This window comes from Leucopleurus acutus (assembly GCF_964270905.1).
Source record: "Leucopleurus acutus genome assembly, chromosome: 12".
In the NCBI taxonomy this organism is placed as follows: domain Eukaryota; kingdom Metazoa; phylum Chordata; class Mammalia; order Artiodactyla; family Delphinidae; genus Leucopleurus; species Leucopleurus acutus.
This window is the reverse complement of record NC_139154.1, coordinates 14,639,281-14,700,371: the sequence shown is the minus strand read 5'-3', so window position 1 is coordinate 14,700,371 and position 61,091 is coordinate 14,639,281. Positions and strand designations below refer to the sequence as shown.

General features: G+C 42.9%; 3 protein-coding genes across 4 annotated transcripts in view; 1 reads left to right on the top strand and 2 right to left on the bottom strand.

Annotated features, from left to right (window-relative positions):
* Positions 1-533: 533 nt before the first annotated feature.
* On the bottom strand, positions 534-12,232 carry IL1A (interleukin 1 alpha). Of its 2 annotated transcripts, none has more exons than XM_082851366.1 (7): positions 12,191-12,232; positions 11,494-11,548; positions 10,096-10,144; positions 8,540-8,762; positions 6,006-6,179; positions 3,841-3,962; positions 534-1,554 (listed from the first exon to the last, which is right to left on the bottom strand). In XM_082851366.1, exons 2-7 carry the CDS (start codon positions 11,538-11,540, stop codon positions 1,372-1,374), a joined length of 798 nt encoding a protein of 265 aa, XP_082707492.1. In that variant the 5' UTR covers positions 11,541-11,548; positions 12,191-12,232; the 3' UTR covers positions 534-1,371. The 2 variants fall into 2 exon arrangements, with proteins under 2 accessions (XP_082707492.1, XP_082707493.1); XM_082851367.1 differs by lacking the exon at positions 534-1,554 and adding an exon at positions 1,606-1,882.
* A 4,977-nt stretch (positions 12,233-17,209) lies between these two features.
* Positions 17,210-17,812, top strand: LOC309970172 (5'-deoxynucleotidase HDDC2-like; the record flags this gene model as incomplete). Its single annotated transcript, XM_082852433.1, has 1 exon — positions 17,210-17,812. The coding sequence occupies one exon, from the start codon at positions 17,210-17,212 to the stop codon at positions 17,810-17,812; it is 603 nt and encodes a 200-aa protein (XP_082708559.1).
* A 39,371-nt stretch (positions 17,813-57,183) lies between these two features.
* Positions 57,184-61,091, bottom strand: part of IL1B (interleukin 1 beta) — a 7,527-nt gene continuing 3,619 nt past the window's right edge. Inside the window, exons 5-7 of the mRNA XM_082851301.1 lie at positions 60,286-60,447; positions 58,696-58,826; positions 57,184-57,973 (exon numbers count right to left, since the gene is read on the bottom strand). Of these exons, the coding sequence (XP_082707427.1) occupies positions 57,761-57,973; positions 58,696-58,826; positions 60,286-60,447 (506 nt within the window). The 3' untranslated portion in view covers positions 57,184-57,760. The remainder of the gene's footprint in view (positions 57,974-58,695; positions 58,827-60,285; positions 60,448-61,091) is intronic.

Here is a 61,091-nt window from a genome sequence, read left to right as displayed (position 1 = left end):
GTGTTGTGTGTAATATGAGCTTTAAATGAACCTGGGAATATTATCATTCTTATGCCTTTTATGCATACTGGCAAGCTAACAAAGGGGAGAGAAAACCCATAAAATCTTGGTATGGTTTTGTAACACTACTTATAGTTATTTACTTTTATTATCTGTTCCTAATTACCATGCTGTAAAATAATGATTAAGACAATATGTAATTATGGGCCAGATTTACTTTTTTCTAAATTATATTCAATTATGATTGATAATAATGTATCAGTTCACATTGTTGATGGTAATGTAACACTACGATTGGATCACAACTTCTAGAACCTAGAAGAAACGTTGCTCATGTTCTAGAAAAGAAAGTTGAGATAACAGTTGTCCTGTGGTTGCCAAAGTTAGGTTCATCCCATTTTAGCTAGTAGGACTTGAGAGCAGGTGAAATTGAATGACACAAGAATGACACAGGCGGAGGAGTGAAAGAGTTTGGCCAGTTATCAGTTCAAACGAACAAGGTAATTAATACAAATTTATTATCGTAATTACAGAACTCCCAGGTACTAGAATACAGAGCTTCACAGCAATGGAAAAAGCACAACTTGGATCAAAGTGCCTTAGTGCCTGAAACTCATTCAGCCTGGAAAACACTGTCTACTATTGTTGAAGATACATGGGCATACTCAGAGACTGCAAAGAATTGCTATAAATATAATAATGTTACAATTATCTTAGAAATAATATTTATAAATATATAAGTGTAATAAATAATAATTTTAAATAATATTGCATCCTTTGCCTTCTTCTTGAGGCTCAGCTTCAAGAAGTATTTTACTAAAACGAGCTCACGGATTGGCATAAAATACTGTTGAGGCAGGAAGGATATAGCCATCATTCCCTCCATTTTGAAGATGATCAAACTGAGGTCCCAGAAACTTACAGTGTTTGATAAAGGGTCCATCAGCAACTTAAAAGCAGAAGCTAAGCAGTTGGAATGAAATCCTGGGTCCATGGCTTCTCATTCCAAATACTATGGTGGGTATTTCTTAGTATTCTTATGCCTTAGTTAACCCATCTGTAATATGGGTAGAGCCTTTTTGGTAGCCACGGTCAGTAGCCCTGGCCCTCCCAAGATTGTATGCATAATAATAATTAAAATGATTGGTAGTTTGCAAAGCATGGGGTGTTCTTTAAATAACAAGCAACATTATATGTTAGTGTTGGTTCTACTAGACTTTGTGCCCTCTCTTAGAAAGAGAGTAAATATTCATTTAGAGTTACAAAGGCTCAGCACATGCTCAGAGAGTGACTAAGAGTGCAGGATTTGACTCCTTCATGTACATGGTACATACAGATTGTCAACACTTCACAAGTAAGTAGACTCCACAGTCAAAGCTGAAAGTCAATGATAGAGGGCGGGCCCCTTGCCAGGTGCACCAGTTTTTCTCCCTTTGTGGCAAAATACAGCTTGGGATGGGCAACTGATTTGAAGTGTTGCATACTGCCATGGTTGCTCCAGAGGAAGAGGAGATCGGTCTCATCTTTGATGGTTTGGGGTGTCTCAGGCATCTCCTAGGATAAGGAAAACAAAGATCTATTAAAAGAGAAGAGGAAGATGGTAAAAAAAGAACTGATGCTCAATTCCTTGGCGTTTGGTCTTCATGAGATACACAGTACTTTAGGACTATGAGTAGGTAACATGATGATATAGGTTCTTCATTCATTTTTTCATTCAGAAAGCATTTATTACATGCCTGTTAGATGTATGGCCCCATCTATTCATAATAATTGGTTTCCTCAGTTAACTGGAGAGAAATCCAATGTCATCATGAAGATCGCCAAAGACACTAGTGTCTCACTGTATCCTGACAGGTAGGGCGGAACATTCTTCTTGTCCTGCCTGAACATGGGAATAGAACATTTTGCATCAGATATGAGCACTAAGGACGCTAAGACCTGGAAACTTTTTGACCTCTAAATGTACAAAACATACTTTGGGAAAATAACTTAGAATTTAGACATGTTTATCTCTGTATTTAAGTCAACAACTGAAGACTAAAGAAACCCAAATCTCACACACACACACATACACAAAACTTTCCAGACATATTAGAAGCTGAATCCTTTCAATACAATTTTTTGAAAATTGTGATCCCTTTAGACGCCACTCCTCTTGTTCCTCTTGCGAGTATGAAAAAAACTTAAGATGCTTCTTCTCTATTCTTTTAATAGAAAAGAACTAAATATCCTTTTGAGGTTTCCTTGGGTTTTTCAATGTCAACAAGGATTTTATTTCTCAAACCTATTTCTCTCCCAGTTTCCCCCTCTTCCTCTTGTTGGTTCTATCTCCAAAATATAACCAGATTCTGTCTCCTTCTTTCCACCTGTCTCACAACTCCCGCCCCCACCCACCCCGACTGTTACTACCACATCTTAATCAGATTTTCTCTATTGCCTCCTTTCTGATCTATTCTCTGAGTTAGAAAATATAAGTAAAGTCAGGATACTTCCCTGTTTGAAGTCCTTTCCTCTATTTCTCTTTCCTTTTTTTCAGGGTGTCCCAGCTCCTTGGGTGTCCCTTCTGATCTTTGAAGCTGGCCTTGTAAAGCTCTAGGGCTGGGTGCACTCAGATCCCTCTGTTTGGAATGCCCCCCACCCCCCATGGCATGCTCCCTCCTGGCAGCAGCTCTCATCTCTAGGGAGCTCTGTGTAAAAAGCATGCTCTCATTTTCTCTATCTCAGCGCCCTGTTCATTGGCTTTACAGCATCTTGCACTTTTTGCTGGTTGTTTGGCTCGTCTATTGTCTGTGCCCTTCAGAAGAGTGAGTTCTATAAGGCTTTGGCTCACCACTGTCTACTGAGCTGTTGACACTGCTTGAAAAATAGAAGGCTCTCAATAAACAACGTTTGTTGAATGAATTCACAAATGAAGCTACTGCCCTACTCTATAGACATCACTTTCATCTGACTTGATCCAGGAAGAGAGACACATGCATCCACGTAAATCCTAGTTAGGGTGGGAGCAGGGGTTGGACTTTACACATTTACTGAATAAGAGTCACCCACTAATCAGTGGAGAAAACATTTGGCTCTAGTGGGCATGTGTGTGTGTCTGTATGTTTGGAGGGGAATGTGGTAGTAGAGATGAGGCTGGGCTGAGAGAGAAAACTGGCACCAATGAAGAGAGAGAGGCACTGCAGTCAGAAGGCCAGGGTTTGAGCCTTGGCCCCCAGGTTTTGCTTTGTACCCACTGGCAGGTGATTAATCCCCTGTGATCTCAGTGGCTTATTTGACACTCTTGGAGGCAGGCCCCCTGGTACTAAAGCCTACTGTCATGTAGGTCAGATAGTAGATGTCAGTAGAGCTCAAAGAGGGATGGAATAAACAGATGCCCAGGGATGGGAGGTGAATAGGACCAGGCAGGGAAAAGAGAAAGAAGAAGAAGGCAGTTTGCCTTTTATGTAGTTTTGTCACCTCCACCTCCACAGATCCTGCCTAGAACTGCCTCTGAATATAGTGGGTAAGAAGTAGGATGGGGGCTTCGCTGGTGGCGCAGTGGTTGAGAGTCCGCCTGCCGATGCAGGGGACACGGGTTCGTGCCCCGGTCCGGGAAGATCCCACATGCCGCGGAGCGACTGGACCCGTGAGCCCTGGCCACTGAGCCTGCGCGTCCGGAGCCTGTGCTCCGCAACGGGAGGGGCCACAACAGTGAGAAGCCCGCGTACCGCAAAAAAAAAAAAAAAAAAAAGAAGAAGAAAAGAGGACTGTGCCATCCTGCTAGGGGTGTCTGCCTCTTGGGATCATCTACAAATGCATGGGTTGTAAATGAAGGTAAATTGGAGACTGAGAACAACTGACCTTTAGCAATATGGGTTCGCCTTCGTTTTGAGCACAAACAAACAGTTGAGTTTTTGAGATTCTTAGAGTCACAGGAAGTTGAGTATCATCTCCTGATGTATAAGCAGCTATGTCAAATTCCACTGGCAAAGAGAAAAGCCAAAAAAAAAAAAAAGTAAATCCATTGTATTTGTGTAAAATCAAGTGTTTATGAAGATGCTGTGTGTGGGCTTCCCTGGTGGCACAGTGGTTGGGAATCCGTCTACCAATGCAGGGGACACGGGTTCGAGCCCTGGTCCAGGAGGATCCCACATGCCACAGAGCAATTCAGTCTGTGCGTCACAACTACTGAGCCTGTGCTCTAGAGCCCACGAGCCACAACTACTGAGCTCACGTGCTGCAACTACTGAAGCCCACAAGCCTAGAGCCCGTGCTCTGCAGCAAGAGAAGCCACCGCAATGAGAAGTCCGTGCACTGCAACGAAGAGTAGCCCCCGTTCACCGCAAATAGAGAAAGCCCGCACATAGCAACAAAGACCCAATGCAGCCAAAAATAAATAAATAAGAAATAAATATAAATATATATATATATAAAAGATGCTCTGTGTGTGTGTGCAGTTATGTCCCCAACTATGGTGTAAGTACCCGAAGGTCAAGAATGGAATTTATACATCTTCGTATCCTTCACAATGTCTGCCTTATTCACTAGGCAGGTAAATACTTGGTTAATGGCTTTAGAATTTTCTATGTTGAATGAATGCTTGGGGGCTGCATATTTATTGAATCTCTTATAATTATATTAGTGGGATAAGACCCTGGAATTTGTGAAGTCATGAATAAAATGGAGGGGTTTAGAAGCTGATACACTCATATGCTGCTAAGGATAGTGAAAAGTAGTTCAGTTTTCCTTAGAGAACAATGCTTAATAAGAGCTGTAAAATTATTTATGCCTAGAAATCCAGCATCTGGGATACGTTCCAAGAAATAAGCTCATAGAGAAAGAAATAATTTAAACAAAGACATTTGCAACTGAATTATTTAGAGCAAACCCAAGGCACCAGCATAGCAACATGATTGAATATTCTAGTGCCATTAAAAATGGCAAATACATATACTCTGTCAATATGTGGGAAAATTGTGTGAAATAATATTAAGTAGGAAAGTAGAACACAAAATAATTTGTAAATGTCTTAGAGTGGAAAGCATGTTAGCTGAAATATATCCAATCAGAAAGAGCCCTGCTTGTTTATCACAAAGTAGCCTCTTTGGACCTCTGAAGATAATTTTGTTTACTGATGACATGTCCTTAAGCTAAAATATGTACACCATGGAAATTGGATCGTTGTGACAAAATTTCTTGCATCCTAAATTTCATTCTTCAGAACATATTTGCAGCTTATTGGCTACTTTGCCTCACAATTATGTTATCAGAGATAATGATTCTTGGGCTTCCCTGGTAGCGCAGTGGTTAAGAATCCGCCTGCCAGTGCAGGGGACACGGGTTCGAGCCCTGGTCCAGGAAGATCCCACATGCCACGAAACAACTAAGCCTGTGCACCACAACTACTGAGCTCACGTGCTGCAACTACTGAAGCCCTCACGCCTAGAGCCCGTGCTCCACAACAAGAGAAGCCGCAACAATGAGAAGCCCGAGCACCACAAGGAAAAGAAGCCCCCTGCTCGTCGCAGCTAGAGAAAGCCCGTGTGCAGCAATGAAGTCCCAACACAGCGAAAAAATAAACAAATAAATAAATTTATATATATATATATAAAAAGATAATGATTCTTCCTAGTTTGGTGTTATTTGGAAGTTTGATCAGCAGGCTCCTCATTGGCTTCTGAGTAAATTTGCATAAGTCACTGAATATTTCTGAGGCTCCGTTTACTTACCTTTAAAATCAAGGATAAGACTATCTCAGAGAACCAAAGGAGACAGTATCTCAGAAAGCTTTAAACTGCACTTAGAGCTTTCATAGCTAAGACACTTCTCTCTTGTTAAAGCTTCCAGATTTGGCTGAAGTTCCTGTCCTTGCCCAGAATTTTTACGAGGGGTGATGTGCTTCATCCTATTCTAGATAAATCGTGCAAAGCCAGGAATCTAGAGAGGTTTATTCTTTAAAAGCAGAAAGCTTAAAAGAAACACAGAAATAAAAAGGGTGGGGGAAGATGACAGAGTTGTCCATTTACCTGCCTCATCCAGATTATTTAATGCAGCAGCCATGAGGTATTGACCTGACGGATGTAGAACTATACTTTGATGGAGGGCGTCATTCAGGATGTATTGCTGTTGGATGAGCTTGATAAAGTTGTATTTCATGTTGCTCTGGAAGCTGTAATGTGCTGATCTGGGCTTGATGATTTCTAAAACCGTTATCACGAGCTCAGATTAATGTCCAAGTACAAACATAGATGATATACATGCTCTAATACAAGCTATTGAAGGGACATGAAGAATATCCCAGTCTAGGTGAGGAAACTGAGAGAGAGGTGAAATCACCCTGTCAGCAGAATTGGTTCTAGGATTATCCCTGTGGTTACTTATTTGTTTCTTTTTAAACTTAGATTCTTCAGGCAATAGTTTTTTTTTTTTTAAAAGATTACCTGTACAACTTTTTTGGTTGTTTGGAGGTTTGTAAGTAACCAGGAAGACTCCTTGTATATTCTCCACCTATATTTTCAAATGAATGCACTCTGAGAAAAAAATGAATCCACTAGGGATTTTATATGTCACTGAAGTGCAGGTCTAAATGTCTGCCACCTTTTTTTTTTTTTAAATCTTTATTGGAGTATAATTGCTGTACAATGGTGTGTCAGTTTCTGCTTTATAACAAAGTAAATCAGCTATACATATACATATATCCCCATATCTCCTCCTTCTTGCATCTCTCTCCCACCCTCCCTATCCCACCCCTCTAGGTGGTCACAAGGCACCGAGCTGATCTCCCTGTGCTATGCGGCTGCTTCCCACTAGCTATCTATTTCACATTTGGTAGTGTGTATATGTCCATGCCTCTCTCTCACTTCGTCCCATCTTAACTTTCCCCCTCCCTGTGTCCTCAAGTCCATTCTCTACGTCTGCATCTTTATTCCTGTCTTGCCCCAGGTTCTTCAGAACCATTTTTTTTTTTTTAGATTCCACATATATGTGTTAGCATACGGTATTTGTTTTTCTCTTTCTGACTTCACTCTGTATGACAGACTCTAGGTCCATCCACCTCACTACAAATAACTCAATTTCGTTTCTTTTTATGGCTGCGTAATATTCCATTGTATATATGTGCCACATCTTCTTTATCCATTCATCCGATGATGGACACTTAGGTTGCTTCCATGTCCTGGCTATTGTAAATAGAGCTGCAATGAACATTGTGGTACATGACTCTTTTTGAATTATGGTTTTCTCAGGGTCTATGCCCAGTAGTGGGATTGCTGGGTCATATGGTAGTTCTATTTTTAGTTTTTTAAGGAACCTCCATACTGTTCTTCATAGTCTGCCACCTTTCTTTTTATTTTTTTAAAAAAATTTTTTTTATTTTGTTTTTTCTATCTACCACCTTTCTGAACAGGGGTATATGTCAATAGCTTCACAAATCCTCATGGCTCTGAATAATTCTACTTCCAGGAATATTTTATTCTAAGTAAATAAATGATAGAAATGAAGATTTATTGATATGGTTCTTCATTGTCACATTACTTATAATGGTAAAAAACTGGAGCTCTAAAATGTCTTTTATTTATTGACAAATGAAAAAAGTTGGATATTAAATTGTATGTAATTGACCTAATAATGTTTAACATGTATATTCCTGTGTGTGCAGGCACATAGAAAAGACTTTAAGGAAGGTAACATAGTGCTGGCAGTGGTAAACTCTGAGGGGTAGTATGCGTATGCGTGGTTTTAATTTTCATTCTTGTATTTTCCAATTTTCTAGGTGAACATGTGTTAATATTTAGCTGTTACTTTAAAAATATTAGGTTTATATCTCATGTGGAGGCTTGTATAGTGAAGGCATGGGAGAAAAATCATGACTTCTATAGTCAGAACAGATTTGGTTTGACACTTTACTACTTACACACTGTGAGATTTTGGGCAGGTCACTATCTCACTGAGCTTACTTTCCTCATATATAAAACAAGAATGTAGGATTGTTGTGAAGGTTAGAGATAATGCAGCCATTAGTAAGTTAGTAGTGTCGGTAGTATTAACAAAATAGTAGTAGTAATAATGCTAATAATAGCTAACATTTCTTAGATATTTTCTACGTGCCAGGCATTATTTTAGTCCAGAAGCTTGCAAGTATCGACTCATTTAATCTTCACAACAGTTAGGGGATTACCTCCATTTTACAGTAGAGGAAACTGAAGTACAGAAAGGTTAAGTAACTTGCCCAAGGAGACATAATTAGTATGTGGAGGAGCATAACTTCCACAGTGGAAGTCACCCACTAACAGTATATAACTGCTTTCTGTCGAAAGGCGCAAAGTCACATGACCTTAAGAATATGGCCACGAAGTGAGCCTGTGAGCAGGTATGCTAAACTCAAGCCACTGCTGACCTCTTCCCACTGGAGAAGGCTAAAAATTAATTTTCCTTTCTTATAGTTACCAGACGAATGGTTGGTTGCCCTCTTGTTACTCAAGGTTTTATTTTTCCCTCTACTCTGCTGTCCCCATTTGCTTAAAAATAGAAAACAAAGATATTATTGCACTTGACCCCTTACCTTCTTCTGTATCATCGGCAATGTCTTCCAGGTCATCGTCGGTGAGGAACTGATTTAAACTCAACCATCTGTTCTTCAGAATCTTCCCGTTGGCTGCCACCATCATCACATTTTCCTTGAAGGTAAGCTTGGATGTCTTAGAGGTTTCAGGGGTATTCAGAGACATATATTTATCTATGCAGTCCTGATGAAGTGGTTCATAGCTTGCATCATAGAAGGACTTCTGTGAGGAACGAAAATGAAAACTGAGAGGCTGCCCATGGCCATAGAATGAGACTCCTTTATAATAGGAGTTTTATTCAACAGACTTAGAGAGAAGGATGTCCATTTTGGTCTCGGGTAACCCATGTTTCATCAGTCTTTCCCTCCTTCCTCCTTTCCTCCTTTCCTTTCTCCTTCCTCCTTTCCTTTTCCTCTGCCTCCTTCCTCTTTACCCACTTCCTCCCATCCCTCCTTTGAGGATTTCCCTGAAAAGATGTGATCTCTGGGAAGGTCTTTGTCATCCAACCACAGACTCAAAAATGAGATCTTGTTATACTTAGTGAAGTAAGTCAGAGAAAGACAAATACTATATGATATCACTTACACGTGGAATCTAAAAAATAATACAAATGAACCTATATACAAAACAGAAATAGACTCACAGACGTAGAAAACAAACTTACGGTTACCAAAGGGGAGATGTAAGGGGGGAGGGGCAAATTAGGGATATGGGATTAAGAGATACACACTACTACACATAAAATAGACAAGCAACAAGGATTTACTGTATAGCACAGGAAATTATATTCAATATCTTGTAATAACCTATATCAGAAAAAAAACTGTATCGCTATGCTCTCCTCCTGAAACTAACACAGTATTGTAAATCAACTATATTTCAGTAAAAAAAATGACATGTTGTAATGAAACAGGTCTACAAGTGATCTTAGTGAGTGGTAGCCTTCTAGTCAGTTCCCCCTCAGGAGGTCAAACACCTACTTGACAATGCTTAAATATTTTAGAAATACTCCTCTAGGTATAGCTTTTAGAACTAGTACCAAAGACACACAAAGCAGTACCTATCTGTGGTCTCCTAACCAAATAACACAGCATGTGAACAGCTGCAGATTTTTTACTTTCAACTGGTCTGCTTCTTCCACCTCAGCTTCATGGGCTATTACACTCAGAGGGCTATCTCTAATCTCTGGAGCTGGTGTTAGAGAAGGTGTCAACAACACGTCACTTAAGGAGACAGAACCCTGGTGAAGTGGCCCAAAGGGGCTGTCCCAGGATGGCAAAACCAACATTCCGATTGAAGGCTGAGCCAGGAGACTCTATTCTTGGAGTTTCAGGTGAATTCTGCTCTGTTCTGGGAAAATCTGGTGACCATGAATGATGCCATCAACTGTTAGTGCAAAGAGGCAGTTGGTCTCACTTATAATGAAAAAATGCATGTCTCTGGACTTCTAGTGAAGGTAAAACAGAAGCATCTAAGATTCAAGCCATTGTTATACTAGTGGAGAAAATACTGCGTAAACACAGCAATCTTATAAGAATTACAGTCATATGCTTACCTGATTCAGAGACAGATGGTCAATTTCGGAACTGTATTCTTCATTTTCACTGTTAAACAAGAGGATGAGAATTTAATTCTGTTTGTTATATCACTACAGTCACTGGGCAACGTATTTTAATAACTATATTAGCTTTGGGTAACACACACACACACACACGGCCATTACTGTCATCTTTGAAAATTAAGGGCCTCTGTGCATACACACCCACACAGTAATTTGTACTTGATAATTTGGAATTAGTAATCATTGGGCCAGGCCTTGAACTCTACCTGTGCTCTATCTATAAAAACGAGGCTTGGCTAACCAATTGAAGAGTTGTAATTGAATTTCGGGGAAAAATTTTAAGCTCCTCAAGAGAGAAGAAACACTTTTGAAGCACCTCATTTAAATTTGAACCAAATGGGTTATACGTTACACTTTGCTTTCATGTATTTACTAAAACAGATTTAATAATTTATACTTTGCCAAATATCCAGGCAACATTTCCATAGTCTAGTTTGTGGTTAGTGTATCTTAATAGGTAATGGGAATACCATGTTGGCTTAAAGTGTTACACAATTTTAACTTTTTATTCATTATCTTTCTCCTGTGTCTGAATGAGATTGACCGTGTATGTTTCACATGCTCAAATTGCTGTGAAGCCATTTCCTATTCCAGATTGAGATCAAGAAGTTTTCCTGAGAAAGGTTTCTCTTTCTGACAATCCATTAAAACTCCTTACTGTATCAGGGCATGGGAACCAGACTGAAGCTGTGTCTAAGTAGATGTTGAAAACCACTAGGACTCAGCAGCCCTTAAAAGTGATCTTTCGGGCTTCCCTGGTGGCGCAGTGGTTGAGAATCTGCCTGCTAATGCAGGTCACACGGGTTCGAGCCCTGGTCTGGGAAGATCCCACATGCCGCGGAGCAACTGGGCCCGTGGGCCACAACTACTGAGCCTGCGCGTCTGGAGCCTGTGCTCCGCAACAAGAAAGGCCGTGATAGTGAGAGGCCCGCGCACGGCAATGAAGAGTGGCCCCCTGCTTGCCACAACTAGAGAAAGCCCTCGCACAGAAACGAAGACCCAACACAGCAAAACTAAATAAATAAATTAATAAACTCCTACCCCCAACATCTAAAAAAAACAAAAACAAAAAACCAACCTGATCAAAAAATGGGCAAAAGACCTGAATAGACATTTAAAAAAAAAAAAAAAGTGATCTTTCTAGAATGGCTGCCTCCCTGTCAATTTCACCTCAGTTTAAATTCTGGGTGCTGTTTCCCTGGGTCTTCACTGAACCTGCCCTGACTTCAGAGGTAGGACACATCTTTACAGCCTCTGCGGGTCTGGCCCAGCTGGATTCTAATGTACCTTGATCCCCTCATTAAATCACAAGAGACAGAAGCTCTTTCCTACCTGTAACAGTTCTTCAGGTCTTCAAAGAGGTCGGGGACTTTGGCCATCTTCACTTCTGCAACAGAGAACACCAGTAGCTGTCAGCCCTGTCAGCCTCTGAACCAGATGCCAGCAACGAGAACCACCTCCCCTTTGTGTTTCTTGAGACATTTAATGAATGACTTAGCTCACACTCAGCACTCTTCTTTTCACTCCCTTGAATTATTTGCATATGTATCTGCCTCCTCTGCTACACAGTAAACTTCTTTTAGAATCTTGGTAACCCTTGTGTGTCCAACCCAACGCACCACACATGGTAGGCATTCAATGAAAGTTTGAATAAGTAAAAAACAAGAAACAGAAAACCCCCAACAAGGATGAGATATTTACCGTACACAGATGCAAGAGAGAGGCAGCGTTAGAAATTCCCAGTTTTCTCCTAACAGTTTTTGGTTGTAGAGATTCCCTTCAAGGAAAGCCGTGGCTACCCCCTCCAGTGCCCTCATATGTAACCAGTTCCTCTGTCCCTCAATTTCCCACCCGTAGAGAGAATCATTTTCTGAAATCTGACTGTGATTCTAACTCACACACCAAACCAGAGAGGGATGGGAAAGGAAGGAAGAGGCTTTAGCTTCAGAGGAGGCAGTTTGAGAGATCACAGCCAAGGAGAAAAACAAAAAAAATGTGTTAATATCCAAAGATGTGATAAGGACTTTACCTTTGCTGACTCGAGCGAGCGACAGTGAAATGACTTGCTCTCTTTCCGTGTGGAGACTGTAGCCCCAGTCAGCTTTCTTCGCCTTTTGTCTGCTCTGGCGTGGGCGTGGCCATGATTGCACCACTGGAAATTCACAGAGAAAAATTCTGCTTTGTATTTTTTTAAGTTCATTCAACCTTATACTGGCCAAAATAATGACAAACCATATACTTGATCATAGCGTTTGCAGAGATTCCAGGAGTATCTGACTTGGTTCATTTATTTATTGCTTTGCTCTAAACAGTGATAAACATGTAGTCTTAGGAAAAGGGAAGAAGAACAGGAAACTTAAGTTTCTAAAAATATTTGGTGCGGGATGGAGGGAGAACTCCTAAAAGCAGAATTGTAGATGGTTAGAGTTGGAGGGGCGCTTAGGAGTTGTAGTTCGTGTTTTGACTTAATTTGTTTATTGCGCCCCAGGGCTGAGTATGAATTGATGGAATACTTGGAAGCCCCCCAGCAGCTAAGGGGTGGCTCTTGAGAGAAGACGATCCATCTTTTCTGAAGAGGGAGGTCTGCTTGAGTAGGCATCCATCACTCTGAGTATGGGGTGACCACTTCTCCGTTAGGGCAGGGTAGAGGAGAGAAAAATCATAGTCAACCACAGAAGTCAATCCTTTTACTCCTCTGAATACTGTCAATCCATTTCAGACAGAAGTGACAGAGCTTTAGGAGAAAACTCTTTTCCCGGCCATGTTTGGCTTCTACCAGAGCCCAGAGAGAAGCATGGTCTTCTCTAGGATAAACCCAAGGTGTGTGAGGATAGCTGCAGACTCAGGGAGGTATGGACAAGGCTGGAAGCCAGTGGCTGGATTCAAGAATGGAGACTGGGGGACTTCCCTGGTGGTCCATTGGTTAAGACTCCACGCTTCCACTGCAGGGGCCTGGATTCCATCCCTGGTCGGGGAGCTAAGATCATGCATGCTGCGTGGCACGGTCAAAAATAAAAGAAGAATGGAGATTGAGAAAGGAAGGGACTCAGGGACTCTTATACATGACCCTGATTCAGTGTTACCTGGCTGTTACCATCAAAGACTTTTTCAGTATACTGAGGCTGGCCCAGTTCAGGTGGCAGAACGCCAGACTCTTAGCAGATAGATGTTTCAGGTTTCCTGGTTGGAGTTTAAGCCATATAATTTAAAATAAAGGAAATGGATGGGAAAAGAGGGTAGAGGAGGAATATAAAAAGTAAAGAGAGGAAGGCAAGACACCACAATGCAACATGATATTAAAAAGCAGAAAAGCTCAGAAGGGCTAGGAGTAAAGTGGTTTGGTGTGAGTTGAGTAAAGTATGCTGTGTGGGCCTTGTTTAACATAAATCATGAGGTTGGTTAGGTGATCATTAAGGTCTGTCCTAGGTGCAAAATCTCTGGTACTGATTCTATTGTCCAGTTCAGTTCCTCCTGCTCACAGACCTGGTGTTATAATAGTTATAAATAAGAACCACAGGAATAACTGGCATCCTGGATGCAGGCAATGTAGATGGAGGACCAGACTGGGACGAGCTTGGGTGTCTCAGGATGGATCCTTTCGTGAAGGGTGTTGGCAGTCTGTGCTTCTCTTTCAGGCGACACAGAAATACTAACACTCGTTACCCCCTCTGCCTCCTACGGATCTCGTGAAGACTATTACTAAGAAACAATTGCAAAGCACATAGTGAACGTGGGCTGCTATGGAGATGCAATTAAACAAAAATAATAACAGCGCTAACGATGGCTTCTGTCACTTGGGACCCTGTAGAGTCATCATTGTAACGCCTTAGTTCACTGAGGATAATATAGTTCTTATGAAAATAATGACTTGAAACTTCAACAGGGAGGACATTTTCAGGTGAAGGCCTCCACTGAAACCTAGGGTGGGTTCAGTTTCTGGGAGGAATACATACCACCTCTTTGGTAATCCAGGAAAATACCCTTGGTTCCACCATCAGTGGCAACACCCATCCTGGCCCATGTCACATCTCTGTCATAGAAAATTGCTCAAATGTGGTTGCTGAATTTCTCAAGGAGGGTCTGAACTGATTTTCTAGCCAATCAACTCAGGTTGTGTCTCACTTAACTTTTTCCTGGACATGACCTTTTTGGAAACTGGTTTTTAAAGGAAGAACAAAAATGTGGGTGAGGTTTAGAGAGTGAGGAGTCCTTGCTTTGTTTTGGGGAACGTGCTTTTCTGTGAGTGTGAACAAAACTTGACTTGCAAGTAATTCTCAGCACCACACCACCTCTTTCTAGGAAACAGAGAGAGGAACATACTGGAGCCCCAAGTGTGTTTGTGGGTTGTCCTGTGACTGGGAATTTGGGTGGTTTCCTGTATCCACTTCTTGACTCCGGGGAAGCCTCAAAAATCCTTCTTTAGTCCTTTTAATCTAAATCATTCAGAAAAAAGCTATTGTGCCCTTATTCTGTGCCAGGGGTTTTGCTGGGCGTCAGTATTTTTCTTTCATGATTCACAAAATTAGACAGGTATTGGGGCTTCCCTGGTGGCACAGGGATTAAGAATCCGCCTGCCAATGCAGGGGACACAGGTTCGAGCCCTGGTCCGGGAAGATCCCACATGCCGCTGGGCGACTAAGCCCGTGCGCCACAACTACTGAGTCTGGGCTCTAGAGCCCGCGAGCCACAACTACTGAGCCTGCGTGCCTAGAGTCCGTGCTCTGCTACAAGAGAAGCCACCACAAATGAGAAGCCCACGCACCGCAACGAAGAGTAGACCCCGCTCGCCACAACTACAGAAAGCCCGCACGCAGCAACAAAGACCCAACGCAGCCAAAAATAAATAAAATTAAATCTTAAAAAAAAATTATAGGGCTTCCCTGGTGGCGCAGTGGTTGAGAGTCCGCCTGCCGATGCAGGGGACGCAGGTTCGTGTCCCGGTCCGGGAAGATCCCACATGCTGCAGAGTGGCTGGGCCCGTGAGTCATGGCCGCTGAGCCTGCACGTCCGGAGCCTGTGCTCCACAACGGGAGAGGCCGCAACCGTGAGAGGCCCGCGTACCGCAAAAAAAAAGATAAGTAAATAAAAAATGCTATAGGTATGCAGGATGAGAGGATGTAGTATTTTGGTAGGTGATTGGATACGCTTTATGAGCTTGGAGGCTGTGGGTCTAACGGTCACGGTGGTGCTTTTCACTCGAAAACTGCTTTACATAGTTCACAGAGAACTCTCACCCGCACTGTCTCACTGGCTCCTCACTTTACCTACGAGAGACAGTGATGACCATGCCCTTTCACAGCTGAGGACCCTTGAAGAGGTTAAGTGACCAACCTATGGTCACCAAACTGGCAGAGCCAGCACTTGAACTCGGGTTTCTGATTCCAAGTCCAAGCTTCTCTTTCCACTGCATATAGATGTGCCAGGTCTCTTATCACCACCAACGCCAAGTGACAGGGCTGAAACTGATCGTCCTTAAAGGTCTTTCCTGCCTCAAACAGCCTATCATTCAGTGATTCTAAGGTTCTTTGTAAAATAAATAAATAAATAAATAAAAGAAATGGTTTGAAATAGCTTTCCTCTCTTCTTCTATGAAATCTCACTTTTTTCTTTGGAAATACAGGAAAGGGGTGAAGGCGATAGCGTCATCGGGTACATGATCGTGGTGGAGTCTGAATGGGGACTTTGGTGATGCTCTTGTCATTGTATCACGAAGACAGGAATCATCTGTAAACCTCTTGGGAACCAACTTTAAAATCATTGCATGTAGTTGGATGTGACAGGGTGACAGAGTGCTTGATTGAAGGGAGATAATCAAAACTGTGAGGTCGGTATTCTTATCACACTTATAGAAGAGGAAACCTAGGTCCAGGGAGATGCAGCAATCTGTCTAAGATCTCAAGGTTACCAAGTTGCCGAAATGGAATTCAGATTCCAGAGTCGAGGCTCAGTCAACCATGAGGGATTCTCTTTTTCTTAGTGGGTGACCTCTTTCTTTCTTTTGCTCTTGTTAATCTCTAATTTCTTCTGCTTTGTCTTGTTAGTCTTTCGAAGGACCTAGAACGATATGTTGGAGAAGGATGCACCTCAGACACTATGTAGATTAAACACTTCCTAAAAGAGGAAGTAGGCTCAGAGAGGGGGAGCGTCAGTGTCCCGAGGTCACATGGAGAGTTCATGATGAGAGTGGGAACGAAAAATGAAAACTCGCTGTTTCTTGATTTCTAGTTCAAAATATCCCACTACCTAGTGACACTGGCTCTGCAGTAAAGAAAGGGAAGGTGAAGATATAATCTCTCCATGGCTCCTCATTAGTAAGTAAAAAAGGAGTTAAAAAAATGAAACCCCATTCAGTGAGCGAAACCAGCTATGGTCTCTGCTCTCCTGGGAGCTGACAGCAAAAGTGCTCATCAATAATCCCCTATATGAGTAGATATGTACAAACTGAGATAAAAGTGTTGTGAGGGCATTGAACAGAGGAGCTAGTCTGAGATCGGGAGTGGGTAGTTCAATGGGAAGGGAAGAGGGAACGTTCCAGGCAGAGAAAAAGTCATGGGGGTCAAGTGATGACATGAAAGCAGGGCATTGAGGCTGGAGCCCAGAGTTGAGGGGAGTTAAGAAGGTGGTGAGATGAGGGTGGGAAGGGAGGCAAGAGCCAGCCGGGCAGCGCCTTGTGTCGACCCCACTAAGGTCTTTACCCATTTAATTTTGGGTAAACTTTGGGCAAGTGCTCTGGGAACTCGGAGAGCATCGAGATGGCTGTGGCTTGGAGCAGATGGAGAAATTCAAGTTGACAGGGTGAGGAAGGGACAGTTTCCTGGTCAGCCAGCAAATCCCCATTTAGCTGTGATCCCCTTTCTTCCCCTAAGCTTGTTTGTTCCCTGATGTATGTGCTTTTATTGTTTCTAAATTCTCTTTCTTTCTTCTCTTGAGATGGTGGTAAATAGAGCTGTGCCCCCTCTTTGCCTTCTCCATTGGCTCTGTGTCCTTTTTTCTCTCTTTCACAGACACACTTTAAAAATCATAGTTCACTGTTGGGTTGGGTAGCCTCATGGCTGCGCCCATCTCGGGCCACGGGGCCCGGAACCTGCTGCAGTTCCTGCGGCTGGTGGGACAGCTCAAGAGAGTCCCATGTACTGGCTGGGCATACAGAAATGTCCAGAAGCCAGAGAGCGTATCAGGTCACATGTACAGGATGGCAATTATGGCTCTGGTGACCAAAGATGAACATCTTAACGAAGACCGATGTGTACGCCTAGCCCTGGTTCATGATTTGACAGAATGCATCGTTGGGGACATAGCACCAGCAGATAACATCCCCAAAGAAGAAAAACATAGGCGAGAAGAGGAAGCTATGAAGCAGCTAACCCAGCTACTCCCAGAGGATCTCAGAAAAGAGCTCTGTGAACTTTGGAAAGAATATAAGACCCAATCTAGTGCAGAGGTTAAATCTGTGAAGCAGCTGGACCAATGTGAAATGATTCTTCAGGCATCTGAATATGAAGACCTTGAGAACAAACCTGGGAGACTGCAGGACTTCCACAATTCCACAGCAGGAAAATTCAGTCACCCTGAGATAGCCCAGATTGTTTCTGAACTCGAGGCAGAAAGAAACGCTCACATAGCTGCCGCCGCCAGTGAGCCACACTCGTGAGAGGCACTCCTGTAACAAACATTTTATTTGTCTGTTTCATGGTATTGCGTTTTGCCGCTGTTGGTCTGTTGATTCCCCAGATGTGAGTCTGTTTATTTTCAATTGCCTGGACTCCAGCAAGAAACGTGATACAATTTGGACAGTAAAAGAAGCTACAGAACAGGGTGTGGTCCTGAAAATGCCATGGATGAAGACTTGGAGGGTGGGGAACTTTTTATGAACTGCATAAATAAATTTTTAAAACCTTAAAAAAAATCATAGTTCATCAGAAAGCTTCCTGTGTGGCACAGTCGTGTCTATGCTTCTCTCTCATTTTCTTCTTGCTGGCTAATTGTGACTGTCTAATTAGAAGTGCATTCTTAAAAGATTTCCTTTTCGTTTCCTTATGGGAATCATAGTTATCTCTGCTCTGAACTTGTTTCTCAATTAAAAAAAAAACACTTGTATTACTCTTTTGGGTTCTAAAACATGTTGATTAGATATTGCTAGGGAAATACAAAAAATACAAAAAAAAAGAGAGAAGAAGAAATTAAAATCCCCAAACAATTGAATAATTATTCAAAAAAAGTATTCCCTATTATTATTTTGGTGTATTTCCTTTTAGTCTTTTTTTCTCAAGGCATGTATACATTTGTTTCGATACAGATGAGTTGCTCCAGCATTTCAATATTTGCTTTCCTGAAATCTAAGGAACATGTATTTGGTAGACCATGCTCATCGAACATCCATCTACTCATTTGTGGGATTACTTGGTAAATGTCTATTGTCATGCCCTGATCTCCCTTGCAGTTAGATCAGGGACACATGGTTTGTCTGGCCAATGCACTGTGAGCAGGAAGTCAGACATGACATGTTACACCTCTAGGCTGATGCAATCGAGGGTCAGTGTGTGCCTCTGTCGTTGCCAACTTCCCCTGACGCGGCAACTTCAGAGGTGGTGTGTTCCCGAGGGTGTGGTTACAAATGCGTGGGGTGTGGCTGTAAACGTATGAGACTAGAACAACCTGCATTCGTGTTTAAGTTACTGAGATTTCAGGGTTATTTGTTACTCCGGTACAGCCTAACCTATTCTGACTACTACTGGGGATGACTGTCCTTCCTTTATCACAAACTCCAAAGTGACACGCATTTTTTTTCTCAAAATTCCTCTTTCACATAATCGATGTCTTCTTGGACAGAAGTGTGTCTAGATTAGCATTCTTCTTGTCACATTCTTTACCCTCTGGGAGATGAATTTTCCACTAAGGTCATGTTGGCCAAGTTTCAATTCCAGATATAAAGATCAATTAACTATGAGAACAAAGTAGCCAATCATAAAGTTGAAGTAACAGCCCAGAATCAAAGCACATAATAATTACATTCAAGCTCTAGTGTTTATATGGTACTTTACAATTTTTCAAAGCATTTTTTATAAACAAAATATGGGCATTTAATATGATGTGAGACTGACTTATGCATGCAAGTGGTCAATTGCAAAGGTCCCATGCCCAGTGCATGATTCTCTCCTCCCTCCCTTTGTTATGATCTCCTGGCTGCTGGAGAGGACGGGCCCCTGGTTAGAGCAATTGTGGCCCAGGCAGGGTGTGGAGTGGCAGGTGTGGCAGACAGTGTGGTGGGAGAGGCAATAGAGTTGGATCTGACTCTGACCCTGACCCTGACCAGTTGCGTGACCTTTGGCAATTCCCACACATTCTCTGGACCTTCCTTATCTATAAAGGGAGGAAGTTGTACTGAATGACTACTAGGCTTCTAGCCCTGGCTGTCCATTCCATATTTCATGACTACCCTGAACATGACCATGTTCTGCCTCATGGCAGCTCTGTGCTCTTGAAATGTTATGTTTGGTTACATAGAGCCCACACTGAACTCATTCCTCACTATCTTTTTAAAACTTTTTTTAAAAAATAAATTTATTTATATTTATTTATTTATTTTTGGCTCCTTTGGGTGTTTGTTGCTGCGTGCAGGTTTTCTCTAGTTGCAGCGAGTAGGGGCTACTCTTCATTGCGGTGTGCGGGCTTCTCATTGCAGTGGCTTCTCTTGTTGCAGAGCACAGGCTCTAGGTGCGTGGGCTTCAGTAGTGGCAGCGCTCGGGCTCTGTAGTTGCGGCACACAGGCCCTAGAGCATGTGGGCTTCAGTAGTTGTGGCTCACGGGCTCTAGAGCTCAGGCTCAGTAGTTGTGGCACACGGGCTTAGTTGCTCTGAGGCAGGTAGGATCTTCCCGGACCAGGGATTGAACCCATGTCCTCTGCATTGGTAGGCAGATTCTTTTTTATTTTTTTTTGATATTGGGGGTAGGAGTTTATTAACTAATTTATTTATTTTTGCTGTGTTGCATCTTCGTTTCTGTGCTTTCTCTAGCTGGGGCAAGCGGGGGCCACTCTTCAGCGAGGTGCGTGGGCCTCTCACTGTCGCGGCCTCTCTTGTTGCGGAGCACAGGCTCCAGACGCGCAGGCTCAGTAGTTGTGGCTCACGGGCCTAGTTGCTCCGCAGCATGTGGGATCCTCCCAGACCAGGGCTTGAACACGTGTCCCCTGCATTAGCAGGCAGATTCTCAACCACTGCGCCACCAGGGAAGTCCCCTCACTCTCCTTTGTAGAATCTTTCTCAGTCACACATACAGCTGAGTCACAAAGACATACCTGCTTTTCCATCACTTCAATGGCAAATTTGATTTACCACTCTGAGTGCATATAGAAAAAAGTTCCTTTTCTAGTACAGAAATATATAACAGCTGCTGATAAATTAGAAGGAAATGACAATTTTACTCCATCTGTTAAGTGATGATGACTCAGGCTTGTTTTCTAGAAAGCTTGATCTACATGGAGGACCATCTGAGCCCTCGATGACCCTCAAGAAAAGGAAGTTTAGATTTCTGAGCCTGAAAGGCTGGACAAGTGTTGGAGTATTTTGGTAAAAAAAGGAATATCCAAGGAAAAAATATGATCTTAATTTCCCCTTTTCTGGACTCTTCCATCCAGTGCTGTCCCCAAGTAGGCCATTATATTCCCTGCAGTGTTGCTCAAAGCACTGTGGCTTCCCTGGAGAAGCCTAAGAGAGCCTGGACTCAGGAGCAGGGCTTGGAGGCAGCAGGGAAAAGGTGATCCTATAGAGCCTACTTCCGTGAAGCCTTCCTGGAGCCCTCTTGACAACCTTCTTCATGGTTCCATCATGTGTAAGGCATTGTACTGGAAGCCATGGGAAAGAGGTGGCAAAGAAAGCCACTGGCCCTTAACAGGCTTGGAACTTGTGGGCAAGACCCGTGTAGAAGACAATAGCACAAGCAGAATAAAAGAAGTGCTGTAGTAGAGACAGAAACAGACAGCAGGGAAGGGAGTGACTGAAGCTAACACCAAGAATTAAGGAAGCTTCCCGAAGGCTGCATTTTAGCCGTGTCTTGAAGAATTAGATTTAGATAGTGGAGAATGGTTAGTCCAGGCTGAGGAAATAGGCTGGGTGAAAGCATAAGGAGTAACATTTCGTGTCTGTCTCTCCTACCGTGTGGCCCTGGGCAATTTCCTTAACTTTTAGAACTTTGGTTGCCTCATTTGTAAAACTGGGCTGGTAATTCTACCTTCACAGGATTTTAGAAAGATTAAATGAGGTTGTGTTTGTAAGAGTGTTCAGTTTAGTGTTAGTTTCCTTTCCCTTCTTTCCAAATGTCCAATGCTCTCCCATCTCTCCACATTTGCTCAGGCTGCCCCTTCTTTGGGATCTATCCGCCTTCCTCCATCCATGGAATTTTAGACCTTTTTCTTACTAGTCCCGGTCTCTCCGTGATGCAGAATGGAAAGCATAGATTTGCTGCAGGGAATGTCAAATATGGCTAGCCAAAAATCAGGTTACAGTCAAAGGAATTTAAAGTGGAATGCAAGCTTGTCTATAGTGAGTATAGTAGACTGGAATACTTATTAAAGTTATCAGTTCTTTCATTCATTCATAGAAGATGGAGATCTTTGGTCCAGGAACGTGTTTGGAGCTGAGGAATGAGGTATGATGAAAAGAAACACTGTTCTGAATCTCACGGAGCATCTCTGCTTGCAGGGAAGCCATATCTTGCACAGATGATCACAGTTGGGGGTGGTTATTAAGAAAAGGGTTGTATGGAGATATCAATATATGCAGTGGGAGGGGAGAACCTAATCTATTCTGAAAAGTCACGGAAAGTCTCTCTGAGAAAGCAACCTAATGGATAGGAAGGGGAGGGTTTAGCCAGATGAAGGTGCAGGTAGACGTATGGAAAGAGATTCATGTCTCGGGCAATGAGAACAGCATGCGTGGAGGCCCCGAATCTAGAAGGACTGTTGTGTATTAGAGAAACTGGAAAAGAGCCAGTTTGGCAGAAGCCAAAAGAGTGAGGGGCAAAGTGGCATGAGTTCAGGGTGAAGGGGTAGACAGGGCCAGGTCACTGACAACCTTGTAAACATACTAAGGACATTGGATTTATTCTGAAGGCATTTTGAGATATTTTAAGCAGGTAAAGTCAGGTTTGTGTTTTTAAAAGATCAGGTTTGTGTTTTTAAAGGGGAGAAAGCAAATGAGGGGAGAAGCCTATTGAATCCTCCCAGTGAGAGATGAGGATGGCTCGGACTTGGGTGGTGGCAGTGGAGGTGGAGAGAAAATGATGTACTGGAGTTATTAGAAGGCAGCATCTACACGACTTGGTTATTGGTTAGACGTGGGGTGTGAAGAAGATAGACGGCCCTAAGAAAACTGTCCACTTGGATGGCTGATGTATTTGAGTTATCCATATTCTGGAAGGAGCAGCGAGGAATACCAAGGTACCACATTCTGAGAGAAATGGTGGCAGACTTGGACAAGAGGCTGTGGGGTGAGAGGAGCTTATGAGGCGGGAGTTGCAGGCATACGTTTAGAGCTCAGAAGAGACAGTGGGCTGGAGCTGGTGTTGTGGAATCCTTAGCAGTGGAAGGCTTGAGAGCGGGTGAGAGGGCCCGGTAGGCAAACCGACTGGTTAGAGGGCAGGTGCCCAGGAAGGGGCAGGTAAAGGCAACTGGGAAGCCAGGGAAGTAGGGGAAGCATGGAGAGTGTGGGGTCCTGGGAGGCAAGGGAGCTGCCGGCTCTGGTCCATCCACGTGAGGATACAGGTCCCAGTGCAGCCAAAACCGTTGCCGGCTCACCTTTGGTGTTACCGCTCCTTCCAGCTTGTTCGGACCTCTTTCAGCCCTTTCATTTCAGTCACCCAGTGCCCTATTCTGACCCCAGCTCTTTGTTGGCTTAGAGGAAAGTGGTCTGATAAAATCGTCGATGCAAAATTTCCGGGACCGGATATGGTGCAACTTGTAGACATTTATGTCTCTTAAAAGAAGAGCTTGGAAAAGGCAAGGCCTTACGTTGGGACTGAGAACTGTGCTTTTGTGAGGGCTACTGACCCACTGAGAAAAGTAAATACATGGGCATTAAGGTGTAGTGTAATTTAAAATTTTAGAAATTAACAGTGGGCACCGTCATACTTTATTCAATACTTGAATAAAGATCCCTAAATCCAGTTGAGACTGGTAGTAAAAGAGGAGAGAAATAACGAAATATTTAAGAGATAGACAGAGAGCTCGTGTCAGAGGAAGGAGAAAAGATTGAGGAGGTGGGTGGGATTCCCAAACTGCAGCGGGCATCGCTGAGTATTGATATTGTTGCCAAATCTGGCTCCCTGTGCACTGATGCCAAATAAAAACACCGAGACAGAGAATTGGAAGATAAGAAATAGAGAGGCTTTTTATTTTCTTTGCCAGGCAAAGGGAAGACACAGTATGCTAACGCCTCAAGAACTGTGCCCCCCTCCTTTGGGAATCGGAGAAGATTTTATAGGTGGGGCTTGTAGTCTGGGGTATATGATAAGGATCAATTTCGTGAAGGTCTTGCATTTCTTTTCTTCTGCAAATTTATGGCCAAAGCTGGCATCCTTGAAGTTATCTGGTCTGGTGTTATTGGCCCGTGACCTTCTTTCTGAAATGAAGAATGCTACAAGGGAATGTACGGGGAGAAGAAATGCCAGGTGCAAAGGGTAATTTGTATGGAGTCAGAAGGTAATCAGCTTTGTGAAGGATAAGTCTAGCTACAAGTGTTTGTTAGTAGTAACAGCTAAAGAATAACCAAGACTGCTTAACTCTTTCAGGCCTGTTTATGTTGTTTCCCCAGCCTGTTCATTTTTCCTTGTTTATCAGAAAAGTCTCATTTCTGGTTTTGCTGCCACAATATGATATCTGGACTGTCGTTTATGAGCAAGGAGGAAGCCCTGGAGCGTTTGGAGCAGAGCGATGCTGTGATGGAGAACATTTTGACAGTGATTAGAACAGGAAATGAGTGAGGCAGGGAGACAAAAGGTGAAAGGTGAGCAAGGCGTGGGCTGAGAGAAGCCGTGATGGGACCAGATGAAGGGGCGGATCTGAGAGGCCCGAGTGGGGAAGGAGGAACTGACATGCTGGGTCCTGGGTGTGTGAGAGAGAAGAAAGAAGACTCTAGGGTGACATCAAGATCTTGAGTCTGGACAATAGAAATGGAGAAGTCTGGAGGAGGAAATGGTTTGGGGAGGAAGATGATGATTTAGGCTTTAGACAGTTTGAGTAACAGCTTAGGGTAGGTTGAACCAATAGCGTTTCCCAGATTTCCCCATTTTAGTTAGTTCTGCTTTGTCTGTAGCCCCGGGAATTTCTATACAATGGAACCAGTGGCCTTTCCTTGCAGAATTTGGAAAGAAGGAATTCATAGAACCAAAGTAAAAAGAGAGGAAGTGACATATTATTTGTCTCACAGGTTTGAGGGAGGAGACAGGATGTTCTGACTTTCAGTCTAGCATTTCCTGAAGTGTAGCCCGAACGGCAGTGGATTACATGTCAAAGCCAAACTTCCGGTATTTACAAGCAGAGGGGGAAAGCATGGATTGATTAATAAATGGTGCATTGGGAACTGATAATCATTGGAAAATAAAAAATGAAAAGGTTGCATTTTTTTCCTCATGCCAAATTCAATTCCAAATAAATGAAAGGCTTAAACATTAAAAAAAAAGAAATCATAAAATTATGAGAAGAAAATAAAGGCAAATACTTATATAATCTTGGGAATACATTTCCGTAGGATAAATTTTCCTCTGGCTAAATTTCTGAAAGTGGAATTCAGCGTCCAGAAGTTTATGGACTCTATCGCCAGATTGCCCTCCAGAAAGGTTGTGTCCATATACACTGCCACTAGCATTGTATGAAAGTGCCCATTTTCCCACACTTTCACCAATGCTATTTTCACTTTAAAAATTTCATTAATTTTCTGTTAATGATTTTTACCTTTTCGATTTTTTACTGTTAGCTTTTAAAACCTCTTCATAAAATAGTAAACTCATCGACACGGATGAAGCAAATATGTTTTTTTCCTTTTGCCCTGTATTTCAGTTACTGAGCAGTATTTATGATTCTGTTTTATAAAAACAAAAAGACTGGCTGGATATATACCAGTATGTCAACAACAGGAATATTTTGCATTTTGAATCACAGATGTTTTAAATTTTCTTCTTTGTGCTTTTATTTATTTGAAAAATTTCTGCAACAAACCTATATTACTTTTGTTATAATAAGAAAAACATTTAAAAAATGTTTAAAAGATTTAAAATATTAAAGAGAAGTCTTCCCAGCTAGCTTATGAAAATTTTTCAAAGAGATCTTCCTCTGGCCTTCAGTTCCTGGGACTTTTCTGGGCTCTTTGAAGAGGGTAGGTATGCCTCTTTTTGTTGGACACCTTGGTGGATTTTGGGGTAGTAGACCCCTGTATAAAAGTCCTTCCAGTCTGTTGCTCTCCAGCTGAGCTGGCCCCATGCTCAGCATTACTTAATATTCTGGGAAGTCTTCCTACTCAGCCTTTACCACTGTAATTGAGCCAGACCCTAGAACTCATTACTTCATTGCCATCTACTTGTGTTGTCTTTTTTTTTAATATATACATTTATTTATTTATTTATTTATTTATGGCTGCATTGGGTCTTCGTTGCTGCGTGTGGTCTTTCTCTAGTTGCAGAGAGCGGGGGCTACTCTTCGTTGCGGTGGGTGGGCTTCTTATTGCAGTGGCTTCTCTTGTTGAGGAGCACAGGCTCTAGGCGCGTGGGCTTCAGTACTTGTGGCACGCGGGCTCAGTAGTTGTGGCTCGCGGGCTTAGTTGCTCCCTGGCATGTGGGATCTTCCCGGACTAGGCATCGAACCTGTGTCCCCTGCATTTACAGGCAGATTCTTAACCACTGAGCCACCAGGGAAGTCCCTACTTGTGTTGTCTTAATGCAATCTCTATTAATGTCTAATTTGGCATGTCCTGTCTCAACTCTTCAGTTTCATTAAACAACGACCTTAGAAAACTCCAAGTGTGTGACCATACCTTCTACTTCTTAGAATTTTGGAACTGTTTTCCTAGTCCGACTCTTCCTCAGGGTGGCAGTAAGTACCTTCAACCGCATTTCCTGCAGAGATGAGAGTGATTCAAGAAATGGGGTACCTGTAGCTTTGTGAAGGAGCCCACTCTGCAGCTGGACAGCTCTGCTATTAGAACGCTCTCCCTTTTGGTGAACCAAAGACTGTAAGCACCTCTGTGAGTCCCTTCTGTTGATCCAACGTATATCGACAAAGATGCACGGAAGTTATGACACCACAGCAGAGATCTTGAGGAAGGTGATGACATCGGTCATGTGCCCCCTGAATCTTCTCTAACTGCTTTTCACAGAGCTTGTCTCTCAGACCCCTCATTGAGTTGGTTGTTCTCCTCAGTGAAGACTCAGCTTGTCCATGGCCCTCCTGAAATATGGTTGACCCCTGAATCCTCGAGATGTGAAGGACAGTGTGGGCTGGCCTTTCTGCTTCTCATGCTCTGCTCTCTCCAGTAGAGAAGAGGTGAAGCACATTCTTCTTCTTTTCTTTTTTAATTAAAATTTTTTATTTTTATTGAAGTATAGTTGATTTACAATGTTGTGTTAGTTTCAGGTGTACAGCAAAGTGGTTCAGTTATATATACATATATATATATATATATTCTTTTTCAGTCTTTTCCCTTATAGGTTATTATAAAATATTGAGTATAATTCCCTCTGCTGTACAGCAGGTCCTTGTTGTTTACCTATTTTATATATAGTAGTGTATATATGTTAATCCCAAACGCCTGATTTATCCCTCCTTCCCCCTTTCGCCTTTGCTAACCATAAGTTTGTTTTCTATGTCAGTGGTTCTGTTTCTGTTTTGTATATAAATTCATTTGTAACACATTCTTCTTCTTTTAAATCCTCAGCAACTTTGTTTCTAGGCCTGATTAAACCATTCGTGTTAAGGATCGGGTTGAGGATGACTGAGGGGATTATTATGAAACTGCAACTCTATTCAGTTTGGGGGACAGAGTGCACATACACAGGGGTCCTGAGTGATGAATGCATCTGTAGGGAACTAGTTGCTTCATTTCTCATTGCAGAAGAAGAACCTGGGCTTTGGAGTCTGACAGATTGGTGTTTTCTAGCATCTGAAATAGGGTAGCTCTCCTTGAAGGTGAATTTCCGGGTAAAAAAATAAAGACTCAAAAATATTCAAGTTCTCTTCTTTTGCATCTGATGTAGTCCTTAAAATATTTGGAAATTTGCATCCCTCATAAAAATGAAATTTCTATTATATAGAAAAGACTTCTTCACTGATATACATAATTTTGACCACCCATAAACTTTTGCAAATCAGTTATCCTAATGTTTCCCATTTTACAGATAAGAAAATTGAACCCCTGGGAAGTTGAGTGACTACTTAACTAATACTTTACTTAACTAATACTACTACTTAACTAATGGCTACTTAACTGATACTTTACTAGATGATGGGCCAGGACTAGAGCCCAAGTCATCTCCTTACCAATCCCTTGCTTTGCCTTCTATACCTCACTGCCTCTGTGTCTGTGCCTTTGATTAGGAACAGTTTAACCCGTGGGCCTACCAGTTTGTAACTGATTCCATTTACTGAAAAGAACTGATCAATCAAGCAACTAGTATTTCCTCTAGGCCTGACATTGTTCTTGGTGCCAAAGAAGATACCAGTGGAACTCCAGACTCTTTAGGTCTCATTGCACACCTACAAGAATGTCTGAAATGAAAAAGACTGACCATATCAAGTGTTGATGAGGATGTCGAAGAATAGAACCTTCATACTCTGCTGGTGAGAATGAAAAATGGTACAACCACTTTGGGAAACAAGTTGACAGTTTCTTAAAACTTTACACATATATCTACCATATGACTCAGACCTTCCACTCTTCGGTTTTTATTTACCCAAGGGAAATGAAAACATATGTTTACACAAATACACATACAGGAATATTTATAGCAGCTTTATTTGTCATTACTAAAAATGGAAACAACTCAACATCATGAGCAAGTGATTGGATAAACAAACTATGGTACTTCCACACAGTGGAAAACCGCTCAGCCACAAAAAGGAATAAACTAATGATACACACATCAATGTGGCGGAATCTCAGAATAATTATTCTGAAAGAAGCCAAACATGAAAGAGAACATATCATATGATTTCATTTATAGAAAATTCTAGAAAATGCAAACTGACTAATGGGACAGCAAGCATCGGTAGCTGTCTGGTGTTGGGGGTTGCTGGTCGGGGGAGAGAGGGTTACACAGGGGCATGAGGAAACTTTTGGGGGTAATGGAAATGTTCATTATCTTGATTGTGGGGAAAGTTTCACCGATGTATGCCTTTGTCAAAACTATCAAACTGTATGCTTTCAGTGCGTGCATTTTTTTAACTGTAAATTGCATCTCAATAAGTCTGTTAAAAGACTAGACAGAAAAACAAAACAAAGACGCTTTGGGCCTCACAATTGTGCGGGCGTAAAGAAACTGCAAAAACAAATGAGGACCTACGGTAGAGCACAGGGAACTCTACTCAATACTCTGTAATGGCCTATATGGGAAAAGAATCTAAAAAAGGAAGTGGACATATGTATATGTATAACTGATTCACTTTGCTAGACACCTGAAGATAACACAACATGTAAATCAACTATACGCCAATAAAAATTAAAAAAAAGAAACTGCAAAAACATAATTGCAGTTTCCCCGGCTCCTGTTTTCTTCTGGCCAAGAACTCAGTCTCACCCAGCTTATCTTAGATTCAGAGATAGCTTTGTCGCTATCTCACATGTAAATCAGCCTGGCAGCGACAGTCTCCACGTGGCACTGCCCCTGCTGTTCTTGGGAGCAGCTTGCGATGCTTCCTGAGGGCATTGCACTGGCCCTGCTACCAGGGACCAGCAGAGACGTGATGTCTACGCCAGAGGCCCGTCTCTCCAGGAGCGGCTGTCCTCTGAGGACCCGTGTGTGTACAGGCGCCAAGGCTTTTCTGCATCAGTGCAGAAGAGGGAGGATCACGTCCCTACCCACTGCCTCTGTGTCCTGGGCACTTTTATAGCCACGTCTCACGGAGTGTCTGATGAAATACTGCCTCCAAGCCCCTTCCCCGTGATTTCCTGTGCCTGAGCGAGGCATCTACTGAAGAAGGATGCCACGATTTCCTCACGGGCAGATTCCTCTGATTAGATTGCCCCCTCATTCAAATCAGCTCATGCCAATGAGTGACTTCCTGCTACTTGCCAAAACCCGCTCATCTGACCCGCCTGCACCAGTTGTATCCAACTACTGGCTTGACCTAGGCCTCCGCAGAGCACACCCACCACTCAGGGCAGACTCCGTTTGGCTGGCAAACCCCAGACATGGAAGACTTTCCCTACTGCCACTACTTCTTCCTAGGCTCCAAATCAGGGAGGAAGTTTGGACACTGGAGCGGGGGGGAAGGAGGAAAGAGTGAAGGAAGATACACGCCCCCCTTCCCAGAGCCACAGGCCAGGTTGAGAAACTTTGAATTAGTTGTGGGATTGGTAATCTTCCTTCCTCCCCCTCAATTCTCACCATGGAAAATTTCAAACATTCAGACAAGTTTAAACAATAGCACAATGAACATCTGCACACTCATCGTCCTAAAGCAACAGTCCTCAATGTTTTGTCACATTTGCTTCACACACACACACACACACACACACACACAGAGGCAGGCTAACGTTTAATTATTTTCTCTTTGCCCCTTTCAGAGTAAGGAATTGGTGTACTGGTCACATGTGAGACTGACGTTTTGATTTTGAATGCAAGTTTGAAGTTCTGACTTAGATTGGTGGACTAACCTGGAAGGGAATCTAAAAAAAAAATTTTTTTTTTAATTGAAGTATAGTTGATTTACAATGTTGTGTTATGGAAGGGAGTTTTAATTACTGAAATGAGACTGATTAGACTTTTTCTTCTCCTTTTTAAATCTAGTTTTAAAACATAGTACATGCCATGTGGCATGGCCAAAAAAAAGAAAAAAATAGAGAATCTTTGATGTAAGCCAGTAAAGAAAAAAAAAAAGTACAGCTTTATTGTTTTGTGTTTGTTTTTAAAAGCTCTACATGTAAAGAGTCAAATAGTTCTAGAAGATTTGTTAAATACTAATATATTATTATTAATAGATATAAATGTATATTAATCAATATAAATATATTAAATATAGCAGGTTCTTCTTCTCCCATCTCTATCATTTGGTACTTAATTCTTATTTTTAATGAGATACTTGCTTTACTTTTTCCTGAACTTTAAGTTTTAGGCATTAACGATGATCTTCCCACTTTGGAGAATGAGAATTTCAGTTCTCTGTCCTGTCCCAACCATCCACTTCACCTACTTCCCAGTCCTCCTAATACAGTTACAGCTTAATTTCTTAGATTAATAATAAGAGTTTATATTATTATGAATATGTCAGTGCTATTCAGACCTAAGCCAATTAGTAAACTCTTCCTTTCCAGTTCAACATGTTGTTTTCCCTTGAGTTGATAACTGTCTTTTTCTCATTTGCTTAGTTTTTATGTACTTATCACTGGGGCTGGATATAGTTTCTATTGGCAGCCCTCTTTAAGAAAACAAATAAAAATTACAAATACAGGGCTTCCCTGGTGGTGCGGTGGTTAAGAATCCGCCTGCCAATGCAGGGGACATGGGTTTGAGCCCTGGTCCGGGAAGATCCCACATGCCGTGGAACAACTAAGCCCGCGAGCCACAACTACTGAGCCCATGTGCCACGACTACTGAAGCCCGCGGACCTATAGCCCGTGCTCCATGACAAGAGAAGCCACCTCAAGAAAGAGTAGCCTCTGCTTGCCGCAACTAGAGAAAGCCCTGCACACGGCAATGAAGACCAAACGCAGCCAAAAATAAAGAAATTTATTAAAAAAATTACAAATACAAACTAAGCACAGACTTTGCAAGGGACCTTGTAAATGAAGGGTCTTGAGATTTAAGCTTGATTAGCTTCACAGTAAATCCACCTCTGATGATTATTAATCCAACTCTAAATTTCCAGTAATTGTTTAAATTTTAAGACATTCAGATGTATTAGGCAGTTTCTTTTATCTTAGAAAAAGAATATTTCCTAGGTTTTCTGACATGCTCTACCTTGGACTGGTGGCTCTCTTTACTGCTGCATACAGCTTCATCCTGAGATCTCCTTCACCATCAGGATTCCCTACACCTTACTCCTGCACTGGAGCCACCCTTTCCTTGTTTCCCATGTATTCTTCTATCTTGGTTTACTCCCTTTAGTGGCTTCTTGGGAAAAGATACCAAAGAAGTAAAAATATTTTTAGGAACCTACATGTCTGAGAAAGTCTTTATTCTACCTTGACATTTGGTTGATAGTTTGGCTGGATATAGAATTCTGGGTTGGGTGGAATTAATTCTCCCTTGTGATTTTGAAGGCATTTCTCCCTTTTCTTCTAGCTTTCAATATTGCTGCTTGAAGTCTGATACCATTCAAATGCCCTTTATTTCCACATGGCTGTGGTTTTCTGTCTGGAATATTGTAGGATTATGTCTTCATCCCCAGTGTCTTGAAATTTTATGCTGTGGACCTTTTTTCATTCGTTATGCTAGACACTCAATGGGCCACGTCCATCTGGAAACTCCTGTCCTTTAAGTTCTGAAAGCTTTATTAATTATTTGAGTAAGTGGCTTTCCTCTCTGATTTTTCCTCTTGTCTTTTCCTCTGGAACCTCTAGTTTTAGCTTCTGAGTCTCCTGGATCTGCCCTCTAATATTCTTATTGATTCTGTCCTATTTCTAAGTCTTTAGTCTTTTGCTTTACTTTCTGGGAGATTTGTTTAACTTAATCTCCCAACTTCTTAATTATTTTCATTTCTCTTACCATATTTTCTTTTTCTCTGAATATTTTTCCCCAGCCCTTCTCTCGTTCCCCCATGGTATCTTCCTCCTGTTTCATGATCCTACTATCTTATTATTTTGAGGACATTCATAATAGTTTTTGTTGTTGTTACTTTTAAAGTTTCATTCTCTTTGCATAGTCTCTTCTTTTCCCTCTGCTTTTTTTCCAGTTGGTTTGTTTTTATACCCACCTTGCTAGAAAGTTCCTGCAGATGTTTAGTAATCCTAGATTTTCTGCTTATGTGCAAAAGTGGGTGCTCAAAAGCTGATTGGAAACTCTGAGAGTATGGGTAAGGCTTGTTGACTGTGAGTGTCGTCCTTTGATGCCCTGGCAGGGCCATTGGGTTGAACAAGCCCTAGTATCAGTATTGGCTTGATTCCCCAGAAAAGCCTCTTTTAGTCTCCTGCCTAAAGGGTAAAGGCCTGGCCATCAGCCTTCTGCAAGTGGTATGTGTGGGGGAAGGGCGGGGATTCTCAGAATCATGCTGCATGCTGTCATCAATTACTCTGTTTGTGATACTTCTCCCACCTTCAAATATACCTGGTATTCCCTAGTTCAAAGACCCTTTATTTTACACCCTTTACGGAGTCTTCTTATCTTCTTGTTGTCTTCTGTTAACATGGGAAAAGTCATCTGTGGATGTAATTATTTATTTTTTTCCCTGTTAATGTCATTTTAATTATTATCCAGATGTTAAATTACTATCATGTTATTCTTCAAAAACACTGAACCAGTCAGCAACAGATGAGAATTTCCTCACAGCCCTGTCAGTACTTCTAACAAACAACTTTATTAAGGTAAAACCGACATATAATAAATTGCATGTTTAAATTGTTCACTTTATATGTTTTGACATACCTCTGTGAAACCATCACCACCATCAAGATAGCGAATGTATTCCTCACCTCATAAGTTCCCTCAAGCCTCTTTGTAATTCCTTCTCTTCCCCTCCTTCATTCCCAGCAATCACTGATCTGTTTTCTGTCACTGTAGATTAGTTTACATTTTCTAGAGTTTTATGAAAAGGGAATGGCACAAGATGTACTTTTTCTTTGCTCTCTTTATTGGCTTTCAAACAGTCTTCCATATTTTACCCTCTAATCCCTCTCTCAGAGATACTAAATGTTGGCTGGTTCTGAGTTTTTCCACTGCTCACTTAAGATCAACTTCCACTTGTCTAACTATTGCTTTCCAGCTTTCAAAAAATTTTTTTCCTTGAAAAACTCCTATGTGAGGCTAAGACCTCTTGCATTTCTGTTGTGAATGTGCACTCAGCAAAGTGCATGCCAGGGAGCTGCCTGATCTTCATCTCCTTCCACTATTGCTGGTTCCTTTCCTGTTCTCTCCATCCTTGTGGGTTTGTGCATTTAAAGATCCCTTTAATGTTATTTTAGTAGGGTTTGGGAAAAGGAACAGAATTAGTGAAAGAGTTCATATCTGCCCTCTTTATCTGGAACCTGAGACTGCTCAGATATGAAGGTTATTCAACAGAAAGTTCTGCACTGGCTGGAGGGATCAGAAGGATATGATAGAGCATGTGTGAAGCAGTTGCTGGAGGAAAACAGATGGAAAGCTATACTGCATTCTTGGATTAGAAGAATCAGTGTTGTTAAAATGACCCTACAACCCAAGGCAATCTACAGATTCACTACAATCCCTATCAAATTACCAATGGCATTTTTCACAGAACTAGAACAAATAATTTCACAATTTGTATGGAAACACAAAAGACCCTGAATAGCCAAAGCAAACTTGAGAAAGAAAAACGGAGCTGGAGGAATCAGGCTCCCTGACTTCAGACTATACTACAAAGCTACAGTAGTCAAAACATTATGGTACTGGCACAAAAACAGACATATAGATCAATGGAACAGGATAGAAAGCCCAGAAATAAACCCATGCACTTATGGTCAATTAATCTATGACAAAGGAGGCAAGAATATACAACGGAGAAAAGACAAGTCTCTTCAATAAGTGGAGCTGGAAAAACTGGACAGCTACATGTAAAAGAATGAAATTAGAACATTCTCTAACACCATGTACAAAAATAAACTGAAAACAAAGTCATTTCTTGTTTGTCATTCGTGAAGTTCAGACTGCCTGATATATTGGTTACATTTGGTACTCAGTAAAAAGTCATTTCTCCTCCTTCCCTCCTGCCTTTCTCCCTTTATCCCTCCTTTTCTCCTTTTACTTCAGCAGCTACTCTGTGGAAACTTCTCAGGAGGGGAATGTGCCAGCCTACGGGTGAGGACGACGTCTTGCGAGGATAGAAGAGATGCTGCAGCTCAATTTGGGATGGTGTGAAGGTCAATGGAGGCAGTTAAGGATGGATCTTCCTACCAGGAAAAGGGGAGGGAGAAGGGGAGGGGAGTTAAGATAAGCCTCTGAGTATAGGGATTCCAGGGCCTGAAGCCCGGAAGAGTTTTTTTTCTCAGCCATACCGCAAGGCATGCAAGATCAAGATCTTAGTTCCCTGACAAGGGATCGAACCTGTGCCCCCTGCAGTGGAAAGGCAGAGTCTTAACCACTGGACTGCAAGGGAAGTCTCAGGGAGAGGTTTTAAGAGGCCCGGGCTGGTGGGAACTCAGCTGATGAGGAGCAGCCTGAAGGCCAAGGAGGACTTTTTGGTGAGCAGGCAGAAAGTTCCTTCCTCATTCAGGGACGCCAACTGACTGATGGGCAAGGGGGTGTGGAGGGACAGGCTTGGGAAATAAGCTCAGGTAGAGAGTGTGGAGTTCTTATAGATGAGCGTTTTTCATTCCGAGTCTTCGAAAATGAAATTCAAGGCCTCATGTGACTGGAGGGTGGGTGGGAGGAGGAAGGGTCTCTGGGATTTAGGTCCTAGGAACCGTGGAGCCACTGCCCAGCTGTCTCTCAGTTGCTCTGCTGAGGTCACTCCAAAGGCAAGAGATTCTTAGCCCTGCTGGATAGTATCGACCGAGGGAATCTTATTAGAGCATATACTTCCTTTTCTTTTGATGAAAGTTTAAAGGTCATCATTTCTTCTTGCAGAGGAATTTCCACAAATATTCCATTTCCTGCCTTAGAAATAAATAGCATGACATCAAGTTTATTGCAAACTCCCTGTTCTGGGGGAATTCCCAAGGAAGCGCAGGCACAGTTCTGGTAGAGACAAAATGAATTCAGAGCGATTACTCAGCAGCTGCAGTAAGAACCAGAATTTCCCCACACGTTCTCAGGCTCCCATTTGCCAACTCAGCCTGGAAGTATTTCTATTGGTGGAAAAAAAAAATAGCTGTGGGTGAAAGAATTCATTTTTCAGGCATGAGCCTCCACCTTGGTTGGCTTGGAGGCCTGTTTTACCTTTCTCTGGGACGGCAGAGGCAGACGGCCCTGATGTCATTATTGGGAATGGGAAATGCGTGGCTATCTAGGCTTGAGTTCCACCCACTTATAACATTAAATAGAGCTAAATGTCAAGTTTGTAGACATTCTACAGACAGTATTTGAATCCCAACCTGCCACTTCCGAGACGTTGGCGAGGACTGTAAATGGTTCTGGGGCGTCCCTCCCCTCTTTGGGGCAGATAATCCAAAGCTGACTTTCTATGGATGGAGGGTCAGTGGTTAAATGTGAGTAATGCAGCTGTACTGGAGCCTGGGGGGTTACATGCTAGAATCTCATGTCATTCGTCATTTGTCCACGTGAATAGCTGTGGTATCAGGTCCAGGGTTAAGGTCTTCCTACCATGTCTTGGGGGAACAAAATAGCCCTACTGGGCTGATATGTTTCTGTGATACAGAAGCGTTGTGGGGCGGGGTGGGGCGGGGCGGGGCGGGGCGGGGCTGGGGAAACTAATGTGTTATTTCCAGACGCTTTGTTTTAAAAATGTAGACTTCTTACTCAGGAGAGATAGCCTGGTGAGTCAGAGCAGGATCAGAAAGACCAGGACAAAAAGATGGAAAAGTTCAGGGCATTGAGTGTGACTGCATTTAGTAGGGTAAGGGGGAGAAGGCAGAATAGAGGGAGTAGTTTCACCTTCACCCAACCCCATGCCCAGCTGATAATTGTCATTTTGTACTTTATTGAAACAACAAAGATAATAGGGCAGGAAATCTCTTATCTACCCCCTGAAATACTGAACCCACCTGCCTTTGCTTCTATTACAGTGGAAGAGGTGTCCCTGGGACAACAGTTATCTTGAGCTCTGGTTTTTACTCCCCACCTGCACCCCACCCCTCCACAGCCTGCTCAGGACTCTTTTCTCACCTACATCATCCCCTCTTCCCTCTCTCCCAGGTCTTTGCCCAAGTGTCTGCCCTCATGAAGAAGTCCTCCCTTGACCCCATGTCTCTCTCCAGCCACCACCCCACTTCTTTGTGTTCCTTCCCAGGGGGTTGTACTTCTATCCTTTCTTCATTCTATTCCATAGGGTTGCTGTGTTCACCAATCCACTGAGACTCTCATGCCAAAGGCAACCTTTGACCGCCATCTAGTAGCCACTTGTCCGTCCTCATCTGTCCCTATCTCTCAGCAGCACTGGACACAGGTAGCCCCTCCCTTGTTTTTGAAATGCTTCCTTGCTTTGGTTTCTTTCTTTCTTTCTTTTCAGAAAATATTTATTTATTTTGGCTGCGTCAGGCCTTAGTTGCCGCACACAGGATCTTTTGTCATGTGGGATCTTTTGTTGTGGTGTGTGGGCTCTTCGTTTTGGCATGTGGGCTCCAGAGTGCATGGGCTCTGTAGTTGTGGCATGAGGACTCTCTAGCTGTGGCTCGAGTGCTCAGTAGTTGCGGCATGTGGGCTTCGTTGCCCTGGGGCATGTGGGATCTCAGTTCTCCGACCAGGGATCGAACGCACATCCCCTGCATTGGAAGGCGGATTCTTAACCATTGGATCACCAGGGAAGTCCCCTTTGCTTTGGCCTCTAAGACACCTAATTCTCCTCGTTTCCCTCTTACTTTTCCTCTGCCCCTGGCTGCCCTTTTCAATCACCTTTGCTGGCTCTTCCTCTCCTACCTCTTAATGTTGGCATGTCCCAGGCTCAGCTCTGGGTCTGCTTTTTCCTCAGGATGTCTAATTTAGTCCCATGTTTCATTTACCCTCTGTTTGCTGTCCATTCCTAAGTTTATAACTCCAGCCTGTGTTTATTTTCTCTGAGCTTTAGACTTGTATATCTATCTGACTGTTTGCCACCTTCACTTGAATATCTAATCGGTGTCTCAAGCTAAACATGTCCTAACAAAAACCCTTGACTCACCACATACTTTAAGCCTGTTAGTCTCCTGGTCTTCCTCAGTAAATGACACCAAGATTTACCTAGTTACTCATGAAAAATCTAAGAAGTTATCTTTGTTTTGTTTGTTTTTGTTTTTTTAAATTAATTTTTATTGGAGTATAGTTGATTTACAATATTGTGTTAGTTTCTGCTGTACAGCAAAGTGATTCAGTTATACATACACATATATCCACTCTTTTTTAGGTTCTTTTCCCATATAGGTCATTACAGAGTATTGAGTAGAGTTCCCTGTGTTATAAGTAGGTCCCTATTAGTTATCTATTTAAAAAAAATATTTAATTAATTAATTAATGTATTTATTTTTGGCTGCATTGGGTCTTAGTTGTGGCGCGTGGGATCTTTTGTGGCGGCGCAGGCTCTGCCTTGCGGTGCGCAGGTTTCTCTCTGGTTGTGGCACCTAGGCTCCAGAGCACTTGGCCTCTGTAGCTGAGGCATGTGGGCTCTCTAGTTGCAGTACACGTATTAGTTGCCCCGCGGCATGTGGGATCTTAGTTCCCCGTCCAGGGATCGAACTGGCGTTCCCTGCATTGCAAGATGGATTCTTAACCACTGGACCACCAGGGAAGTCCCTAGTTATCTATGATATATGGTAGTGTGTATATGTCAATCCCAATCTCCCGATTTATCCCCCCTCCCCCTTTCCCCCGGTAACTGTAAGTTTGTTTATTTAGAAGTTATCTTTTATTCATTAACTTTTCTCATTCCCACATCCAATCCACTAGGATGACCATTACTTCTACCTCTGAATTAGTATCCAAAATATTTTTATTCTTTCTTCATTCTCCACTAGAGAAGATTCGATGTATGATAGTCCAAGCCACCACATTCCTTGGATGGTGCAATAGCCTCCTAATTGGTCTCTCAGCTTCCACTTCTGCTCCTGGACAGTCCATTTTCCACACAGTGGTTATAATCATGTTTAAAAAATATATAAATCTGGGGCTTCCCTAGTGGCGCAGTGGTTGAGAGTCCGCCTGCTGATGCAGGGGACACGGGTTCGTGCCCCAGTCCGGGAAGATCCCACACGCCGCGGAGCAGCTAGGCCTGTGAGCCGTGGCCGCTGAGCCTGCGCATCCGGAGCCTGTGTTCCACAACGGGAGAGGCCACAACAGTGAGAGGCCCGCGTACCACAAATAAATAAATAAATCTGGTAATGTTACTTTCTGCTTAAAATCTTCCAATGGTTTCCCTATAATATGTTTTTCTTTTAAAAGATTTTTTGATGTGGATCATTTTTAAAGTCTTTATTGAATTTGCTACAATATTACTTCTGCTCTATGTTTTTTTTTCTTTGGTGTTTTGGCTGTGAGGCATGTGAGATCCTAGTTGCCCAACCAGGGATTGAACCTGCAACCCCTGCATTGGAAGGTGAAGTCCCATTTCTGGACCGCCAGGGAAGTCCCCCGATAATCTTGTCATAGGTCCAAATTCCTCAATACGGCTTACAAAACCTGAGTGATGGTGGCCCTATCTGTTTCTCAATTTCATTTCATAACACTTTCAGTGATGTCCTGAAGCCACTTATACCTGCTCATGAGATGACTGTGTGCAGGGCTTTCCAACTTTGCATTTAGTGACACCATGTTGATAGCTTTAAGTTGGCCATGGTGGAAATATTTACATCTTGGCAATTGGGAAATGCTACAAACCCAGATTTTTTTGTTTTTTTCTCAGAGGGTCAGTTGTTAAAACACCACTGATCCCCCCCTTTCTCATGATGCTCCAGTCACACTGACCTTCTAGCTTTTACTTGCACTCATCCAGCTGGTTGCTGCCTCAGAGCCTTTATGCTTAGATAAACTTATAGTTCTCTCTAGCTGGGTTGTTCTTCCTTTCCATGGTTGGCTCCTTCTTACCATTTAGAGCTTAGTTCAGAGTCATTTCCTGGGAGACGTCTTCCTTGATGAGCTTCCTTGGTGAACCCCCTCTCGACTCTACCACATCACTCTGTTTTATTGATGACACAGCATCTACCTCTAACTGAAATAATTAATTTTCTTACATGGTTACCGTCTGTCTCGACACATTAAAATGTTGCCTCCTGTGTCTCCAGCACCTAGAACAGGGTCTGGCGCATGGTTGGTACTTACTAAACATTACTGAATGAATAGGTGAAATTTGTTATATTCTTTATCCTCTCTGGGCCTCAGTTTCCTCATCTAAAATGGAATCATTGAGGTGATGTCACCAAGATGGTAACAGGAAACCCCGTCCTCTGTCCCCCAACAAAGATCAACAATTAGACGGCTATCCATGAACAAAAACAGCTCTAAGAGAGCTCTGGAGTCCACTGAAGAAACTTCAGCAACACAGAGGAACAGAAAATTTGAGAATAACTGCACAAAATGGGAAGGAAGAACAGTTTCATTGAGCTTGCATCATCCCATCCCTCAAGCCAGCATTGTTCAGCACCAAGAGGGAACCCCCCAGCTAGAAAGAGTCCCCATCACCCTTTGTGGGGCACTGCCCGAAGGACCCACTTCATTTTCACTCCACCTAGAGACCAGACAAAATAGACTTTAAGTAAAAAACTGTAACAAAACACAAGATAATTATTTAATGATAAAGGTGGTAATGTATCAAGAGGATATAACAATTATAAATATATATGCACCCAACATTGGAGCACCTAAACATATTAAAGAAATACTAACATATATGAAGGGAGTAATAGACAGCAGTGCAATAATAGTAGGAATCTTCAATACCCCACTTTCAACAACGGATAGCTCATCTATACAGAAAAGCAATAAAGAAATATTGAACTTGAACTATGCTTTAGAGTAAATGGACCTAACAGACATATATAGAGCATTCTATCCAACAGCAGCAGAATAGACATTCTTCTCAAGCATGTATGGAACATTCTCAGGATAGATCATATGTTATGTCACAAAACACATCTTAGCAAATTTTAAAAGATTGATATCATGCACAGTAACTTTTATGAACACAATGGTATGAAACTAGAAATCAATAACAGGAGGAAAAAGGAAAATTCACAAATATGTGGAAATTAAGCAGCACGTTCCTGAACAACAATGGGTCAAAGATAAAATCAAAAAGAAAATAAAAAATATCTTGAAACAAAGAAAAAAAGAAACACAATATACCACAACTTATGGGATGAAGCAAAAGTAGAGGGAAGAGGGAAGTATATAGTGATAAATGCCTACATTAAAAGAAAAGAAAGCGGGCTTTCCTGGTGGCGCAGTGGTTGAGAGGCCGCCTGCCGATGCAGGGGACACGGGTTTGTGCCCCGGTCTGGGAAGATCCCACATGCCGTGGAGCGGCTGAGCCCGTGAGCCATGGCTGCTGAGCCTGCGCGTCCGGAGCCTGTGCTCCGCAACGGGAGAGGCCACAACAGTGAGAGGCCCGCGTACCGCCAAAAAAAAAAAAAAAAGAAGAAAAGAAATATCTCAAATAAATAACCTAACTTTACACCTCAAAAAACTAGTAAAAGAATAAACTAAGCCTAAAGTTAGCAGAAGGAAGGAGATAACAAAATTCACAGCAGTAATAAGTGAAATAGAAATTAGAAAAACAATAGACGAGAGTGACAAAATGAAGAGTTGATTTTTTGAAAAGATAAAAAAATTGACAATCCTTTAACTAGATGTATTAAAAAAAAGAGAGAGGGTTCAATAAATAAAATTATAATTAAAGAGAAGACTTTTCAACTGAAATCACAGACATACAAAGAATCATAAGAGACTACTGTGAAAAATTATAGGCCAACAAACTGGACAACCTAGAGAAATGGATAAATTCCTAGAAAAGTATAATCTACCAGTCTGAATTATGAACAAATGGAAAATCTCAACAGATTGATAATGAATAAGGACATTGAATCAGTAATCAAAAACTTTCCAAAAAAGAAAAGTCTAGGACCAGATGGCTAGTGAATTCTACCAAACGTTTAAGGAAGAATTAATGCTAATTCTTCTTAAAACCCTTCCAAAAAACAGAAGAGGAGGGAACACTTTCAAACTCATTTTATGGGGCCAGCTTTACCCTAATATCACAACCAGTTAAGGATACTACAAGAAAAGAAAACTACAGGCCAATATTCCTGATGAATATGGATGTAAAAATTCTCAAGAAAATTTAGCAAACTGAATTCAACAGCACATTAAAAGGGTCATACACTATGATCAAATGGGATTTACCCCTGCCTTGCAAGGATGTTTCCACATAAATCAATAAATGTGAAACATCACAATAGTAGATAAAAGACAAAAATCATATGATCATCTCAATAGATGCAGAAAAAGCAGTTGACAAAAATCAACATCCTTTAAAAATAGAACTACCGTATGATCCAGCAGTTCCACTTCTAGGTACTGTATGTGTCCAAAGGAAATGAGGTCCTATCTCAAAGATATATCTTCACTCACATATTTGTTGCAGCCTTATTCACTATAGTTAAGATATGGAAACAACTTAAGTGTCCATCAATGGATGAATGGATAAAGAAGACATGGTATTTATACACAATGGAATATTATTCAGGCATAAAAAGAAGGAAATCCTGCCATTTGTAAACATGGGCAAACTTGACGACATTATGCTAAGTCAGACAGAGAAAGACAAATACTGTATGACCTCACTATTTTGTGGAATCTAAAAATTTCAAAATTAAAAAAAAATAAAAATTTCAAACTCATAGAAACAGAGTAGAATGGTGGTTGCTAGGGCCTGAGTGTGGAGGAAATGGGGAGATGTTGGTCAAAGGGTACAAACTTTCAGTTATAAGATGAATAAGTTTCAGGGATCTAGCGTACATCATGGTGAATACAGTTAACAATACTATATTGTATGCTTGAAAGTTGCTACGAGAGTAGACATTGAATGTTCTCACCATAACAACAGCAACAACACAACAACAACGAAATGGTAGTTGTGTGAGGGGAAGGATGTGTTAACTAACCTTATTGTGGTAAACATTTCATGATAGCTACGTGTATCAAATCAACAAGTTGTACATCTTAAACGTATACAATATTATATGCCAGTTATATCTCAATAAAGCTGGAAAAGAATCACACAAAAAATAAAAGTGAGATCATGTTTTCATTGAACATTCATTAAGTTCTTGTCCTGGGCACTGTGCACAATGCTGGATTGAAAACTAAACTCACTCCATGAAGACTAAAATGTAAAGTTTGTACAAATAACATTAAAATCTATACAAATATGGCTATTCAATGACTGTGTGGGCATTACAGGGGATTTTTAATATTCTTTTTTCTTTTTTTTTACTTTCTCTTCAGTGAGAGTATTTTTCTTGTGTAAAACAAATTCACAGTGTTGATTGTTATTATTATTATTGCCATTATAACTAGCCTACTTCACTTGCTTTTTTGTTGCCTCCAGGCTTTTCCAAGTCTGTAATCTGGACCCTTCTCATCCCCTAAGTAATTAAGGAGATAAAGCACTTTCTTAGGAGAGAAATGAAGAAGATCCATACTGGTTTCTTCTACGAAAAGGCTAGAGGAAGCAGAGATGAGAAGTAAATTGGCAAAAATGAATTTACTTTTATAAAATAGCAAAGTTAGACACAAAACAAGGCACTAGTACCATTTATTTTTATAACTGGAAAGGACCTCAGATGCCATTTGGTTCAACCGAGTCCATTTTGTATTATTGTCAATTTCTCCCCTTATGTCTGTAAATATTTGCTTTATATATTTAGGTTTTCCTGTATTGGGTGCATATATGCTAATGAGTATAATATCCTCTTCTTGTCTTGATCCTTTCATCATTATATGATACTCTTCTTTGTCTTTTGTTACAGTCTTTGTTTTAAAGTGTATTTTGTCTGATATGAGTGTTGCTACCATTTGCATGAAATATCTTTTTCTATCTCCTCACTTTCAGTCTGTGTGTGTCTTTAGCTCTGAAGTGAGTGTCTTGTAAGCCACATAGAGATGGGTCTTGTTTTTTATCCAATCAGCCACCCTATGTCTTTTGATTGGAGTACTTAGTCCATTGACACTTAAAGTAATTATTGATAGGTATGTCCTTATTCCATTTTATGACTTGTTTTCCAGTGTTTCTGTAGTTCTTCTCTGTTCTTTTCTTCTTCTTTTTATTTCTTCCCTTGAGGTTTGATGATATTCTTTAGTGGTGTTCTGTGTTTCTTCCTCTCTTGCTTTTGTGTATCTGTTGTAGGTTTTTGATTTGTGGTTACCACGAGATATATATACATTGACCTATAACTATATCTATTTGTTTTAAACTGGAGGTCCTTTAAGTTCATAAAGATTCTAAAAGATCCACATGTTTTACTCGCCTCCCCCACACTTTGTCATATTTTACATTTTCATGTTTATCCCTTTACTGATTATTGTAGTTGTAGTTGATTTTTACAATTTTTTGTCTTTTAATCTTTGTACTAGTTCATTTAAGTGGTTGTTCCTCAGCCTTTACTATATATATTTGCCTTTACTAGTGGGATTTTTCCTTTCCTACAGATTCTTTTTTTTTTTTTTACCTTTCCTACAGATTCTTACTTCCTGTTATCGCCTTTTCTTTTCCACTTAGAGAAGACACTTTAGTATTTCTTTTAGGATAGGTTTAATATTGATGAACTCTTTTAGTTTTTGCTTGTCTGAGTTATTTATTTATTTATTTACATTGAAGTAATGTTAATTTACAATGTTGTTTGAGAAGTTCTTCATCTCTCCTTTAATTCTAAATGATAATGTTGCTGGGTAGAGCATCTTAGTTTGCAGGTTTTTCCCTTTCAGCACTTTGAATATATCATGCCATTCGCTTCCGGCCTGCAAACTATCTGCAGAAAAATCAGCTGATAACCTTATAGGGGTTCCCTGTACATCACTCTTTGTTTTTCTCTTGTTGCCTTTAGAATTCTCTCCTTATCTTTAACTTTTGCCATTTTAATTATGATGTGTCTTGGCGTGGGTCTGTTTGGGTTCAACTTGTTTGGGGCCTTCTGCACTTTCTGTACCTGGATACTTGTTTTCTTCCTCAGTTTTGGGAATTTTTCAGCCATAATTTCATCAAATACATTTCAACTTCCTTCTCTTTTCTCCTTCTGGGACCCCTAGAATGTGAATGTTGATGCACTTGAAGTTGTTCCAGAAATCCCTTAAACTGTTCTCATTTTTAAAAATTTGTTTCTCTTTTTACTGTTCTGAGTGGGTGATTTCCATTATTCTATTTTCCAGGCCTCTTATGCATTTTCCTGTATCACATAGCCTGCTGTTAATTCCTTCTAGGGTGTTTTTCATGTCAGCTATGGTTCTTCAGTTCTGACTGGTTCTTTTTTGTGTGTTTTATAGTTCCTTGCTAAAATTGTCACTGTGGTCATATCTTCTTTTCCCTAATTCAGTTAGCATTCTTATTATTAATGTTTTGAATTCTTTATATGGTAAATTGTTTATTTCTGTTTCATTATTTGTTTTTTCAGGTTTTTTTTTTCTTGCTTTTTCAATCGAATCAAATTTCTCTTCTCATTTTTCTTAACCTTCTGTGTCTCTAGGAAATTGGGTGAAACAGTTACCTATTGTGGTCTCGAAGGGGTTTCCTTGTGTGGGAGCATCCCTATACAGTTTGCATGTGCCCAGTGGCTTTGGTGGGAGAACCAGGTGTGATGTGAACACAAGTCATGTCTTTCTAAAGGGTGTGCTGGCAGCTATCACTTCGGTAGGAGGTAGGGCTGGAGATGGAGGGGCTAGGATCAGAGCCAGGTGTGAGCTGGAGCCTCTCTTCTGTGACCATCACGGCCCTATCCGGGTTGGAGTCAGGTCCCAAGCTAAGGTAGCAGAAGCTCTGAGGGCTGGGTCTGAGCTGACTTTGTTCCCTTTAAGTGTGGTCTCTCCCCTCTCCTGGCACCAGCACCCTCATCCCAGAGGGAAAGAGTGCTGGAGCAAGTGGGGCTGGTGGCGGTACTCGGGGTGGGTCAGGGCACAGGCTGTGGTGGTTCAGTCACAGACAGGGATCAGGGCTGCTTCTGATGCTCTGCCTGTGTAAGCATTAGTAATGGCTATCCCCACCCTGCTCAGGTGTTGCTTCGGGTCTGAGCTACCTCTGTGTCTTAAAGCTGAACCATCACCCCAGGGTGGAGCTGTGTCATGAAGCAAACGGGGCTGGAGTGTTCACTTGGCTTAGGTCGGGCTGCACACCGGGGTGGTCAGCCACTGGTGCAGTTTTCAGTCTTCCCTTTCTGACCTGCTTTAGGAGCAAGCAGTCGTGCACACACTCCCCACAAGTGGAGTCTAGCTAAGGGAGCTTGTCTTCTCTGGGCTGGACCCCAGGGCTGGGGCAACCAATCTGTGGCTCAAATCACTCACTCCCCAGGGAGGGTCTCTGCCTGTGTAATTTCTAAGTCCCCTCCTAGGGGCACAGGTCCAGATCTGATCACTTCTCTTCCCTTCCTACCTGGTTCTGTGTGGTTTTCAGCGAGAATTGTTCCACAGGTAGATGTATTTTTGATGTGTTTCGTGGGAGGGGAGGGGAGTACCGTGTCGTCCTACTCTGCCATCTTGATCTCCTCTCATAAGTGGAAAAAACGGAGTGGAGAAGTTACTTGAGTGGTCACGGGTCAATCAGCTACTTTGCATAAAACCTGGGAATCCCAACCCAGTGCTCTTACCACTGTACCTCATGACTAACGCTGGGCATTCTGGGGAGGAAGCTGAAGCTCTGATGTTGGTGAAACACATTGCCCTCAAGATAGTCCACAGTGGCTAAAATAGATATGTTAGCAATGAAGGGAGCCCAAGTCAGCGTACTTGGGTGTGAGCTTTGGCCCTTGTTTTGTGCCAAATCACAGTGCTACTGGAACAGGTCACTGCCATGCTTTGCGCCTCAGCCTTCTTTTTCTTTGTAAAAAGGAGGGAATGGTGGGATGAAACTAGACATTCAACAAACCCCTGTTGTCTTGGAGTCATGTAACAAGGTTTGGGGGTGACTAATTGGACATATCACCCACAAATAAAGCCAAACTGTCCTGTGGTATTCTCTTTCTTCCAAACACCAGTCTTATCTTCCACACTAGCCATGCCCCACCCCACTCTGGTCATGTCTAACTTTGTCTCCTGCATCCTTCCCACCACCCGCCCCCCACCTCATCTTTGCTTCTTTTTCACCTACCCCTATGTCTGTTCATAGAAATTCTTCTTGTTTTTCAGGGCCTAGCTTAAATTCCACTGCTACAAAAACGTTCTTAACTCTCCCCCCTGCATCCCCACCCCCCAAGCCAAAGTTAATTTCCTTTTGTGGCCAAGGGACTGTGGTTGTATTGATAAATCTCTCATGGTACGTAACGTTGGGACCAACGTCCTTAGACTTCACCAGTCAGAGGGGTAAACATCTATGTTATGTGAGCTCCTGCCTGGACTTGCTGATGTGTGGCCTCTGCCTTCTCGTCTAGTCTCTTCCACTGTTTCAGGAATTTCCCAAGGTCATGGTGCAGCCCATGAGCTCCAGGGCAGGTCCATATACGTTCTTGCTTCTTCTCCTTTGCACATGGCTTTCTTGAGCTCTGGTGGTAGTGGTGGTGGTGGGGTCCCAAAGCTGCTCTAGTCTGTAGGTTGAGTAGGGAGGGGACTTCAATAGTTGTGCTGTCCTTTGTCTTCCCCCAAATAACATGAAACGCAAAGGCTCTCAAGAAAGAGCTGCTTTGCTCTCTGGTCCTAACTCCTCCCTCCTCTGAGGACTCAAAACCAGGCCCCCAGGCTGAGCAGACCATAGATGTATCCTATCTTCACCATCACATTTGTCTAATCTTTCTCCTTCTTAGAGCAGATATTATATATATAAAATACATATACACTATACTACAGAGTACATATATTACATGTGTATATATGTAATGAAGGTATATATAATACACATATGTATATATTATACATGTTATATCTATATATACATATATAATTGTATATGCAAATACATACAGCAAAGTTAGATACAAACCAGGGTAATAATATCATAACAGTTGAGTTCACCATTTCTCCTGGACAGAAATAATTTGTTATCCTGCTGGACAAAAATGACCCACCACTCATCCATCTTCTGAAGGTCAAGATCTAACTCTACAGCATCTGGGCCCTGATCAATAGTAAACAGTAATTTAAACAAAGGTACTTTCCTTTAGAGAAGGGGGTCAGCAAATTGGCCCATGGGCTTAATCTGGCCTTCTGTGTGTTTTTGTAATAAAAATGTATTGGGGCACAGTCTGTCCACATGTCACAGATTTTCAATGGCTGCTTTCATGCTGTAACAGTGGTGATGAGTAGTTGCCTCGGAGAGCTTATGGCCCTCAGGTGTAAAAGATTTACTATCTGGCCTCTTCCAGAAAATAAAAATATTTAGAATATCAGGCACCTTTTCAGCAGGCTAGTTAGACACTGAAAAGGTGCAAATAGTTTTTTTGCCCTCTTACCATGTTTTGGATACATTTTCTTAACACAACGTTTTAGCCTTTTTCTCTTATCCCTGCCCTCAAAGGGGCCAGTTCTACCTTAGTAAGTCCAGTTGTTTAGGCTTTAGTAATGCCAATCGGTAAAGAGCAAGGGGTGTAGGACATGGGGTAGGGATTTAACAGGGAGCTTGGAAGAGAAAGTGTGGAGGCAGCTGTGAAGGAAATGGATGGAAGAGATAAGGGACATTCTAAGAAATGGTGCTTGGCAGAGGCCGAGTTTTGGGCATCAAATTCATGTTAAACAGGGACAGAGTTTCTCTTCGGGATGATGAAAACATTCTGGAGAGGGATGGTGGTGACGGTTGCACGACAGTGTAAATGTACTTAATGCCACTGAACTGTACACTTAAAAATGGTTCAAATGGTGAATTTTATGTTATTTACACTTTATCAAAATAAAAAAGAAAGAGTTAAAAAAGAGAAATGGTGTTTGTACTCTGGGCAGTTTTCATGAGGTTCGTGGAAATTAGCCAAAAATCGGAATTATTTGAAAATTGATTTTTTTGTTGCCAAAATGTATGTTTGTGTGTGTGTGTGTGTGTGTGTGTGTGTGTGTGTGTGTGTGTGTGGTGGGTGGATGTTTCCTCTACTGGGACTCAGTCCTGAGACTGGGCAGCAGAGTTGTCCATCATCAGAGATTCAAAGGGACCAATGAGGATGCAGCATTCCAGGACTGTTAACGTGTTGGAAAGGAAAGCACTGCACAGCTTCCTGAAGACTACTTGGGGACTGGCTACTCTCTGCAGGCTGACTTCCTGTGATGTCAGTTAAATTTTTTGAGGTTCAAGAGTTGTTTGTGTGCATAGAAAAGCATTTATAGTTACTTGAGCCTAAATTTGTGTAGTAAGCTATTACAGTTATATATTTAAAAACCAAGATTTTTCTTAATAAGTTCAAATGACAAATCTTGCCACTCTATTTATAAAGCTAGTTTTTGGTACAACAATGAGAAAAAACACTTTCACTTTAAAAAATTAGTGCTCAGTTATTTCATTGCTTTGATAAATGGAATATTGTCTGCCATATCAGTAAACAAGGGATGTCACAGTCATCAGCGATTGCAGCCACCACGGATGGTGAGCTGGTGAGCCCTGAGGGAGCTCAGGAAGGAAAGAACACTTGCCATCTAGCAGCCATCAGACTGCAGTCATTCCCCACGGTGAGCCCTGAGGAAACACAGGATGTGAAAATACATGATACTGGCCCCCGATAGATGAGGTGCATATCGAAGGAATGATTTCAGTGAGCCCAGACTCTGGCATCCTCTCATATATAGAAAAGTGCTAAATTCCTTAACTTGACATATCTGGTTTCTTTAGTTAACAGTAATAATTTGATGTTCCAGACTACCTGCCCTTTGGTGCAAAACCTCCTATATATCCTAGCTCCCCCCTGCCTCTTTGGAGCAACTTCTCAGAGCTGTCTGAAATGCTGTCTCCCGGGCTGCAGTCCTCATTTTACTCCAAATAAAACTTAACTCGCAACTCTCATGTTGTGCATTTTTTTTAAAGTCAACAGCATAATATATTAAATCTCACTAAATATTTACCTCTCTTTTCTAGCATAGTTAATTGCATTTTTCTTAAATATTTTAAACTACAAATTTAATATATCTGCAAATTTAGTATGTAATTTTTTTTCCCAAACATTTCAAAAACCTGCCAGGGTGGATTAAAAAAATCTAAGGAGCAAAAATATTTCTAAGCACCTAAGTCATGCCTGTAACTCCAGAGAAAGCAAATAAAAAATGTAGTAACTCAGGCTCTGAAAATGCAAACGCAATCAAATTTTCTGTCCTTCAAATGAGAATCAGAAGTCTAATATCAATTGCACATTTCAAATTGGAATTACAAAGTTCATATGACAAATTCTTTAATGTTTCAGTTTCTTTAATTGTTTCAGGCCCATTAAATAACAAAGACATCACCAGGAGACTCTCAAAACTTATTTCTAAGCTAAACACAAAAACGCTAAAGCTATGGGTTTCATTTACATCATCAGCTCTATGCTTTTTTTTTTTTTTCCTTTAAATACTTACGTGGTATTGTCAAGCCACTTAACCCAGGGGCACAGACCACAAATGAACTATCTCAGTAGGCTCCAAGGTCAAAGATTCTGACCCTGAGTTTCCTGCGTCAAAGATTTAGCAACTTGACTTGGGCTCTTGGCTTGAGAATCTGAGACAGGGTTAGTGACCTCTTGGATAACTCTTGACGCAAACCACAGGGTGACACACTCAGTCAACCCTTAGTGGTGGATGCAGGTTGCTGAGTCAGAGGGAAGCCTTCGGACCAGGCTTTTTAGCTGTGAGTTGATGTCACAACTAAGTCCTATGGACGTCTTTCAAATGGCATCCTTACGCAATTTTTTTTTTTTTTTTTGTGGTACGCGGGCCTCTCACTGTTGTGGCCTCTTCCGTTGCGGACCACAGGCTCCGGACGCGCAGGCTTAGCAGCCGTGGCTCACGGGCCCAGCCGCTCCGAGGCATGTGGGATCTTCCCGGACCGGGGCACGAACCCGCGTCCCCTGCATCGGCAGGCGGGCTCTCAGCCACTGCGCCACCAGGGGAGCCCCCTTACGCAATTTTTATCTTAACCGCTTTCAACCTTTCACCACCTGTTATAGATAGATAGTCTTGCCTCTCGTCCGGATTGTAGTTAATATCTCTCATTGTTTTATCAGACTCAACTAATTTCTTTACTACCTGATTTTTTCCCTAATGTTCCCTGATGACTGCAACTCTGTACTCATGTATTGATTAATAGGTACTTTAAAATCTCAGCGTTCTTATGCCTGCAATGGAATAAATTCCTATGCATTTATTGCCTGTGATGGCCAATGCTCACAGCCGTCGTGTAATAATGAATAAGGGGGAGATGCCTTTCAGACTCTTCTGGGAGCCAGTAAGACCTTAAAGGGGTTGACGGTAAAGCACAATAGCGTTTCGAGTTTGGCAGAAGATGACAGCGGCTGGGGCGGCTCAGCCTGTTTGACCTGAGAAGCAGTTGAGAATGGTCCTGTTCAAGAGAGGAGAACCCAGACTGGGCAGGATTAACAACCTCAAGGACCTTGACGGCTGGCATCACTGAGCACTCTGAGCTGTCTCATTCAGAAGATGGGAGCAGGGCTTCCCTGGTGGCGCAGTGGTTGAGAGTCTGCCTGCTGATGCGGGGGACGTGGGTTCGTGCCCCGGTCCGAGAAGTTCCCACATGCCGCGGAGCAGCTGGGCCCGTGAGCCATGGCCACTGAGCCTGCGTGTCCGGAGCCTGTGCTCTGCAACGGGAGAGGCCACAACAGTGAGAGGCCCGCGCACCGCAAAAAAAAAAAAAAGGAAAAAAGAAAAAAAGAAGATGGGAGCAGTCAGGAAAGAGCTGCCTCGTATTTCTATCCCAGGAATTATTGACCTACTTGCATCTGTTCCCATGCACATCACTGCCCAGCATCACCTCCCCTACGGGACACCCAAGGCTTTGGCTTTTCTGATCCTCTTCCTCTCTCCCTCCTACTGACTGACGCACTCTCATCTTGAACATAAAAATCCGCTTTTGATCCCACAGTCCCCTCCAGCTACCATGGCACTTCTCTGTCCCCCTCGCTCTCACTTTTATTTTACTGCAAAATTACTCAAAGGAGCCTCGTCTACTCACTAGCTCACTTGCTCGCCTTTCACTGGAACCCATCGCAACCCACACTTTTGTCCTCAGCTTTGTCCTCGCTTTCGTTATGGCCACATACCACCCCTTTCTCACCAAATCCAGTGGCCAGGCCCGCATGCCCTCAGCCTCTCCGCATCATTGGGCCTGGTGGGCCTCCTTCTCCATTCCTTGTTTTCTTCCCGCCATCCTCCCCCCATCCTGATTTTTCTCTTCCCTCACGTTTTACTCGTCCTCAGTCTCCTTTGACGGCTCCATTTCTTCCTTCCAACCTCTTTCGTAGCGCCCCAGACTCAGTCTTTGGCCATTCTCTCTTTTCTATCTACACACTCCTGGTAGGTATTCTCATGTGATCCATGGTATTCTATGCCTTCTACTTGCCAGTTACTCCTGAATCTGAATCTCAGGGGAGATTCCAATTTTTTTTTTTTTTTCGGTACGCGGGCCTCTCACCGCTCTGGCCTCTCCCGCTGCGGAGCACAGGCTCCGGACGCGCAGGCTCAGCAGCCGTGGCTCACGGGCCCAGCCGCTCCGCGGCATGTGGGATCTTCCCGGACCGGGGCACGAACCCGCGTCCCCTGCATCGGCAGGCGGACTCCCAACCACTGCACCACCAGGGAAGCCCCGAGATTCCAATTTTATATCCTCACGGATAATATATATCTCAAATGATATATATATATATAAAATATATATATATATAATATATATATATATTTTATATATATATATATATATAATATATATATCTCAAATGAGATAATATATATCTCAAATGAAACTTGGCCAAAGCAGGACTTTTGGAGAATCCCCTCCCCCCAATATGATACTTGTTCCTTCCCAAGTCTTCCCCATTTCTGTTAAATACCCCCATTTGCCCAGTTAATCAGCTCTCAACCTGTGAGTGCCCCTTGATTTCTCTCTTTCCTTTACCTCCCACATTTACTCTGTCAGCCAGTTCTGCTGTCACAATGCCCAGAACACCTTCTCTCACCTTCTCTGCTATTACCCTAGTCCAAGGTACCATTGTCTCCTGTGTAGTTCATTGCCACAGCCTCCTAACTGGTCTTTCTACTTTCGTTCTTGACACCCTCTCCTCCTGCCCCCAGGGTCCATTCTTCACACAACAGCAAGAGTGATAAAACTTCTATGAGGTCATCCCTTCCGTGTGTAGGATGCTTTGCATAACACACTAAGTCCAAACTCCTTACACAGAGACCTGGCCCTTGCCTGCCCCGTCCCTGCATCCTCCTCTCCAGCCCTCTCTCCTTTGCTCACTCTGCTTCCACCACATCGGCCTACTTACTCTGCAACTGATGGGGTTCAAAGCAGGCTGCCTCCAAATATGCCACTTTGGTATATTGACTATTTTGAATTAAAGTTACTTTGGAAGCAGCCAGTGCAGGAAGAAGGCTCTGACCCTCTTTTGTCCCCCCAAAAACAGGAAATAAATCTCCCACGGGAAGATATCCTACCTACAGCAGAAGGATAGGAGGCATCTTTATGGCCAGAGACAGGGAATTCAAGGCCAAGAAAGATGTAGAAACAAACAAATTTTGTTATGTCAGTAATCTGCTGCCCCAAGCAAAAACCCCTCTGTTTTGTCAAATTTTCACACATTTTCTTTGTCTAAAAGGTATAAAAGCTGCCTACTTTGGTCACTTCTTTGAGCCTCATATCTTTGGAGTTCCTGTATATGTGAAATTAAATTCAGTTGTTTTTCTCCAGTTGATGTTTTAGGTCAATTTCATTGTTAGACCAGCCCAAAAGAACCTGGAAGGGTAGAGGAAAAATGTTTCCCTCTCCTATACCTCATACACGCCAAGCCCATTTACAGCTGTGTGCTACCTCCCCTTGGCATGCTGTCTCCCCAGATCTTTGCAAGATCTGCACCCTCCCTACATCTCTGCTCAAGCCACCTTCCCTGACCAGCTCACATAAACCAGCACCTCTCATTGCACCCACCCTTTATTCTCTATCCTAAGAAAGCTAAGCTACTTTCCTATCACTGATGATGAACTGAACCACAGATGCTAGATCTCCCTGCACCCCCATCATTTTTTTTAATATGGCTGTAGACCAGCCCCATCATTACAGATGAAGAAAAGAAGCCAGAGGTCAGAGTGGCCCCAGGCCTCCACTTCAGCCTTCTCCCCCTCACTGTGCAGCAGAATTTGATTAGGTGTTGTCTCTGCCATCACCTGACACCCTGACATGAGGCTGTCACTCTTGGCCTCTTCAACCAGTCCAGTGAACACAGCACCAGGGCAGCAGCCCCATGAGTAGTGGAAAGGAGGCGGGAGTGACCTACAATGTCCTTCGTAGATTTTTTAAAATCGAAGTACAGTTGATTTACAGTGTTGTGTTCAATGTGAGCCCCAAAGGGTTCTGCTTGGTTTCAGCATGTAAGCTAAAATATTGGAAGACTAACATTCCACAAGGATTACGGCCCTGTGAGGCCTTTTGGGAAGGGAACTGGACTTGCTGCTCTGGTAGTGAGGCTGACAGTGGACGGTGCAGCAGGAGGACATTACCTACTTGGGACAAGGATCTCACCCCCAAGGGTGGGAGGGCAGTGAGGCTCACCTTCCAAGTTTGACATCTCTTCCAGGTGTTTCTGATATATTTTACTTTAAAGTCAAACCATAGCTCCTGGATCCTTCTGGTCCAAGGACTGATCCAAACCCAGCATTCACACGTGAACACTGTGGCCCCTTCTGGCCGGTGCTTCTTCAGGTTGACTTATAGCCTCAGGAACCTCAGGCAGTGGCTGGGACTCCCTCGGCCCACCTGATCCCTGGCGGATGAAGGATTTCATACCTTTTGTCTCCGAGGGCTGGTGGGATTGGGATGCAAGTACTGGAGGTGAGGGGCTGGAGAGAAAGAGAAGCATTGGCCCTTTCAAACCGCCTGTGGGGAAACTCAAGACTTGGAAGGGAGTGGCCGAATAACTGTCACAATTCCCACCTTAGTTCCCAGAGGGCCCCACCTGCCCAGGACAACCTGGACCTCTCTGTCTCTAGCTGCCCCATTTACCAGAAGGGAAAATATTCTCAGAGACAGTGATGTCCCTGATAGGGAAGGTGACCCAGGTCCCAGGCACCCTCCTCGCCCCTTCCTGTCCTACTTTTCCTGGTACACTTGCTGCGTTTCATGGTTTTACGACCTGCTTTCAGAGAGGGATGTGAATTTTCATGATTCTTGTGTAAGCAAACAGTCATGCTTATACAAATAAGCAAAGCAGTGTTTCTGGACTTCCCAGGTAGAAAATTGAATCACTTGGCTTGCTTCCAAACTGCCAATTTAGGAGGCAAGATGTGGTCCCACACCCCTGGGCGGGCATCTTACCAGTTCTCTAGGTCATCCTCACCCCGGCGTCCAGCTGAATCAGATGGTTGTGGGTAGTTCAGCAAGTCTGTACTGGGGAGTGAGGAATGGGGTGGGGAGGAGGACTGCACAGAAGGCCCACGGACTTACCCTTGCCCCTCTGACCAGGACGTTGTGGCAGCCACCCACTCCTAACCTGTCCTTCAGACAAGGTATGCTCGCACCCACCATTGCACCACTTACCTTCCCTCACCTGCTTACTGCAGTCCAAGCTTATGGGATGAGCCACACCCTAATCCTACTGTCTGCCTGACACAGAATCCAAGACATCAAGTCAAATTCAGAAGCGCCGACCTCTTACTCTCCAAGTACGTGGATGGGATCTCCTTGAAAGCTGGTCAGAGCTGTGGTGCAGACGAACTGACGTCCCAGCCCGTTGGTTGTGTTTCCTGGGCTGGGTGAAGTGTGGGCATGGCGAGGGCACTGCCTCTCCTCACTTCAACCATCTGACCCTTTCCATTTAGAAACAGGCCATTTTTCTTTTCCAGGATAAGGCTACCCAGGGTAGAGAAAGGAGAGCTGTTCCCAGGGAAATAATTTGGCCCCAAACCAGGGATAGAACAGCCCTTGGAAGATCTATTTTAGTGTTTGGCTCAGGTCCAGGAATTGAAACACATTTCAAATTGAATATTTTAATGCAAAAGATTAAAATGTATATATATGTAATTCATGAATATAGTCATCTTGTAAAAAAATTCAAACTTTATAAATAAAGCTAGAGTTCCTCTTGACGACCTCCTCCCGGCCCCATCCCACCTCAAGTAACCGCTATTTTCAGTTCAGTCCATACTCTTCCAGACCTCTCTGCTTTCCATGATCTTAGAAGCACATGGCTATGCATTTTGGATGGGCAGTGTTTTTTCTTTTATGTAAATGGTATCATTTTGTCCTTATTGTTCTGCAACTTGACTTTTTCTCACAGTGATTTGCCTGGATCTCTTTCCATTTCAGAGCTCTCCTTTTCTTTTTAATTTGCCGTTTTATTTAAACTTTTTCCTACCAAAGGACCTTCAGGTTGTCTCCAGCTTATTCTGTTACACTTTTCCTAAACAATTCTAAAGTAAACCTCCTGAAATTTGTTTCTTTAGGGAAGACACCAAATAGTGGAACAGTAAGTCACGTTAGAAATAAATTAGACACTGTCAATGTTTTCTCCAAAATGGAGGTACGAATTTTCTCTCACAGAGATGCTTCATAATCTGGCTTCCTTATGAGGTGAGGCGCCTTCACACTTTGTCATTTTGGCTGGTGTGTCTTCCCTTTTGGACCTCAGAGAGGTGGGTGGAATTGTACCACTGAACCAAGGAAAGGGGATAGTATCACTGCTGGGGCTCCCAGGGGCACCTCTGCTTTCTCCCCAAAGCAGCTCCCCGCCTCCCAGGAACCCTGTTACATGTTGAGGATGGGTACCACTTGGATACTGGTTTCTCCTAGCCATCCCATCCTTTTGTACTGCAGTTAGGAAGCAGACCGAGCTGGGGGTGCGGCCCTGCTGGCTTTAAAAAAAATAACACTATTTTATTTGAATACTAATATAATATAATATAATAATGTAATATAGTCACATGATTCAAGAATCAAACAATATAAAAAGTATTAAGAGAAATGTCTTGCTCCCACCCTTATCCCCTTGTATCTTATTCCCCAACCCCTCACGGCTACTTTTTAAATTTCTTACATATCTTCCAGAATTTTCGAAATCAGATAAAAGACCTTGGAAAGGACTGCCTTATTTTCTTCTGCTGTTTGTTACATAAAAGCTAGCACCCTATAAACACTGCCTCTTGTTCTTATTTATTTATTAGGCTGCACCGCGTGGCATGCGAGGGATTGAACCCATGCCCCCTGCAGTGGAAAAGCAGAGTCTTAACCACTGGACCACCAGAGAAGGCCCTCCTGTTTTTTTTTTTTTTTTTTTTTTTTTTTGCGGTACGCGGGCCTCTCACTGTTGCGGCCTCTCCCGTTGCGGAGCACAGGCTCCGGACGTGCAGGCTCAGCGGCCATGGCTCACGGGCCCAGCCGCTCCGCGGCATGTGGGATCTTCCCGGACCGGGGCACGAACCCGTGTCCCCTGCATCGGCAGGCGGACTCTCAACCACAGCGCCACCACGGAAGCCCACCAGATATACTTTTGATGAACAATAGAAACGAAAGGGAGAGGTATCAAGGCTGGTCTTTTCTGGCCAGTGATGTTCCTAAGTATCTCGCATTCAGTGATGAGGAATGACCTTCTGAGTCCCCAAGGAGGATGCTCATGGCCCCATTTACCTTGACTCTTCTAAATCAGATCCAAGACAAGTCAATGACCACGTGGCAAAACATTTGTTTTCAGTGAACTTTATTTCAAAATCATTGAACAAGCTGATCATCCTTCCTCATTCATAAATATTCCTTTTGAAATGATCTGAGCTTAAATATTTTCAGGCTTAGTGAAAGGACTTGATATAAAGACGGCACACTAGCCCAAATGAAATTGGTTCCATAGATATAGAAGACTAGGATTTTTCACAGACTCTGCTGTTTTTTGGCCCCTTTGAATTAAATTAAATAGATTAACCCATCAATAAATAAATAAATAAATAGTTACATGGTCACTCATCAGAAGCTGTGTGCAAAGGACAGAGGATTTCTCTGAACCTAGTGTGCCATGGTTTCTGCCAGGCTGGCTTTGAGTGAGTGGAAGAGGTGAGAGAGGGCTAGCTCAGTGGATGGGGTCTGAGGATGGGCAGAAGCAGCGTGGGAAGAGTGGGGTTATTCCCGCCGGCTGGTGGGCAGGAGGTCTCGTAGCACGAATATACGGAGGGAAGTTGGGCATTGATTAGACAACAGTGAAGTTCAGGCTGCAGCCATGCTCTTCGATTCCCCTTCTGCTAGCCCTCAGGGTCATTCAGCCCATATGGACTCTGGGTACAGCTTCCTTTAGGGAGAGATGATTTCCATGGTGAAGTCAGTTATATCATGGCCGCCTTTGGAACGTCCTAGGAAGATGGGCTTTTCTTCTGCTTGAGAGGTGCTGATGTACCAGTTGGGGTACAGGGCAGATTCAAATTCGACGCTATTCTTGGTTTCTGTCTTGTTGAAGACAAATCGCTTTTCCATCTTCCACTTTGGGTAAGTTTTGGGGTCTACCTCCTGCAGCAAAACAGAAATAAACATTTTCATGAGGTCAGGGACACAGACGCTCTACTCTGATCTGGACAAAGATATTCTCTGGGTCGCCTAGAGAGAAAATGGATACGCAGGTCACAGGCCCAGGAGCCAGACTCCTGAGTTATCTTTGAGACCCCAGGTTTCTATGTGGTGACTGAAGGTGTCCCTTATCCTTTTCTGAAACTTAGCATCAAATGCTAGGTGGGAATGTTTTTCAAAAGTGAAAATTAGATTAAAGCTCCTAGGCGTATCTGTTTGCAGGGACTTTGCTGTATTTTCCTCATGGCCCTGTGGCTAGAATGACTTCAGCTTGGAAATGAAGCTTTTGCTGGGAAAGCGGGTGAGGGGAGGTGTGATTTTGGGAGAGGGTTGGAAATGATGACAGGTGACAGGTCCCCTGAGCAGATTAAGTTCCCAAAACGTCATCTAACAAGTGGAGCAACCCTGACAATGTATAATCTATTGGGTGGTCACAATGGCAAGACACAAGAACATCTACATAATGATTTAATTTTCTGTGGTGGGAGTGAAAGTTGCATGCATTTAACACTTAAATTAAACTTATTTACATCTATGCAAAGTTATCAAGTAGCTCTGCTCCCAGAGTTTCTAAGGGGAAGAGGTAGTTGTCTTGGAAGAAAGTGATGGCTAGGCGTCCTTCAGAGGAGCCTGAGAAGGGCCTTCAGCCCCTGGTACCCACTCACCTCCAGCTGCAGGATGGGCCTATCGCCTTTCATCACACAAGACAGGTATAGATTCTTTTCCTTGAGGCCTAAGGCCACAGGTATCTTGTCGTTACTTTCATCTCCTTGCACGAAGCTCATGCAGAAAACCACTGGGGAGAGGAAAGGGGTCTCATGGTTAGGGACACACAGCACTGCAGGGACTCTTACACTTTACCATCCTCTGTGGAAACCCACACCGAGGTCCCTATGGCTTAACAGACAGGGTAACGGGGCTTCTCACAGATCATAGCAGGTTCAGTTGGTTGAAACAGGTTTTTCCCCAAAGAAGGTCTAGGGGTTTCTCAGAGCCTCACCACAGTGGCAATGAAGAATCAGGGGGTCTGATTTTTAGAAACTGCAGAAAGTCATCTTGTCCCTGACGGGTGATGTGTCCATCCACAAGAACACAATAATTTGATCAACGTGAAAAGCGAGAAAAGAGAGAAAGCTGGGTCCCGGAAAAACATCGGGCACGGATCTGTTTCAGGAATGTAGAGAAGGAAGTGGGAAGAACTTGGGAAAGGAGCTTAGCTGGGAAAAGTGGCTGCAAAGAGAGACATGCTTTTTTTTTTTTTTTTTTTTTTTTTTTTGCGGTACGCGGGCCTCTCACTGTTGCGGCCTCTCCCGCTGCAGAGCACAGGCTCCGGACGCGCAGGCTCAGCGGCCATGGCTGACGGGCCCAGCTGCTCCGCGGCATGTGGGATCTTCCCGGACCGGGACACGAACCCGCGTCCCCTGCATCGGCAGATGGACTCTCAACCACTGCACCACCAGGGAAGCCCGAGACATGCATTTTAATCTCCCTTAGTCATAGCTGTCTGACTTGGACGCCCCAAGGTCACCCTCACAGTGCAATTCTAAAGAAACAGGGCTGTCTTGTCTTGGCTCACACCAGGAAGCTTTCCCACAGTGATGCCTCTCTCCAAGGTCAGCAGCCTTGGAAGAGAACTGCCTGCTTCTTTCAGCTGCCCCCTGGACCACACCACTGCATACAGGATTCAGCCACAGTGGCAAAGTGCTGGGCAGATTCCCACAACCCGTGGGCCCCCCAGACTCGAGACAATTGCCAGTGACGGTCGAGAGATATGAGTTCCTGCTTGTCAGTAAGGTTTCCCTCTAAGGAACCATCTGGTATTGGGCCGGAAAGATGTTAGGGGCGAGGGGGCGGGGCTGGGCATGAGGCGGGGGAACAGATTATCTCCTCACCATTCTAGTTTCAACTGCAACCACAGGAAGAAAGAACCCACGGGCGGTTAGGTCTTGTCCATCAAATGACTCCTTTCTAAAAGAAGCACTGATGTGGCGCTACCATTAAATGACTTGAGTGAACAGTGGTCCTGAGCGTGCTTGAGTCCCCTAATTTCTCAGAGTCACCGCTCTTGCTGAAAAATAAATGCACTAAGGGACTCGATCTGGTGTCAACGCTAGGACCCAAACAAAAACATATCCTTTATTGTATGTTATTTCACTGCTGTTGATCATTTGCCTTAATCATCTACTCTGTTGAAAGTGTAGAGAATTAGCAAGCTACCAGGAGGCCAAGAAAAGAAGCAGGGTGTCCCCAGGTACCTTCTCGGTTCATATCCCGTGCGAGGAGGTGGAGAGCCTTCAGCACACACGGGCTAGCCAGCACCAGGGATTTTTGGTCTCTGTCCTGGAGTTTGCAGGTCAGCGACTGCACAGCCGCGTCACACAGAAGATCATCGTCGTACGTTTCAAAGATGACAGGCTCTAAAATGTGGAGCACAGACGTCGTTTAGGTGGAAACTCAGAGAGGCAGGCCTGGTGCTGTGAAGCAGCAGAATTGGGTTCCTCCGAGGATATCTGAACACGCACAGCCAAAGCTTGATTATAACATTGGTGGGCAGGAAGCTGGGGTGCGTCAGAACACTGGGCCTGACACCCTAAGATTTGGGTTCAAGCCTCAGCTCTATTGCTGGCTGCGGATGGGCCATAGAGCTACTTATGTAAAGTGGCAGTGGCAATAGAACTGGCCCAACAGGGATATTCTGACACTCGCAGGAGATACATAAGTGAAAGCCCTCAGAATGATTGGGTGCTTTGCAAAGATCAGTAGTTATCAAGGTCCTATTTTAAGAATAGTTTCAACAACTAAAAATGAGACTAAAACCATCACCAAATTGGATTTTATACAGTCGTGTCTTGAGATGTTACATTTTGGGTACCATTTTATGCATGACTATAAATATATTCTGGAAAAGCTTCCATTCTTAAGATTAATAGCACTATTACCCAGTTACACCATCCTTTCAGTAAAGAAGAATTCCTTAAAAAATCTTTTAAGTGAACAAATCGATCTGATGGAAGACAAAAAAAAAAAATAATGGTTTCAACTAAAGAGATGATTAATTGGG

Coding starts and splice junctions, on each gene's coding strand:
- IL1A (XM_082851366.1), bottom strand. CDS start 11,540: ATGGCCAAAGTCCCCGACCTCTTTGAAGACCTGAAGAACTGTTACAG. Junction 6,180..8,539: donor TGCCGATGATACAGAAGAAG/GTAAGGGGTCAA, acceptor TAACGGTTTTAG/AAATCATCAAGCCCAGATCA. Junction 1,555..3,840: donor GCGAACCCATATTGCTAAAG/GTCAGTTGTTCT, acceptor TCCTTATCCTAG/GAGATGCCTGAGACACCCCA.